This window comes from Mus caroli, unplaced genomic scaffold, assembly GCF_978045245.1.
Source record: "Mus caroli unplaced genomic scaffold, Mus_caroli_1 scaffold_6, whole genome shotgun sequence".
Lineage (NCBI taxonomy): Eukaryota > Metazoa > Chordata > Mammalia > Rodentia > Muridae > Mus > Mus caroli.
This window is the reverse complement of record NW_028227261.1, coordinates 121,440,078-121,510,800: the sequence shown is the minus strand read 5'-3', so window position 1 is coordinate 121,510,800 and position 70,723 is coordinate 121,440,078. Positions and strand designations below refer to the sequence as shown.

Here is a 70,723-nt window from a genome sequence, read left to right as displayed (position 1 = left end):
TTGTTACTTTCTTCTAGGAAGGAATTTGTTCTGAAGAAACAAAGTATTCTTTTGACAAACCTACATTTCTGGGAAAATTAATTTCTTTCCCACCCAGTTAACAGTCAAGAAATTAGTAACTTTTAGCATTTACTCCTTTTTAAAAAAAATCATATTTATCCTCTCTGTACATGTTTATATTTAAAAAACAGAGTTGGCTTTTCTCTTGCAGTGATTATAATTAAGCTTTGCCATGGGCCCATAACTCAATGCCAGATTTGTTGCTGTTTTTTACCTAAGGAAGAGCCCCCAAGGACGAGGTGATGTGGCTTCAAGAATAAAATAAAAGAGAAACATCCTTATCTCCACTGTTGGGAGGAAGAGGAGAGCCTCAGGGCAAAGCGCCCCGAGGCTGGCTGGCTGGCGGATGAGAACGACTACTCCCCCTCGGCAGGCCTGGTCATGGGGTCGGTCGGAGCAGCGCAGGTTGCTGGATGCTAAATTTGAGGACTGAACACAAAGAATGAAAGCTTAATGGAGAAGCACATTGAAGCTCGGTTTTCCTTGCTTCTCTATATCTTCTATTATCACCGTACTATTCAGAAAACGTCGCCTTTAATGGCTTAGAAGATGCCACTTAAATCTTTTTTTTTTTTCTCCCTCCTCCTTCAGTCGGCTGGGACAAATTACTGACATTCCCACAAAGACATTTGACAATGTTAAATCAACAACACTAATCTGTCTAATTGGTTAATCTTCATTCCACCTATAACCTTCTCTAATCTCCGCTGGCTCCCTCCCTTTTTTGAGACCCTTTTATCTCGGTAAGCCTTCCGAACCAGAACCTCACTTTCTCTGTCCTCCACGATCCGAAAAGACAAACGCACCGCATCTCTTTCAGACCGACCTGTCCCATTTATGCGTTTTTATTAAAATTCCAGGCGACCCCTTGGTTTTATTTCTGGAAGGTTCTGATGCACCCCGAAAAACGCTGCCTTAGCTAGCCGCACCGCGGAGCTAGGGGCCACTCCCGTCCATCGCACCGAGGCCAACTGCGGGCTCGGAGAAGCGCACATCACGGCGCCGCAGCCACAGGCTGCGCTCGCCCGCCCGCCGCTCCGGGCTGCGCCGTTCCTCCGAGCTCCCCGCGAGCTCTGCGGGAACCCCTGAAGGGCCCGCGGCGAGTCGGTCTCCCGGGCTGGGCCGAGGGGACGACGAGGGTGCCGCCCGTCTCCTCAGGGCTCCCGGGCGGGCGGGCGGGCGGGATTCGCGGGACCGCCGCTGCCGAGTGACCGACCGCCACGAAGCGCCCGCCACGTCAGGCCGACTTCACAGACCCGGCGCCGGCGGTGACGCAGCGGCGCGTCAGCCGGGACGTCAGCCCCGCAGGCCGTCCGCAGCCCGGCGCCCCGTTTGGCGACGCCCCGGCGCCCGGCCGGCCCTCAGGGAGGCGGACCCCGCGGCTCGCACCTCGCCCGCGGTCGAGCTGGACTGGGCGGTGTCAGCGGAGGCCCTCGCTAGGCGCGTCCGCCGCGCGAGACCCGGGCAGCTGCGGCGCCGACGAGAGCGGCAGCGGGGACGTCCGCCATGGAGACCCGCTACAACCTGAAGAGCCCCGGTGAGCCGGGCTGGGGCGGGCGGGGGACCCGGGACTCAGAGCGCGGCGCCTCGGCCGGCTCGTGTCCGCCGGCCCTCGCGGCTGCTCGGGGCTCGCGCTTTACGCGAGGCCGCGGCCGGTCCGGGGGTGCAGGCCGCAGAGCGGGCGGCCGCTGCGGATCCCCCGATGCGCTGGCGCCCCTCCGCTCCTGGCCTCTTCCTCCCGGTCTCTGCGGAGCGAAGCAGGAGACAGCCGAGCCAAGGGCAGGTGCGAAGGCGAAGTCGGCCCGCACTACTGACCATCCCTGCCCGCATCTGCGTCCTTCGTGTCCCCTCTGCCTCTGCCGACGAACTTTTGTTAGGTGTTTGACTCTCATTTGAAATATCCCATTTTTATTGTGGTTGAAATATCGTATTTCAGTATTTGGGGGAGAATTTATAGACGTAGAAAAAAAAATATGTCCTGTAGCTAAACTAGTTGAGCTGGGCACTTGGGAATTAACTATGATTTGGGGGGTTGATTGCTACTTTGAATTTCTTTCCTTCAGTTAATGCCCCCAGACAATCCTGGCCTCCAGTTATTTTCTGGTACATTAGAAACAATGCAAAAAAAAAAAAAAAAAAAACCAGAAAACACCCCATTATCAGTTGTCATATCTTTTAAGGCAGACGTAGCACAAATTACTGGAGCCTGAAATGTACTTTGATAATTTGTCAGGGTGAAAAAAACTGCCTCCCTGTTAGCTCTGAATAATAAGCCTCAGGGTATTGATGATCATTGAACTAGAACTCTCATCACCGTTTGTTTTCTTTCCCACACTGCCTCTTAGTTTGGACTTTAAGTCTCATATCTTTATGGGAAAGAGTTGGTATTGTGAATCTTTTTTTTTTAAATATATTTTTAAAATTTTAGAATATATAAAGGAAAAGCCGGAGAATATTGGCTGAACAGAATGTTGTTAACTTGAATGCTGATAAGTAAGTGTCCTTAGGGACCAGATGTAGAATTAGTCATTTTTATGGTGTTTGTTTAAAATTTGACCACGCCTGTGTAAGAATTACATGGCTGAGTTTTAATGGGACACGTTCACTGTCTTCAGCCCATCATTTAAAACCTGAAGAGTTAAAAAAGGTCAGAGAAAGTAGAAATGCCTGGATTTTACCATTTTGATGCCAGAATGATTAAATTAGTTGGAATTTTGTTGTTATTGTTGTTGTTTTGTTTTTGTTTTGAGACAGTTTCTCTGTGTAGCTCTGGCTGTCCTGAAATTCACTCTGTAGACCAAGCTGGCCGAGATCCTCCTGCCCCTGCCTTCCCAGAACTGACATTAAAGGTGTTTGCCACCTAGCTAAATTTGTTGGACTTTTAAAATCAAACTGTGTAGTAAATTGTACAGTACTTAGTCACACCTAGAGCAGCAGAGGTTCTTAGGCAGATGTCCAGAGAATAATGCAGTGTGAAATGTTGTCAGGAAATTGTTCAATCTTTTTTTTTTAAACAACTTCCTTTTATCTATCTTTTTATTTATGTGCATTGTTTTTTGCTTGCATGTATGTCTGTGTGAGGATGTAAGATCCCCTGGAACTGGAGTTATAGACAGCTGTAAGCTACCATCTGGGTCAGTTTATAAGGTCTTCTGGAAGAGCTGGCAGTGCTCTTAACTTTTGAGACCTCACTTCAGCCCCAAATTGCTCCTTCTTGATAGGCTATTGTACCCAAGATTATGATAAAATTTAAGCAACTTTAGAAATTTAATACATTTCTAGATGGGTATGGTGATTTGTGCCTTTAATTCCTGCATTTGGGAGGTAGAGGTAGGCAGATCTCTGTGAGATCCAGTCTGATCTACTTAGTTAATAAATTTTGAACGTATGTTGGACTTTGGTTGACTCTTGTATCTGTTTACAAATTCTATTCTCTAGGTGATGCTATTCTTTAAAAAGCTTTAAACTGTCTTCCCTGTTGCTGTAGGTGATTTTGAGTTCGTAGAGAAGGTAGTTTAGATGAACTCTAGAACTTGCTCAAGTGCTGAGAAGTCTGGAGATAATGCTTGCTTTGTTTTACTCTCAAATCTTTGTTACTTGTAGATTACTGACAGTGAGAGGAAGTAATCGAAACATCTCATTTCCTGTCTGCTAGTGTTGGGTTATCTCAGAGATAAGGATGGGAAAATCTAGGAGGGCAGGATACAGACAATGGTTAACCATTGTGTCCTGCACATGGTAACTTTGGTAACTTTGTTCCATCGCACCAGAAGCCTGGGAATTAACCTGTTCATACTGTTGGTATCACCTGCAATGTCATACTGATCAGACTTTGCAGTGAGCCAGACCACATCAACTGGTCTGCAGAGAATACGGGATTGAACATTTTTACAGACTTCCCACAGATTGAAAAGGTCTCTGTGAGCTGTAAAAACCAAATTCATTCGTGTCCCAACCTTCTTCAAACTCCTCTATTTCCCTCAGATCCATATCCCATGGATTTATAGCATCCAGGGAGCTGCTGCCCTTCACGTGTTAGGCATCTGGTCTCCCACAGAGACACCTTCCACAGTGGTGCGGTCTTCAGTCTTGGTCAGCTCCTTTACCTCTGCCCTGTGGTGAAGGTGTTACTGTGTCATCAAACAGATCCATTAAACAAACACTCACTAGATCTCTTCTCAAATTGACAGTGTTTGAGCAGCAATCATTTAGCAACAGTAAAGCTCAGAGTTAGCTTGGTTAGCTTGCTGGACAGGGCTGCTCAGGACTTAACCCTTGCTTTCCTTGCCAGCTCCTTCCCCTGCCTCTCTTCGGCTCTTTTGCATTTCTTCCTGACCCACTCTCCAGATTATGTCTCCATCTCTATTGGATCCTCTGTTTGGAATGCTTTCCACTGAGCCCATCTGAAATTCCTATTACTTCCTTAAGCTTCTCTAACGTTCAGCCTTCTCAGCTCCCTTAGGCTAGGCAGTCCTTAACTTATTCATACCTGGTCAGTACTGTCACAGTGTCTTCAATTTTTTTTTTTTTCAAGTCTTCTAATTGCTATAAGCTTGTTAAGGCAAGAAATTTTTTTTCCCTCTCCACTTAAACATTTTTCAAATGTTTGTTCATTTTGTTTTAATTATTTTACTTTATTTTTATGTGTAGGAATGTTTTGCCTGAATATGTCTGTGTACTATGTGTGAGCCTGGCACTCATTAATGTCAGAAAAGGGCATTGGATCTCTTTGAACTGGATTGAGATCCTCCACGTGTTAGGAATCAAACTTGTGACTTCTAGAAGAGCAGCCAGTGCTCCTAACTGTTGAGCCATCTCTCCAGCCCTCTGTTTTGTTTTGGTCTTATCATTTATTTATTTAGTGTGGGGGGGGCACTGTGACACTCAAATAGAGGTCAGATGACATCTTGCTGGAGTCAGTTCTCTTCTTTCATCATGTGGACTCAGATTGTGTCTCGTGTTGTCAGGCTTGGTAGCATGCGCCTACCTACTGAGCGTCTCTCTGGCCCATCCTTAATTTTTTTATTTTTTATTTTTAAAGTAAATACCTTTGCGGTGTCTTTGTAAACAGAAACAGTAGTTCTTAAACTTTTGCTGACATGTTCATTCTGAGGACAGGACAAGGCAGTTGAGAGTATATATCATTTGCGTTCCCAGATGAGAATCTCTAGGTCACTGGCTCCTAAAATTCACCTTGTCTTTGCAGCTGATGATATTGAGATACTGACTTTAAAAGATAAATTGATGTTTGGATGACAATGACCAGCCCCTTTATTTTTATTTGTGGCCCTAAATTTAGTGTAAGTACAGTAAGCTAAGAGTAAATACTGGGGCCCATGGAACCCAAAGTCTTAATCCAGAGACCATGGCCTTCACAAAAGTAAGAGTAGGAATACAGCTGCCTTGTCTTCTCTGACTGATGTTTCCCTCTCCAGTCAGAGAAGTCTAGGAAGTAACCATGCAAAGAGAAAGGACTTAGGGTTGAAGCAAGAGTTGGATGGACCCCAGGAGGAACAGACTTGTTCTAGCCCTGGTACTTTGACATTCCGTAAGGATATTTCTCTGTAGGAACCAGACTACTTTCTGTCTTGGTTGCGTTTCTGTTGCTGGGATAAAATCCTCTGGCAGAAGCAGCTGCAGGAAGAGTGGGTTTATTTTTGGCTCACAGTTCACGGTTATAGTCCATTGTAGTGGGGGAGGCGCGGAGGCAGGGGCTTGAGTCGTATTACATCTGAAGTCAAGTGCAGAAAGTAAGGGATGCTTATGCTTAGCTTACTTTCTCCTTTTCTACTTTTTAAATACAGTTTAGAATCTTAGCTTAGGGAATGGTGCCACTCACAGTGAGTGAGTCTTTCCATTTCAATAACCAGATCAAGATAATCTCTCATGGTCATAACCGCTCATCAATGTGACAGTTGAAATCAACCATCATAACACTGGGTTTTCAGCCCGACAGCACCTAGAATCACCTCGGAGATTAGCCTCTGAGTATTTCTTGTGAGGGGATATATAGATGAAGTTAGTCTTCACTGTGGGTGGCACTGTTCATGGTCTGAAGTTGCAGATTGAGATGAAAGCGCAGATGAGCTGAGTGCTGCCCTCATCTCAGTGTTTCCAACTGAGGATGCAGTGTAACCGGCTACCTGTTGCATGCTTTCCCCACCGTGAGGAACTGGGAGCGAGGAGAAACCCTTCTTTAAGTTGATTTTGTCAGGGTGTTTATTAGTGACAGAAAAAGTACTGCAAGAGGACTTCGGTCCTGTTCTTTATAAAAATTATTTGTACTGTCTGGTTTTATGTCAGCCTGACACGAACTAAAGTCATCAGAGCCTTAATTGAGAAAATGCCTCACGAGGATCGGTAGGGCTACCTGCTTTGCGTTTGGTTGATTTTAAACTACTTGATTTTCTTTCAAGAGCTGGTACCTGACCTTTCTTCACTTCTGTCGACTCTATTCCAGGCTGGCCTCGAACTCAGAGATCTACCTGCCTCTGCCACCTGAGAGCTGGGATTAAAGGCGTGTGCCACCACACCTGGCTAGAAGTTTTTATTAGTCTGTGCGATCACTTGGGAAAGTATATCTTAACTGTCTCCACCTTACGGATTTTCTTTTAGCCGTTAAGCGATTGATGAAAGAAGCGGCAGAATTGAAAGACCCAACAGATCATTACCACGCTCAGCCTCTGGAGGTTAGTCTGCCTCTGTCCTCCTCAGGATCGCAGGACTACAGTATTAGGACAGCTTTAGAAGTGTTTCCTTTGCTTGAGTACTTAATGATGTGTTTGTTTATTGATCTACTTTCTTCTGTTTCATAAGTGTTCCTTTCATCAGACTCCTTAGGCGAAGCTGACTTAGGGACTCTGTAAGAGGGTTTCATATGCTAACCTGGTGTTCAGTGCTGAGGGAGGGAGGGTAGTAGACAGAACGGCACACATGGTATCCTTCGGGTCTCTGCAGCTGCCCTGGGCTCTTGTGATAGTTCATGCATGTAACATGCATGTTACAATGTGTAAGAGCTTTGCAGTTAGAAAAGGAACTTGGTAACTGAATAATGACATATAGTTAGTCTGTTAATATTCCTAACCAGTTATACACAGCGAAGAATACTTTTTAAAAGTTTGTGATAGGGAACAAAATACCCATGAGAGGATTTACAGAGACAAAGTTTGGAGCTAAGATGAAAGGATGGACTATCCAGAGGCTACCCCACCCAGGGATCCATTCCATAATTAGCCACCAAACCCAGACACTATTGCATATGCCAGAAAGATTTTGCTGAAGAGACCCTGTTATAGCTCTCTCGTATGAGGCTATGCCAGTGCCTGGCAAATACAGAAGTGGATGCTCATAGTCAGCTATAAGATGGAACACAGGGCCCCCAATGGAGAAGCTAGAGAAAGCACCCAAGGAGCTGAAGGGGTCTGCAACCCTATAGGTGGAACAACAATATGAACTAATCAGTACCCCCAGAGCTCTAACTATCTATCTCTAACTGCATATGTAGCAGAAGATGGCCTAGTCGGCCATCACTGGGAAGAGAGGCCCCTTGGTATTGCAAACTTTATATGCCCCAGTACAGGGGAATGCCAGGGCCAAGAAGCGGGAGTGGGTGGGTAGGGGAGCAGGGCAGAGGGAGGGTATAGGGAACTTTCAGGATAGCATTTGAAATGTATATAAAGAAAATATCTAATAAAAAATAAATAAATAGAATAAAAAAAGTTTGTGAAAATAACTCAAATTTATACTGATTTGACTATATTTTCACTAATTAATAGTTTAATCTTTTTTATGAGTGTATAATAGGACTCAGACTCTTTAAATTATTTAGTTTAAAAAGTTTTTAGCTTTTATAAGACATAAAATTTACATTTAATACATTTTGCTTGTGACTTTTGAGGCATTTTGAGCACTAGAAACTATTACAGCACTATTAGAAAGCTTTTGATTTTCCTCACTTGACATTTTTAATGTTACTATTGATAAAAAATGATAATACTTTTAAATGTTCTTGATCCTGTGGACTCTTGTTTTTGTTTAGGATAACCTTTTCGAATGGCACTTCACAGTTAGAGGGCCCCCAGATTCCGATTTTGATGGAGGAGTTTATCATGGACGCATAGTGCTGCCACCAGAGTACCCCATGAAACCACCAAGCATTATCCTGCTAACAGTAAGAGCTCTTGGCTTTTTACAGTGCTTGCAGGTTAACTTTCCCAGCCGTCTGCAAATGTAGTCTGCTTCTTCATAAAAAATGAAGTAGACTATTATTCTGAGGTTTTCCCTGAGCCTGGGCCATAGGCGTGTAATACTTTTTCCTCAGAATAGTTCTGAGGAGGCTGACGCATCTGTGAAGTACTGGTGATGCTGGGGAGTGCATGTGTGTCATGGCAGTGGGGTTAGGACTCCGTGAGTTCATGTGTGAGGATGCTGGGCGGGCTGCCGGCACAGGTGGGCCTGTTAATGCACTCAGTCACACCATCTTCGTTTCTGTCCACCTTACTTTGTTTTCCCAAGTCCTCTCAAATTTGTGCTGAATGTCTGTCTGACTGGGCTGACAGGAAAATGAAAGAGTCAGGATCCTGTATATAGCTCTTAGGATAGGGCCTGCCACAGAAACCTTAATAGATGTTATTTCTGTTTCTATCTTAGAATTTGCTTGTTTGTTTTATTTTTTATGTGGAAGACTATTGATATACTAACTCTTTTAATTGCTAAACTTCTCTTCCCTCACTTATGTTTAATTTTTCTCCTAACTGTGAAAAATGCAACACACACACATATACACACACCACACACACCACACGCACACATCACACACCCATATACCACACCACACACACCACAGACACACACACACATACCACACATACACACCACACACACACATGCACATCCCACACAGACACACACCACACACACACACACACACACTGAATAACCTTTTCATTGCCTAGTTTTTCTCTTTGGTGACTTATCTCATTTAGGCTGTTGCAGTCATGTTTCACGGATGTTTTTTGTTGAAACATGCTTCTCTGAGAGCTGCCATGGCTTCTTGGTCTTCACCTTGTTCCATCTAACTTTTATCTGACCTGAGGGGCAGCACTCTGTGAAACAAGGTGTGCATCCAAAGCGCACACTAGTACAGCTTAGCTGTACTTGGGAGGATGCAGACGGCCTTTGTTTTAGAGTCAGCTGGCAGGGCTCTGACTAGTGTGTTCTGTCGAATGGCACGTTGTTGTGGCACATACAGACACTTTCTAAAGTTCCTGGCATCTAGAAGCTGCTTAATAAACACGAGACCTTACTGCTAATTGTTGATATTGGTATAAGGCTGGGGTGTCCCTGTAGGCTCCCACTGACACATTAACTGGGAGAAACAAGCAGTCTGGTATGTGTGGGAGACCTGTGTGCATACATGTGTGAGTGTGTGTGTACACCTGTGTATGCATGCATGCATCTATGTGTGCATACATATATCTGTGTGTATGTGTGTCTGCACCTGTGTGTGTATACATGTTTTGTGCATGCATGTGTGCATGTATCTGTATGTGTGTGCACTTCTGTGTGCATGCATGTATCTGTGTGTGCATACATGGCATTTGTGTGTGTGTGTGTGTGTGTGTGTGTGTGTATGCGCTAGTGCTGAGCAGTGGGCAGCAGCTCTTTTCCAGTAGTTAACCAATGGATCAAGTGGCTTTAGCACACTGGAAAGCAGCCCTGCCCTCCTTAGTGGTCAGTATTGCCTCCTCCTTCACTTCCTTCCCTAAAGTCACTTCCAGCTTTGATTCAGCAAATGTTTATGGACCATGAGCCCAGGATGTGGGTGAAGCAGGACGGAGTTAGCCTCCTCCTAGCAGAGTGCTGGTTCTGACTGCGTGTCCGCCTCTCCTCACCTTCTTCCTTAACGTTGTGGCTACTTCTTTTTTGTTTGTTTGTTTGTTTTTCGAGACAGGGTTTCTCTGTATAGTCCTAGTTGTCCTGGAACTCACTTTGTAGACCAGGCTGGCCTTGAACTCAGAAATCCACCTACCTCCGCCTCCCACGTGCTGGGATTAAAGGCGTGAGCCACCACACCCGGCTTGTGGCTACTTCTCCTGTTCAGGCTTGCAGCTGCTTTTCATCTGTGAGAATTAGCTTCATTGGTCACCTCTGAAAGGAAAGGTGCCAAGAGGCTCTGAGTCTTTTCCTGATATAAAAAAATCACGATCCGTGTTCTTCCTCGATTGTGTTCTCTCTAATTTAGTGGCATCATCCTTCTGAAAAGCCACTCCTGTCTCATGCCAACTCCCCACACCTTTTTCACCAACTAGTCAGGTGACTCTGGCCTTAGGTTTAACCTGACCTTAATGTGTCTTACCTTTCGGCAAGTCTAGATCTGTAGGAGGCACAGGGCACAACATCAGTAGATCTTTCTATGCTAACTCTTTAGCTCTGTCTCAGAAAGGTGCTGATAAACCTTCTACAAACAGCCTTTATTATTTATTCAGCATTTAACATGTATTTTTGAATGTCTATAAGAGGACAAAAACTGTCTAAATATTTAAGAAGATAATATTATCTTTGAAATTATTATGCATAAATAAATATAAACTATATTCATGAAAAGGGTAAGGCATTAAATGGACTTTTGCAGTTTTTAAATTGTGTTCTTTGTTTCTAAGGCTAATGGACGATTTGAAGTAGGCAAGAAGATCTGTTTAAGCATCTCAGGACATCATCCTGAAACCTGGCAGCCTTCATGGAGCAGTGAGTATCAGCGAATACAAGTGCCAATTACTATTCAGTTTATAATAGTGAATTACAATACATTTTTGAGATTGACAATGTTTTTGGCTAATATGTGACACCACTGAGAAATTAACAAAAATACTTTTCATGTGTGGGCTTGTATATGACTTTAATAACCTGCTCTGAAACCCTTCAGATCTTCTTTTCCAGAGCTAACCTAATTTCTCTTAAGGTTTTACTTTGTGTGTTTGTGTACCTTTGTGTGCAGATGTGTGTGAGACCAGCAGCTGTTATGGGGTGTCTTAATTCTCTTCTATTTTTTGAGGCAAAGTCTCTAACTCAACCTGGAGCTTGAACATTTTAAGACTTTGTGGCCAAGCAAGCCCTCCTGACTCTGTGTCCCTAGCATGGGTTAGAGTGTACACTGCTGTGTCTGCCTGCTTTTTCCTTTCTTATAACATACAGAAAGCATGAGCGTGTTCAAGACCAAGTGTGGGTCCCCGTGCTTGCGCTGCTGACATGCTGACCTAGGCCCTGCTCCTACCTAGCTCCGCTCACTGAATTTTGATGTTCACTTTCTGTTTCAGTAAGGACAGCCTTGCTGGCCATCATCGGGTTTATGCCGACTAAAGGAGAGGGAGCCATAGGTTCTCTAGATTACACACCCGAGGAGAGAAGAGCGCTTGCCAAAAAGTAAGTTCCTTGTTAGCGCCGAGTACTATCAGTGGTCAACAGTGTTAAGTCTCTTTCTCTGCTGTCACCTTGGCTAAGGATCCAGTCTTAGAATTGTAGAAATCCAGTTCTGCAGATTTCCTTGGAGTGACCAGAATATAAAAATGGATCATCAATCCCAGGGCTCCACCCCACGTGAGGCAGGTACTCTTCCACTGAGCTGTATCACCAGCCCATCTCTCTCATTGTTTTAAAAGCAGCTGATGGGCTGACCTGGGTCTGATTCCCAACACTCACATTGTAGCTTGTAACTGTAACTCTAGCCCCATAGGCTCCAACTAACTCCTCCTTCTGGTCTCTGCGGGTACAGGAACACATGAGATGCACAGACATACATACGGGAAAACATCCATACACATTGTATTGAGCTTTGTTTTCCTCCAGTTGGGAGCCATGTCTCCTGGAAAGCATTGCTGGCCCTTTGTCCCCCGTTCGCTGGCATCCCAGGTAGGACAACCCAGAGCCATTATTTATATATAGCTGCCTGAAAGACCAATTCCTGGGCTCGTAAGTGAATCCACTCTATTTTTGTAGCCACTTATATAGCTTATAGCAGACATTAATAAATGATCTGGGATAAATAAAGGTTTTTCTTAAGTAGTGATGTAGTAAGACTGCCTTTTCAGGTTTTTTTTTTTCTTTTTGGTGTATTTTCATCTATAGATCATAATAATTCATTAAATTCAAAGTATCATTTCCATTTGATAGTACTGAGATAACGGGATCTGTTTTTTGAGATAGGGTCTCATTGTGTAGCCCTGGCTGTCCACTGTTTAGGCCTAGCTGGCCTCAGACTTACAAGTTCTGGAATAAAGGTGTGTTAACACACCTGGCTATAAACTCTATTTTTAATTGGCTTCTTTCCTATTTTACATGTTTCTGATAAGAGATAAAGGAAACTTTAAATAGACTTTGAATAGGCTCATGGTCTGTGTTCTTGAGGACAGTGTCATACAGTGTAATAAACAGTTTACATAAATACGCTGTCACTGTAGGTCTGAAGCTTATCTTTCTTTAGGTAACTTGTTTTTTAAAAATGGAGTCTAAGCTGTTTTTCTTTTTTTTTAAATTTATTGTTTTTTCTATTTTTTTTTTTTTACACACCAGATTTTATTCCCCTCCCGGTCCATCCTCCGGCTATTCCACATCCCACACCTCCTCCTGCCCCCTGTCTCCATGAGGATCCCTACCCCTACCCCCCACCTACCCCACCAGACTTCTAAACTCCCTGGGGCCTCCAGTCTCTTGAGGGTTAGGTGCATCTTCTCTGACAGAACGCAGATCCGCCATTCCTCACTCTTATATGTGTTGGGGGCCTCATATCAGCTGGTGTATGCTGTCTGTTTGGTGGTCCAGTGTTTGAGAGATCTTGGTGATCCAGGTTAATTGAGACTGCTGGTCCTCCTACAGGGTCACCCTCCTCTTCAGCTTCTTCCTGCTTTCCCCTAATTCAACCACAGGGGTCAGCAGCTTCTGTCCATTGGTTGAGTGCAGATATCTGCATCTGACTCTTTCAGCTGCTTGTTGGGTCTTTCGGAGGGCAGTCATGCTAGGTCCCTTTTTGTTATCACTCCATTGCCTCAGTAATAGTGTCAGGCCTTGAGACCTTCCCTTGAGCTGGATCCCACTTTGGGCCTGTCACTGGACCTTCTTTTCTTCAGGCTCCTCTCCATTTCTATCCCTGTAATTCTTTTAGACAGGAACAGTTATGGGTCAGAGTTGTGACTGTGGTATGGCAACCCCATTCCTCACTTGATGCCCTGTCTTTCTGCTGGAGGTGGACTCTTAAGTTTCCACTCCCCACTGTAGGGCATTTCATCTAGGGTCCCTCTGAGTCCTGAGAGTCTCTCACCTCCCAGTTCTCTGGTGCATTCTGGAGGGTCCCTCATTTCCTACCTTCCAAAGTTGCCTGTTTCCATTCTTTCTCCTGGCCCTAAGGGCTCAGTTTTTTCCCTCACCCAGGACCTCAGAACTAATACTGCCTTAATTGTCTCACAGCCTATAGATGAGTGTACTATGACATCGTTAAGTAGTCTTTTCTTTTAGTCATTTGGTATTTTTTTTTTTGAGACTTTATTTTTGGTTTATATTTATGGGTGTCTTTCCTGCATATATGTTCATATTTCTGTGCATCATGTGTGTGCAGTGCCAGTAAAGGTCCCAAAGGGCTCCCTTAACACTTAAACTACGGATGGTTGTTACCTGCTATGTGGGTTCTGAGAATTGGACACCATCTCTCTAATCCTTATTTGAGTATCTTAATAGAAGGGAATTAGTATTCAGCTGTTTGGTTTATGCTCATTGTACATTGTATCCTACAGATCACAAGATTTCTGTTGTGAAGGCTGTGGCTGTGCCATGAAGGATGTCCTGTTGCCATTAAAATCTGGAAGTGGTTCAAGCCAGGCTGACCAAGAAGCCAAAGAACTGGCCAGGCAGATTAGTTTTAAGGTACTGTAAATTCCTAAACAGATCCACTTAAGGAGCCTTTTGTGTTTACTGCTGAATTCTAGCAAAAAGGAAAGTCATGTGGTTCTAGTAAAATGAGATTATCTGAGTAATGTTTTCTCACTACAAAACATAAGCGACACTGAGCATAGCAGTTAAAACTAGACTGGCATATACGACTGCACTCAGCTTTGCAGCTCACTGGCTGTGTGCTCACGTGCCAGGCAGTACTTCACCACCACAGCCCTTACCCAGGTTCATCAGAGCCTAGACTTCCTTGTGGGAGTTTGTCAGGCTATGTTAGTTAACATGGATACCACATGTATTATAGCTGCATTTAGAACTATCCCTAGTACTTTTAAAATTCTAGTTCTTTTTAAACAAAGTAACCTCACCTCCAAGATGTTACTGCTGTTAACATTTTGGCAGTTTCCCCTTTCTCCCCTTTTTCTGCATATTTTACCCAAACATAAAATTTATATAATAATCTAATACTTTGAGTATTCACACTCATGTTTCTGTATTCCATTTAACCTATCTGACGCAGTGTGCTGCTGTCTCCTCTTCCTTCCTTTTCTGCCCTCTGCCTGTTTCTAGGACCAGTACTTGGGAGTTTTCCCTTTAGTTTTAGCGTAGTTCCTGGAGGAGGAAGTGTAAATCCTGATGCTGCTCCTTCCTTCCAGGACTCCTATTGTACTTAGAATCTTTCCTCTGAAGACCTTAGGATCAGATGTGTTTTGACTGTCATGACTTTTCAGATTTGAGGAATACATGCAGCTTATGCTGACTAGTTACCGTAAATGTGGTCAACCTGGGGCTGTTGGCTATTGCTACAGTCCCAGCTAGCCTGACAAGCCTAAACGTTGTCCAGAGCTTTCGTTTGTGGAGGTTCTTAGAATTGCAGGTTGGGAACCATAGGCATCGTTCCATAGTAGGTAGCAGCTCCCTCAGGATGCAGTGTCCAGTGGAGCAGATGCAAACATGCACGGAGCTTAACTGAGAGTAGACAGGAAAGGAGCAATACAAATGAATTCAGGAGAGGGAGTTAGCTGATTGTTAACACAGTTCTTCTTATAACACTGCTCTTGGGTGTATCTTATTTATAGGCCGAAGTCAATTCATCTGGAAAGACTATCGCTGAGTCAGACTTAAACCAGTCTTTCTCACTAAATGATTCACAAGACGATTTACCTACAACATTCCAGGGTGCTACAGCAAGCACATCGGTATGGCTCTTATCTTTTAATACACACCACACACACACACACACACCCCACACCACACAACAACATACACATACACATACACATGTATGTGTGCACACACACCACATACTACATACACACCACACTTCACAACCACACACACACACCACAACTACAACCACATACACATGTATGCAAGCACACACACCACATACTACACACACACACACCACACTTCACAAACACACACACACACACACATACACACTTTTTGGATTAAGATAAGATCATAGATCAAATATTGAAAATTATGTTTTTCTTAGTAGTAGGATTTTAGCCCAGCTGCCCCATTAATTACATTATTTTGAACAAATCTTTTGGACTTCAGTATTTTTGATTTTTGTTGTTGTTGTTAAGTGGAGTTAGACAAAATAGTTTCTAGGTTCTGTTGTTATTTCAGAATGCTATGACTTCTTTTAAAGTCAGTGCTAACATTGTGCTAGCCTAGATAAAACATGCATATTAATAACTCTAATAGATACTAGGCACTGACGAGAATTCCCTGAGCCACAGTCTTGTGTTGCTTAGATCGGCCTAGTAGTCTAGTGACACATGCTCTCTAAGTTTACATTCAATCCAGGTTTAGTGAAGTCAGCAGTGTTGCCCCTCAGGCACACTGGCTGTCCTGAGCACCTTGCAGTATGTATGCAGCCAGCCGGCTGGCAGCTCTGTTGAGAAGCATAGACACAGAGATTAAACTCTATGCACACAGCCCTGTTGAACTGCTGCCGGTGTGGAGTCAGTGGCCGGGAATTGTTAGATGACAGAGTGAGTGTCTTAGGATAGCTCTGCTCTGACCAATCGCTTCAAAAAGTGGGTCAGCACAGGTAATGGGAGAGGCCGATCACAAATAGTACTGGATTGGTGCTAACTAGAGAGGATTGTGAGGGGGAATGACTTAACAAGAAGATCTTACTTTTTTGGAGTCAGTTTGTTATAGCTTATTTGACTAGGAAACCATATCTTCTATCTCCCGCTCTGATTCATAGAAGACATTTATTGATTTAGTGAAGGAGCTGTGTACTTGCTACTATGTATGTGTAGAGGGCAGAGGACAGCTTGCAGGGATCAACTCTCTCCTATCCTGTGGGACCTGGCATTGAACTTAGGACATCAGGCTTGGCAGCAAGCACCTTTATGTAACTAATCCAGTTCACTGGCCCTATAGGACTTCAAAAGTCAGGAAACTGAAAAAGAAAATTTATCTACTATCAAGTGGGACTAAATAGCTTTGAGTTGCTTTCTTTCAGGGAGTAAGATAGATACATCAATATTCTTTAAATCTACCTTGTTACATATTCCAGTTATTTTAGTGATCATTGATTTTGTCATTGTCTATGACTCCGTGCTTTTGTAGAGTAAGTGGTCTAGGAAAATACCTGATGATAACTTGTGTTTACCAGTCTTACCAGTTTCCTGGGCCCACCCAGGGACTGAGATTCTAAGTAAACCTCTCTATTTCATATAAAAAGCATTCCAGGATGGCCCAGGGGGAAAGGCATTTGCCACACCAGTCTGACACCCTGAGTTCAGTCCTTGGAACCCATGTAAAGGTGGAAAGGACCGACTTGACAAGTTGTCCTCTTGGCCTCCCCAAGTATGACACGGCACATGCACCCACATACATCATGTGTATGCTCACCCGCAGCAAATAAGTAAACATCTAAGAGCATTCTACTTAAAAGCAAACAAAATTCACTCACTTTTGGTTGTTCTAGTTAGTATGCAAATCTTGCCATATATTGCTAGGCACATACCTATAACTATAATTATTTTAGCCAGTTATACGAAAGGCATCCTAAATATAGAAACCTAAATAAAACATCACATAAACCCTCTGTGGGGGGGGGGAGGGGGTGTAGTCCTGGGTGTCCTGGAACTTGCTCTGTAAACAGGCTGGCTTCAAACTCATGGAAATCCGCCTGCCTCTGCCTACTGAGTACTGGGATTAAAAGCGTGTGCCACCACTGCCCAATTTAATTAAAGTACATATATTCAAATATTGGGTATCAGTTGATTAATTAATGAATTTTGTACCAGAATCAAACCTAGAGTTTTATTTGTGCTGGGTTATTCAGTTTCTCTTTTAAAGACATGGTTTTGCTATGTTGTCCAAGTTAACCTGGAATTTACCAGTTCTCCTGCTTCAGCCTCCCAAGTGCTGAGGTTACAAACAGTTGAAAGGGTTCTTTTCTAAATGTATTAATCGTACTAATAAGGAGGCTAAGAATCACTCTAAGGAAGTTCACAACATAGCTTTTGAGTCTAAATCTGATTGCCTTGAAAAAAGGATATCTTTGTCTTTTTAGATAGACTCTTTCTTACATTTGCAGTTCTTAAAGGAATTTTTTTCTAAGATTCATTTTTATTTATGTGAGTACACTGTAGCTGACTTCAGACACACCAGAAGAGGGCATTGGATCCCATTACAGATGGTTGTGAGTTATCATGTGGTTGCTGGGATTTGAACTCAGGACCTCTGGAAGAGCAGTCAGTGCCTTAACGGCTGAGCCATCTCTCCAGCCCCCGAAAAGGATATGTTAATAGTAACAATATTAGTAATGATTAACATTTACTGTCATTGTTTATCATAAGCACTTTATGTCATTAATCCATTTAATCCTCACAACTGCTGAATTAGATATTATCTGCGCTGTACAGATGAGGGAGCTGAGACTTAGGTTAAATAACTGGCTTAGGAACACACATCGAGTAGGCAAAGCCAGACTAGAAATAATAAAGGCTCATTGTATGGTTAATTTTAGGGGCAGGATAATCTCCCCTCAAACTAAGGAAAAAATAACACACTCAATACAAGCTTTGCTATCAGTCAATCTCTTAGACTATAGTGATCTCATCGGCACATTTTTTCCTTGAGAACCTGTCCCTCCATGGGTATGGTGGCGCATGCCTAGAGTCTTAGCACCGGGGCGGGGGATGAGGCAAGAGGCTCACAAGAGGATGCCGAAATTAGACTGTAATGTTTCTTTATTGGCTACTGTAACAAGTTCTCTGGTTGAATGTTGGCTCACTCACTCTGTGGCATGTGATGGCAGGGGGCCTCACATACCATACAACTTTGTGTATCTGTGCTCTTCAATGGACAGCCTGTCCCTTGGAGTCTACATTGTACACGTCTAAGTTTACGCAGCTGATAATTCAGCATTAGTACTATCTTTAACCCAAACTCAACAGTAGTTTCTTTGTACCTTTGTATTATGAGTTAACCAAATTTAAGAAACTTAAAAGAATCATTTTAAGAAATTTAGATCATCTAAGCTTTTTTCCTAAGCTAGGGATCAAACTCAGGGTTTTGTGGATGCTATGAACATGCTCTGCCATCAAGGGACATCCCCACACCTTTGTATTTGAGATGAAGTCGTCTTATGTAGCCCAGGCTGGCCTTGGCTTCACCATCTTGTCTTCACTCTTTGAGTGCAGCTATTACAGATGGGATCTCCCACACCCAGTTAAAATGTTGATGTTGAAATGAATGTCATGGTTCAAGTGGACATTTTGCAAGTAACTGAGATCAACAGTTCCCTCATGTTTAAAGCTGTTGCCAGCACAAAGCTTATAGTTTTAATGATTTGGGTTATTTTTTTTTAATGTTTGCATTTCTCTATTGGAAAGTATTTGAAATGTCTTGTATGTAACTCATACTAAGACATTTCATTCCTGTTTATTGTTTTAAAGAATAAACATGTTCTAATGGAAAAGCTGTTCTTAGTAAAAGGGTTAAAAGCCATTGATGCAGTCGAGGCAGGTTGAGGAGTCTGTGTGTATGTAGTTTTATGTTTTATGGCTTCTTTGAATGTTCTACTGCTAGTTTTAATATCTCCAGGGCAAACTTGAGATTTTGAAACCCTTGTGTCACATTATGACTGTCCCCTGACTGAGCCAGTCATTGTGGCAACGGAAGACGCTGTCACCGGGGCCATGGGGCAGCCATGTACACAGTGGAGCACACCGGGATACTCATGGTCCAGGGGGCTCTCACAGCATAAGGTACTGAGTACTGGGTAAAAGATGCTGTAGACTTGGGTTTAGTTCACTGGGCTCTGGAAAAGGGTAAGCTGAGTTTGAAAACAAGCACATTTTACAATACCGATATGAAAAACTTACGGCTTAAACTTATTTCCTTCTTGTTTCTGACGGAGGAGTGTCAGTGTGGTAAGGTAATACTGAAGGATCAGCATCCCTCAGGATCTTCTGAAAGAAGAACCGTGCCCAGATGCTGAGGGGAGAGAAACAGCCACACCAGGCCTCTGACTGCTGGGAAATGGGCTCCTCCACCTCACAGAACTCAGGATAAGCTGTGTTTCTGGCTTATTCATCAGGATTGCTTCCTAGTCTCCGCATTCAGATGGTTCTTGTTAAATTTGCCTTAGTCATATTTATTTTTTTATTTATTTATTTTTTTCCCGAGACAGGGTTTCTCTGTGTAGCCCTGGCTGTCCTGGAACTCACTTTGTAGACCAGGCTGGACTCGAACTCAGAAATCCGCCTGCCTCTGCCTCCCGAGTGCTGGGATTAAAGGCGTACGCCACCACGCCCGGCGCCTTAGTCATATTTAATACTCTAGGTATTCTCAAACTGTTAACAAGTGCATGTACAACTTTTTGGGGGGGCGATTTCAAACAGATTTTCTTATCATTTCTTAGTATGGCGCCCAGAATCCATCAGGAGCACCCTTGCCACAACCTACCCAGCCAGCTCCTAAGAATACCTCCATGAGCCCTCGGCAGCGCAGAGCCCAGCAACAGAGTCAGAGAAGGCCATCCACTTCCCCCGATGTGCTCCAAGGCCAGCCACCAAGAGCCCACCACACAGAGCACGGCGGGTCCGCCATGCTGATCATCATCCTGACTTTGGCATTGGCGGCTCTTATATTCCGAAGAATATATCTGGCCAATGAGTACATATTTGACTTTGAGTTATAATGCTGGTTTGTGACTTAAGAGCTGTGACTCAGTTGCTTCATTAAACATTCTGCATTGGGTATAACCTAAGGATTGTTTACAAAAAGATTATTTTGTATTTACCCTTCGTTACTTTTTTATTGTTATAAATTCATTGTGCTATAAGTAGCCATTCAGGCTGTGGTCCAACAGTTTGTCCTGCTTAGGTTATGGACTGGAAGCCATAGCTCCTTGTCTTACTATTTAATCTACTTCACAAACAAGTAACTTATTGTGGTCGCTCACAGCCAAGCTGCTTTTCTATGTAGTCCTTTGGATTTTCAGATAAAAGAAGGTGTTTCCACATTGGAGTATTACTGGGTACTCAGTCTCCCTTGCTGAGTACTGTCTTTAGTTATATAGACCAAGAGGGATGAAGGATGGGGGAGGGGCACTGCTCACTAGCTTCTTGAGAAGTGTCATTTATAGTAGAGACAGGGGAGTGCCCACTCTGTGAACTTTGTATTTGAAACTTTGTGTGGTGAGAATAATTTTATTTTAGACATTCATGAAGATCTTTGTTATATTTCTGTTTTTGGATATTACTTGAAGAGGAAAGACTTTGTAGCCACTTTGGTATGCACCATCTCCAATATGCACACAAATGAAAAGAAAGCGGGCTTTCATAACCTGTCTCGAGGAAGGAAGGGTCCAAGCCAGAAGTTGTTTGATTTTTCTGTCACAAGTAGGTGAGGAGATCTTAAAGTTTGAGTCTTTACTTTGTACATGGTTTGAATTATATGCCCAGCTCATAATCACTATAGCTTTTCATTATTCCAGAAATATGCTTAGTATTCAGATTTTAATAGAAAAACTCAGGGCCCAAATAACAGTGATCGATTAACCACAACAAACCTTTACTTAGAATTGTTCACTAGACAAAGCCTAAGAAAAATTTCATGAAAAGTCTATCTTTTCCTTAGCGCCAGCAAGTCCCCCCATGCTGACGCGTGTAGCTCTGTCATCTCAGTGACTAGTGAGACTGCTTAGGACAACGTTGTCGTCAGCATGCTCCTTCAGCAGCCTTGAGGGCACTGTCGAGGGCCTGGCCTTGCCCATTTGACTGGAAAATATAGGCAGTCCCCAGCTTTTAAATATATCATGCTCTCAAAGCCCATTTAGAAGTTTTTGTTTTGTTTTTGTTTTTAAGGACAACTGAATATAAATGGTGTTTGGGTTCTAGCTCAGTCCACAACTGTCAGTTCATATGTCTTTTAAGTATATGTAAGAGGGGAGTTGTAAAGTCCTCATGTGGTTTTAACTAAATATAATTATGGGCAAGAAAAAAACAGCTCACAAAATCATTCTAAAGGTGAGCTGAATTTTCACTCCTGTCACGTGATGTTACGATCTGTTACCACTGAAGATAATTTTCATTTGTATTTGGTAGTCAGGATTTGTTGTTACTGTTGTTATCCCAACACCTAAAGTTTTAAAAGGCACTGAGTGCTAGATGATAATCTCCCAGTTTAATAGAGTAGATTTTATAGTTATTTAAGGATTGTTTATAGATGAGGTTGGTAAAATATAGAAAGCCCAAGGACTTTGTGAAGACTTCATGTAAGGAAGACTATAGGTTACCAGTTTAAAAATAATGTTCTTGCCTTGAAAAAGTATATTCTGAGGTCTTAGTCTATAATATGAGAAACTTGGGGTCCATGATCTAGTAAGGAGTCAGTAAGCCAATGGGAAGCCTGGGTGGCCTTCCCACTTAGGAGAAGAACCCTGACTGTGTCCTAGGCTGAGATGGCTTGTGTGCTAGAGCAGTCCTCCCCAAATCAGGCCTGCCTAGCCTTGGAGCTCTGCCATCTTGCTGTGTCCACATGGACCCCTGTGCCAGGTGGCGAGGGTTGTTCCGAGATCTTAGCCACTCCCCTCGCTTTTGCTAACTGGCTACCTCCTTACGTGTGTTGGCATTTTTTAGCACCCGATACACACAGCAAAGTGGTACATTTTGCTTTTGCCCCTGATATGCTATTTAAAAATTGTCCTCCAACCTCCACCTTGGGGCTAGTGAGCCCCTAGAAAGGGCCTCTGTTGTCAGAGCCTCAGGTTAACTCCCTAGGTCCAGTATAAGGCACAAACCATGGAGAAGCTGGTAGGTAAAGTCTTCAATCCTTGTTTCCCCAGTTCTCAGAGTTCAGAACTCAAGGCTTCTTCACTGATCAGCATAGCACATGAGTACACATCAAATTAGTTCAAATAGCATGCTTGAAAAAATCTGCCTGTTTTGCTTGTAGCAGTCTGGCCCATGAGCCGACGGAACCTTCTGTACGTGGGTGGGGCTTTGATGTAGCACTTTACATTTCCCTGCTGCTGCTGTTGTTTATTCTACTGAAATAAATGCTTTTACCAAGCTGCTTGGTGAATTTAAAAACTAAGTTATTTACTGGTGTTACTATGAAAATGGCAACTTCCCCTATTTCAGAGAATAAGATCTCTGCTTATTCAGCTTCCGTTTATGAAGAAACACTGTGGTATCTTGAGATTGCTCACTTTTATAGCCCAGAATTTCAAACCTCACATACCTGTTCTGACAAGGCCTTAGGATGAAGTGCAAAGCAGCCTACATCGCTCTATGGCCTGCGAGTAAGTATGTATCAAGCGTGTCGTAGTGACCCTCAGAGTGACTCCCTGAGGCCGTGTGAACAAACGTCTATTCACCTCAAACAGGGCATTACCCCCAGTCCAAAAACCAGTTCACCCAAGGCTATGGTAGTGGACCAGTGAGTTTATTGGGGTTACTTACAACAGGAGCGTGAGTGAATTGAAGGTGGTGTCATCTGGGAAAAGCCTACCTCAGCCAGGGCGATGACTCAGGGAACAGCGGCTCTGCTGCATGACTGACAGGCAGCTCAGCCTATTAGAGTCTCTCCCTGAGTGGGTGGTGCTTCTTTGGGATGCGGCTTGTGAAACGTGTTTTGGGAGCTTCCTTACCCTTGCAGGTTTCCTTTCCTTCCTGAGTCTTACATGCCCCCTGCCCTCTCCCCATTCTTCCCTCTAAACGAGGATTTCAGTTAGAGCATTCCAGCTGTGCTACACTGGCTGGCCAAGAGTAATGATACTCACCCGAGCCATTGAAACTGGCAGGAAGCTGTTCAACCCAAAAGCTGAGTACCTTTCGAACAGGCGTTTTCAGAACTTGTCTGAGCTGCCCAATAAAACCAGTGACTGCACTCAGACCTCATTTTTAACCAGAGGTGGTTGTATTTGCTATCCAGTCTTACTCCGTGTCCATATTTGAGTACCATGTCTGGATCTTTCCATTTTTCTTTGTGGTTTTCACCACCACTTTCAGTAGTCACTGGCTAATTTGCAGTTACCTCTGGATCTCCTCCAGTCTTGTGCCATTTTTTTTTTTAATACAAACAATCAGTCTTAAGTATACCTGCTTCTGCCTTCTGCCTCTCCTCTATCAAGAAAGTGGCAGCAGGGCATGGTGGCACATACCTGTAATCAGGAGGCAGGTGGGTCATTGTGAATTTCTGACAGCCTAGTCTACATAGCAAGTTCAAGCTAGCCAGGGCTGCGTCGTGAGACCCTGTCTCAAACAACAACAAAAACCTAATAAATTATTATTATTTTTAACTAGGCAAAGAATTTTATTAACCTTTTCCAGCCTTTCCCAGGCTTCTTCAGCTTAATTTGCTGCAAAAAATGAATTAAGTATAAGCAAAAACTGAAAAGAGCAGCAGTGTTCAGTGGGCTTGGGCTTAAAAATATTAGAGATCTAGATTGTATCAGCTCCATAGTAAACAAAAAAAAATTTAAAAAGCAGTCATGATATAAAATAGCAGCTCCTGTAACTTCTGCAAGGGTCGCCTTCTTCAGAAGTTGCTTCAATTCAGTTTGCCTCGTTCTTAGAAGCCTCATCCAACTTCTCCACCAGATCTGGCACTGCATCCTCCTCCTCCTCTCCTGGAGCAAGTGGTGCTTTTCCATCCGCAGACTGTTTGGGCAGAGCTTAAACTAGTCAGACCGTCTGCACCCAGCTGGTTTCAGATGCTGGGAAGCATGGCTGTCAGCTGCTTCGTCTCAGCGTGGCCTGTAATGGTGAAGGTGTTTGCTGCCAGGGATGCCTGAACTTTAGGGTTGTTAAAATGGATCCCTGTTCCTTGGTTTGTAAACATGTTCACCTCTTCAATACCAGAGATGGTGTTTACCCCTAACTTCTCTAAGGAGAGCTGCAGTCTTTTATTGTCTGCTGTGGCTGTTCTGTGAACCACCTTCTTGTTTCCACGAGCAGTTCCTTTCCTACCAATGCGCACTTGTGCCTGAAGTTTGGCGAGCTTTCTTTCATCTTGTCGGAGTAGAAATGGGGCCGAGAGGGGAACTAAGGTTCACACTCGCTCAGGGGGTCTTGGGCACTCAGGCAGACCAGCTGAGATAAGGCACACACACAGAGATGCAAGATGGCAGCTAGAAACCTAATACAATTCAATACTAAAAAGAGATAGCTTTATTTAACATGGACAACAGATTTGAAGCTGGGCATGGGGGCACACACTTGTAAGTCCAGGATGTGGGAGATAGAGACAGAGGAGGACTGGAAGTTTTGAAGTCCTTGACTATGTAGTGAGATTGAAACTAGCACGAGCCAGATGAGACGCTGCAGAGAAGGAAGTGGAACAAAGCAAACCGAACAGATTTGAATAGACATCTCTCCAGAAATATCCGGATGGCCTATGTGCATGTAAAGGGAAGCTCGACGTCAGTAGCTGTTGGGAAAGCTGTACCCCAAAACCACACTAAGGTGCCACAAGCCAAGCTAGGGCACCCATAACTAGACAAACTCCAGATAAGTTGTACGACCTGTGATCCTAGCACTTGGGAAGTTGAGGCCTGTTTGTGCTATAAAGTAAAACCTTATCTTAAAAGTAGGGACTGGGTTTGGAGAGAGAGGGGGAGGGGGAGGGGGGGAGAGAGAGAACGAGAACTTGTTGCTCTGGCCGAGAACCTGTGTATGGTTCTCAGTACTCAGGTAATAACTGTCTCTAACTCCAGTTCCAGGGCATCTGATGCCCTTTTCTGACCTCCTTGGGCACAAAGCATAAACAGTGTGCATATTCATACATGCAGGCAAAAATACTTATAAATTAGAAAAAAGCCAGATGACTTTTGGCAAAACTGTGAAGAAATTGGAACCACATTTCAGAGGTTCTTAGAAAGGGTACCAGGGAAAGAAGAGGACATACCCAAACGTTCTATCTGTAAGGTGGCAAAGAAAGCCCTTCCCCTTTCGTTACCCAGCGAGTGAAGCATAAAAGGTTAAAAGGTAGAGGCCTTCATTCCGTAAGCGGGTGTAAGTGGATTCATGGGGTCATTGCTCAGGTGCGACGCTTGCCTGCTTCTAGAAACTCAAGGTTAGAGAGCACACTGGTCCCATATCTGCAGTGACTTCCCTGTCCTTGGGGAGACATCTTTGGGAAGCACCTCTTGTCCCTAAGTGAAAGCTTTGGGCTTTACCAGTGTCTCTGAAGTTTTCTCACTCCACCAACGGACAGGCAAGCCAGACTTTTCTCGAGCTTTCCCACCCACACCCCCATCATTTTTCCTGTCTTTCTATCATCTGCGGAAGCACCAAATGCTCACTGCATGGCAGTCCTGACTTACTTCCGGCTTCCTCCTTTTCGCCTTCTCTTGTGGAGATTCCTCATCAGAGAGGTCTAACATTTGGGTTCAAGTACACCAGGATAGATTTTTGGGGGTTTTATGGAGTTGATGACAAAAGTTATTAATGACAGGTAACAGCACAGTAGGGGCTCTGAAGAGAGTCTGGTCCCCAGCACCATAGACAGACGGTATGACAGGGGTCCTGAAGAGAGGAATCAGGGCCCATGTGGCAGAGTCTGGGGTCCTTTCTTAAACAGTTCTCTGAGAAAAGGTGTGTGATGGTGGTGATAAAGGTTTACAATCTGCAGTCAGGATCCCTGACCTCCAACAGAAGACAGGGAAGCAGGTGGGGACAGAATGGTCACCAATGCCGCCTCTGATGTAAATTCACTCCCCATGATGAGTAACCCTGGCACCTGAGACTGTGTTCACTAGAGTCACAGAAAATGTTCTTGTGTGGAGGTACACAGTAAATGTGATATATTGTCTTTTAATCTGAGGGTTAAATAAGAAAGGGAGAACTCCCCTTAGAGAAGACACCATTTGGTAACTGTCTCTCCTGCATGAGCAGCTCCTGAAACAAAGGCATTCACTTAAAAGTTTCATTTTTTCCCCTAGAAACAGTCCCTCTGTATTCTCTAATGGCATAAGGCCAGGCTCTCACTAATCAGGTGAGACCCAGGGCCCATGTATTAGGAATAAACCACACCAGACCTCCCACTTGCTTGCTGGATTTTCACAGCAGTGCAGCCTTCTCTATGCAAAAGTTAAACTTGCCTTGCTGAAATGCTTGGCGCTGGGTGTCTGTCTGCCTGGCACCCCAGATGCATGTCTAACATTCCAGAAGGTGCTTGTCGGTGTCTGTGAGGGGGAAAGGACACTGCAGGCCTAGGCAGCAGTGTAGTGTAGAGTCCGGTGCTATGTATCTCATGAGCAAGCTTGCCTCCATCTTGGGCTTGAAAGCCATCTTACAAGTAAAGACAAACTAGACTCGTTCCTGTTTATTATTAAGTCTGTCAAGGATTGGGCTGTGCCCCACCTGAAACCCTGCAAATGGTCCTGTACTGTCTGTTCCAGGAAACAGCAACCAGTGTTTTGTTTCTAAAAGGTGTTATGACAATCTTGCAACCCTACCTTTGTTTCAAAAGTTTATTGCAAGCACCTGCTGTCATGACCAACTCATCATGCTGCTCCTGTAACTCTGCCTATTTGTCATCCAAGTCCCCTCATTTGGAAGCCCCCTACCTACCCCTGAGCTGTAAAAACCCTTATCTTGCCCATGTCCAATGCTAACCTCTTGAATCCTGCTTTAGGGGGAGGGTGTGTATATGAACAAAAAATATTGTTTACCAGTTGGGGTGACCCTTTAATCCCAGCACTTGGGAGAAGAGGCAGGTGGATCTCTGTGGGTTCAAAGCCAAGCTTAGTCTACAATGTGAGTCCAGGACAGCCACAGCTTGTTACACAGAGAAACCCTGTCCATAAAAACAAAACAAAACCCAAAAATATTGCTTTAATTATTTTGGCCATGATCATTTGGGTCGATGGTCTTTCTCCTTGAATCTTTGGGAATAACATTTGGAGACTCTAGTGAGATGAAGATACAAACTTAGAAATTGAGAAGCCAGACCCTCCCCTCCAGCTCTCTGGGACCGAAGACGTGCTCCCTTCAATGTGCACACCTTGGAGACACACCTAGGATGTGCATGCCTTTGGTATGGTGAACTGCCCAAGTGGCTGTATCAAAGAGTGTCAACTCCTCTTCTCTTCTCTTCTCTTCTCTTCTCTTCTCTTCTCTTCTCTTCTCTTCTCTTCTCTTCTCTTCTCTTCTCTTCTCTTCTCTTCTCTTCTCTTCTCCTTCTCCTTCTCCTTCTCCTCCCCTCCCCTCCCCTCCCCTCCCCTCCCCTCCTCTCCTCTTTCTCTCTCCCTTCTCTTTCCACCACCACTTTGCCCCCCTCTCTCTCAATAAACCTCACATGGAACTGTTTAAAAAAAAAGTGTCAAGCATGGGTTTATGAAGGCCTCCTCTAGTAAATCGGTGATATTCTGACATCTGGTTCTGTGGGATCCCAATCTGGGGAATTCTGATAAAATCCAATATTCCTTAGTCCAGGGCAATGATCAAGAAGTCACAGTTACCCAGCTTGTTACTTGGGAGTTTGGACAGAGCCACAAGTTTTTTGTTGTCAGTTTGTTTGTTTGTTTGTTTGTTTGTTTGTTTTTCTGACCCTCCTTGGGACCCTGGGGATGCCCTGGTGAGACTGGGAGCCAAGAAATTGGAGAGGTCTGGCATCTGAGCACCTGCGGCAGGGGTTCAATGCTTAGGCTGCACACCAGAGCAGAGGAACACTAAGGACCTTCCGTGATACCAGGAGCCAAGCACGGGATAGGCCTAGCACGGACATCAGGCGTTCCTGGGGCTGAGATGGAAATCTGAGAGGCCTGGCCTAGTAACTGGGGGAAACCCGGCACTTCTAGTGGGTTCCAAGTGCCTGGCTTGTGCTAGAAGGCAATTGCGGAAAATCCGCCTAGTTCTTAAGATTTCTATGGTCGAACTGGTGAATCTTTGAATTGGGATCTGTCATTGTCCCTGGTGTTGTATTGGTCTCATGTTTGTTGTCTCTGTATCTTGTATGTATTTTTTGTTCTCGCAGAATCTTCTCCAGTTACAGGAGAATTTAGGAGCCAGTCCAAGCTCTAGCTGCAGCTGCGCCTACGCCTCTGGGCTGGGACAATTTGTGCAAGTCCTCCTCCCAACCCAAGGCACAAATCTGCTGCTGCTGGCCAAGGCTGCTTTGATAGCCTGGCTGAAAATTCCTTGCCTCTGAGCTTTCTGGCCACTGGATTCAGTTCAGCAGGATTCAAATGTCTTTTGGGTATAAATAGTGTGTGTGTGTGTGTGTGTGTGTGTGTGTGTGTGTGTGCGCGTGCGTGCGCTGTTCTGCTGAATTGAAAAGTTGATTCTGGAGTTCTAAAGTTTCTGTCTTCTGTCAGGTGAGCCACATGACTTTGTAAGAGAGAGAGAAAGAAAAAAAAATAGCAAGGCAAAGTGGCTGAAAAATTAGAATATTGATTCCATCTGTCTCAAACTTCTCTAAGATGAAACCTTATCTCACAGTTTGTTAAGACTTTTATGGTTAGTTTCTGTACTTCAGGATTTATGTTTATTGGGTAAGGTTAAAAATATGTAGAATCTGTAAGAAAAATTGACTTAAAACTTATAACACAGGGTTACTGGCTAAAAATTTATATGTAGGTAACCTTTCCTTTCAGGCTGTAAAACTCAGCACATAGCACCACATGACAAATCAAAAACAAAGATTTAGTCCATCAAAGTCAGTATTTCTGGGCAAGTCTCCAGATGTGCCAAACATGCTTTTTAACCCTGGAAGCTCCACTTGTAGGGAACACTGTTCTTGTGAACTAAGTTATGCCAACCCAAAACATGGTTTCTGTGTTTAAAGACTCACCTTGAGAAAAGCTCAGGGCTACTGGAATCCCAGATACCCAGTATAATTGCTGGCCAACTAGAGCAAGGGCCACAACTTTAAACACCAAATACCAAACACTAGAAACTGGGATATCCCTGTTTTTATGACGTGGCAGTCTGACATAGATCCTATAGGGTGTCTCTCCTTACCTAAGGTCCACTCGGGCTAACAGGGGCTGACTGAATGAAGTTTGTCTACCTAACTTTCTTAAGCTTTAGCGACCTTGATAAACTGAGTCATACAAGAAACTACAATATTCTATGAAAGGACCAGGAAAGTAAAGTTGCCAGTCTCTCCATGGACTGTATTGATGATTTAAAGCTTTATTTTGATAAGTTTTACTTAGCCTCCTGTATATGTTTTCAAGGTTAAACCTAAAACAAACAACTAAAAGCAAGTGGAGTTTATTTAAAATTAGGTATTCTTAGTAGATGACCCTCAAAACTCTTCAGAGCTCTGCTGACTATGGCATTTCAAATGTTTAACAGGAAAAAAAGCTTTTTACGATAGACAGAGATGCCTGATCCTAGCGGCAGCCTAAGGTCTCCTGAGAAGACAGTGGGGGCAGAGACGATTCCACCTGGGTTGTGGTGATGCTAAACCACTGGGGAAAATGGCCACTACCACCAGGCTTTGCTCAAGCTGGGGACACTACTGCATTGGCTGCCCTGCTCTGCCTTGTCACCGTGGGTCAGTTTTTTCCAAGTTTCTCTTCCACAGGAAAATCTCTTGGACCTTCAGGGTCTGGCAGCCAGAGGCCTATGCTGTCCTGTAGAGCAACTGAAAAATACAATATTGCCCTGTGTGACAGCTGAAGACCAATGACCGTTGCTACCAATGAAGCCGCAGAGACCACAGGAGCCCAGGGTAAACGCTCAGTTGGTGGGAAGTCTGTCATTTTAATTGATACAGAGGCTATTTGGACTATACTTCCTGCTATGATTTATCCTTCTCAGATCTCTGATGGTTTTAACAGCTAACTGTGGCTTTATCAATTTAGCCTGGCCAGTCAGTGCATTTCATATGTAAAAAATCGGGTCTTAAAAAAAATCAGCTTTTTTAGCGCTATTAGTTAACCTGATGAAAAAGGCAAATTTACAGACAGATTTGCCTTACTAACAGACTTCATATTGAAGGATAAACAACTTTTACGATTTAAAGGGGACTTGTTTTGCAAAGACAATTTTTAGTAACCAACAACTTATGTCTAATGGTAAATAACTGAATAAAAAAGTTTAAAGTTTATGTGAATTATAAAGGTCTAAAAATAATTTAAATTATAACCATCTAAGAATATAAAAGCTTAAAAATTATGAAGGTCTAAAAACTAATTTAAGCTCTATAAATACAGATTACTCTATGCCATTGTTATACTAAGATTTCAAAAATTCAAAACTTTAATATTAATCAATGGAGTTCTGATAAACTATTCATATAGCCTCGGTAAAGTCCTGTCGTCAGCTACAAGCTCAAGATTTTAAATTTCCTCTGGTTGTCTTTGAATATACACTTAAATATGCTTCTTCTTTTTTTTATACTTTTTATTAGGTATTTTCTCATTTACATTTCCAATGCTATCCCAAAAGTCCCCCATACCCTCCCACCCACTCCCACTTTTTGGCCCTGGCGTTCCCCTGTACTGAGGCATATAAAGCTTGCAAGTCCAATGGGCCTCTCTTTCCAGTGATGGCTGACTAGGCCATCTTTTGATACATATGCAGCTAGAGTCAAGAGCTCAGGGATACTGGTTAGTTCATAATGTTGTTCTACCTATAGGGTTGCAGATCCCTTTAGCTCCTTGGGTACTTTCTTAAATATGCTTCTTATCATGCTAAAAAAATCACTGTCCAATCTGTATATATCCAGTCCTCCAGACAGGGAAAAAATAAAATGTTTATGCTTTTTAACCTAAAATCATAGCTTTGCTACAAGTCAAAGGTGTGAGTCTTTTCCAGACTCACTGGAAAAGTGAATTTTATGGACATCTGTTAGCTGTGTTTTCTACAGATTGGATTTCAGTGCAGGCTACAAACAATGATAATGTTGTAGCTTCAGGGAGTCAAAAAAGTCAGAAGACCTAGATCCACCTCTCATGGGCCAGGCAGACTCCAGATATATGCTCCTGTCAGTCAACAGCCTAAGCTTACCTGCCTATTGCTCATTCCCAAGGGGGAAGCTCCAGTTGTAAACATTTTCTTTAAGTTCTTTAACTTCTGGCCCTGCTCTATATCTGTCTCAGCAGAGCTCCACTCGGCTGGTAGACACCATCCAGAAATCAGGTGCAGACTACAATTGCTCCTAAGATGAGCTACACTACTCCAGCTCCAGGTAGTCCTTCAAAACTGGGAAGCCCTGGCCTTGCTGAACACTGGTATAAACCAGTCCAGTCGTAGTGATTCTTCCTGTCTCTTTAGCTGGGTCAGCAAACCAAATGCTTCTGATAAATACCCCATTGCACTAATCCCTCCTGGCCTTTAGCTAACATTGCAACCTTCCTGAGCTTCCTGCTCTAATTTCAGCAGGAAGTAGTTACAGAAGAGGATACATAGCCCTTTATCCTCAACAGCAGGCTGGGATAGTAAAGAAAACTCCCTGGCAAAGGGGACAAAATGGATACCTCTAGTACCTACTGGCATACCAAGATTATACCACCTTAAAAATGGATCTTTCTATGCTAACCAAACAGGTATAATTTATGAATGAACCATACATTATAATTTTTGTTTTCTCCTAGATAAAGAATGCCAAAACTTTATCAGGGATTTGACAAGGATATTTAAGACAAAAGGATAATAATGAGCCCACCTGCCCCCATCTTAGGCTTCAAAGTCATCTTATCATAAAGCCAAATTAAGCTTTTAGAAATGAATCCTTGGCTTCTCTAGGATTTGCACCACCTGTGACTTTAACTACAAATGGATCTGTGTTACTTGTCACAAAAAAACTGCAAGCATGTCTCTGTTTCAAAACGTTCTTAAGACCATCTTACAACCCTACCTTTGTTTCAAAAAGGTATTGTAACCACCTGTCATCATGACAACCTAGTCAGAAGTGATGTGTCATGCTTCTCTTGTGATTCTGTCTATTTGCTTCCCAATTGGAAATCCTGCTTCAGTTAAATTTGGCCATGATGGTTTGGGTGGGTGGTGGTCTTGCTCCTTGCATCTTTGGGATTGACCCAATCTCACAGCATCCTTTTTTGTTATCCTGGCCTCCAACGGATTCAAATTAAGAATCCTTACAAAATGAGAGACAATATATCCTCTTCCCTGATTTTGATTCCGCCTTCTTCATAGAAGAAAACATCCAATTTTGTTTCTTTCCATGTAACCTCCACCCTCAGGCCTGTTTCTCCCACATCTAACTCTTCCTTTCCTGTACACAGTAACCAAGCTTTAAGCGATTTTAAAATACAACGTATTGTTCATCAGGCTAAGCATGGCCTCATATAGCTCTGTACTTCTAGTGTGCACAATTCCATTTCACAGGATAAAAATCCAGCCTAATTGATGATGGTTGACGTTACACACTTCAAGTTCAAAGAGCAAAGTTAATTCAGAGCTCATGATAGGAAAAAGAGGTTACACAATCACGACGTTTCCTTTTTCAGGCTACTTTTCAAAATCAAAACGAGTGTCTTTGATTTTTTTTTTCTGGAAAAAAAAGAGACATGTATTTGAGGTAAAAGCCATTATCCTCGGCCAGAGGTAAAACATATTCTCTTAGGTCAAAGAACTCTCTAGAAAACATGAGTGGTTTTTCATAGCTTTCCCTCAACACATGCAAATCCACTCAGAATCAAGCTGAGTTGCTGCTGGCTGTGACAGACCGGTTTTATGCAGCCAGAGAGGTGGATTAATGATCTCAGCAAAAAGCTGGCATGTACAAGAGATTTAAAATATTTTTTTACGTAACAGCTTTAGCCAAAGCTGTTCTAGGGTTCAGAGGAACCCCAGTATTTCATGAGGACTGACTTCTTGACTAATGGCCAATCTCTAAGCAGAGGGGAGGACAGAGCCCGCGTTTGTGTCATGGTCAGGTGTGTGGGGGCTAGGGGCTAGGCAGGCATCAGTATCAGTTAGGAGGTTGGGAATCTCAGCCTTGCCAACCATGCCCTTACAGCCTCTCAGAAAAGCGCTGACCAGAGGCTGGAGACAGGCTCCATGGTTAAGCCAGGGGGCATCTTCCCCATTAAAAGTCCCTGCACAGCTACATGTTGCATCATAGACGTGTGCAGAATGCCTTATTTGATGAGACTCGCTTTGGTCTTGTTTTGCCTGATGGCTCTCGTGGAGAGCAGAAAGCCCAGGAGGAAGAGATGGACAGGGCTCCTGGAAACATCCAAGCCAAGGTAGGCTTGCTGGGTGAGGAGGGAGGAAGGGTATTTCAGGTAGGTTTCCCCAGAGGAGCTAGTAGTTACCTCCTTAAATGTCCTATTATGATGCCCCAGCTAGAGGGACCTCCACCTTCCCAAAGTGCTGACATCCCGCCATGGCACTGAGCACAGGGCCATGCTGTAGTGAGACTTGATTCTGACACTCGTGTGCATTCAGAGCATTTTGGTAAACGGCTCAGATGCGGTGGGTGAAAATCTCTCTGTGTTTCTTGATTTTGCTGCTTTACTTCTGCCAGGTTATACCCTGCAGGGAACACAGAGGTTGGCTGAGGATTTCAGTCAAGAGCTGTAGGGGAAACTGTATATAAGGACTTACTGTGAACTATGAACAGAACATGCCACGTTGAAGTATTGCACAGCGGCAGGGTGCCAGCTGAGCGCGTGAGGCCCCGAGCTGGAAGCCTAGCAAGACAGAAATAGGTGAAATGTGATTGAGGCGGTCATCTTTAAAATTATTTATCAGGGATGAGCTTGATCGTATTCATGGGTTTTGTGTTACTGTTTTGAACTCTAGCGCATCTGCTTGTTATCAGCAACACACGTGGGGCAGCAGTGAATGCGGCTGCAGCCATTTCCAAGAAATCCTGATCAGGCCCAGCGTTTGCACTGAAAATTGTTGTATTAAGAAAATCCCCACTCCTAGTAAGTCTGATTTGGACAGATGTAAAGACCCTGATCCCCCAAGCTGAGGCATAAGGGCTGCTGGGCATGAAGAAGGAGAAAGAACAGACAGACAGAAACACCCAGTGTAAAATGGGTGCCCTTGCCTCTCCAGGGTTCTGCGAAGGAATGCTTTGGAATATAAATATATAACGTCTTTGTTGATTCGTTTGTTTATTTGCAGGGTCTTGAGTATGTGAGATCAATTGTTTAGGTCAGTGGTCTTTAAATATATTTTGGCCATGTAATGTTACTGGTAACAGTTTCTGGAAACGGTACCTCTGTACATCTAACCTCTCTCTCTCTCTCTCTCTCTCTCTCTCTCTCTCTCTCTCTCTCTCTCTCTCTCACACACACACACACACACACACACACAGAGGCAGTATTGTAAGTAGGCATACTAGTTTAAGTGTTGGCTTTTTATTTTCAGAAAGAAGCTAACAATAAGAACTATATAATCAATGTCTAGCCCTTCAGTGGAGACTGCTACTCTGGGAAACCGGGATCTCGGTGACGGTCTGTCCTACTCATCCAGGAAGCACAGTCCAAACTTATCTTGGTTATGTATCTAGGAGTACAGGCCTGACCTCAGAACCCACTTGATCCAGCTGCATTTCTGAACTCTGATTTTGGGAAATGTGATCAGGAGTGGCATGAGAAGGAGATATGGAGTCCAAGGGAGTTGTGAGACATTTAAATAGATGTCTTCACAACAGAATTCTAGAATCTTTTTGATTCAGATGGGCATCGTGAACCTTGAAGAGGGGCTTAGATCACAGTGATTCTTTAAAGAGATAAAGCAGCGCTGGCCTGTGGGACACTCTCCCACTGAGAACATGCTAGAAAACAGCCCCAACAGCTCATTTTACAAAGGCATTTTACAAAGGTGTCTCAGGGGTGTGAGTCACTCACACTAAAGGAAAAGTATTGCAGGAAGCTGTCTCCTCAGAATGGTGTCCACACTCTAGGACCCCACTCAGCAGGCTGGCTGCACCAGCTTCTGCTGATCCTAAGAAGACCCGGAGTCTCCCTTGACACTGTGCGATACTAGGAAAAGCTCAATTCTGACACTTGGAGTGAACATCATTTCTTTAAAATGTGCCCCATGAGGAGTTAACCTGAGAAGAGATGAACACAGCCAAAGCGTGTGTGCTCACTAAAGCAAAGCTGTTCGAGGCTAGGAAGCCCAGCACAGGGTCACCCCTTTGTTCTCAGCCTTGGGACCCTTCTTAGAAGTCTTGATCACACACAAACACATATACTCATTCGTACACACAGAGCACCCACGTGGTTCTAGTCACAAACACACAGTGTACATGGTCTCCCTCACATAGTCACACACAACACACATGTTTCTATACACCACACGCCTTCTGTTAACCTGACAGCCTTCCCGAATCCTGGGGCAATCCACTCATACCAAGCAGTTACTCTGTCCAGCAGCTGCTTTACAAAGCCTGCCGCTAATTTTCTGATCTTTGGTGGTCCCCCGCGCTGAGCTGCTGTCGGGGAGTCTGCCCCTTTCATGGAAAATTTCCTCATTCTTCCTTTCTGCCTCCTACCTCAGCCCACGCCCCCTGCCTCCATCCTTCCTACTGGCTTCCAAGCTATGGGTCTGTCCTTTTCCATCTCTGAGCCTGGGCTTCTTCCTTTGCGTTCTCCTTTCCCATCAGCCACCTCTCTGGGCCCCATTCTTGGCCATTCCTCTGGTGGTTTTCATCATGGGTCTGTTTTTCTGGATCAGGGTTAGCCTCTTCTGCGCCTCCCCCCGCCCCCGCCCGCCACCCCAGTAACTCTTTCCCATGATAAGGAGTTGAGAGGCTGCTCTCTGGCCATGCAGATCCCCCCCCCGCCCCCAATCTTGCTGACCCCAGTTTCTCCAACTGAGGAGTGTCTAAAATTCACAGCTGAGTACCTGCACGGAGCAGAGCTGTCTGTGCGACAAGGGTGTTAGGATGACTGTTGTTAGCAAATCAACCAAGATCCAGAGCTCGAACCTGTGCCCACAGACGCGGTGAGCACTCCCTCCCCTTTTAAGTTTCTTCTCATAAAAGGCCAGGTTTAAGGTCGCCCAACAGTTGCGACTTCATACCAAGAAGGTGGGGCTCAGAAGTTTCGGGCTAATGGCCATGCCTGACCAAAAAATAAGTGGAGAAGCCCCCTCATGACGAATAGCTCAAAGGCCCAAGAGAACCTTAGTGACACTCCAGTCATCAAACAACTCCTGAGCCCCAAAGGCAACGGATTTAAAGCTGCTGTATCCCGCCGGAGTGACGGCATCCTGTAACTTCCGGTTTGCTAATGCTTCCCTAGATAGCTGTGGAAAGTGTGTTGACAGGAAGGATTTGGGCCTGTGAGGCAGAGGGCACAGTTAATGTCTGTGATCGGCTAAGCCCTCTGAGCTCCTCATCCATCCCCCTGCAGTTTTGCAGGGGATCTGCTTATGGTGGCTGTGCTTCGCGGGCCCAGTGGCTCCGGGTCCTGCCTGGAGCAAAGGACGGAGCAGAGAGAAATGCAGCTGCAAACATAAAGACATTGACAAAGACTTCCAGTGGAGAAACTGGGAGCAAGGAAAAAGTTCAGTATCTGCGTTGGCTGGGTTTTGTCAACTTGACACAAGCTGGAGTTATATAGGAAGAGAGAATCCCGACTGAGTAAACGCTCTATCAGATTGGCCTGTGGACCACTTTCTTGATTGACAATTGATGTGAGAGGGTCCAGCCCACTGTGGGCAGTGCCACTCCTGGGCAGGTGGCCCTGGGTATAAGAAAGCGGGCTGAGCAAGCCAGCCAGCAAGCAGCACTGCTCCTGGCCTCTGCATCAGCTTCTGCCTCCAGGGTCCTGCTTGACTCTCTGCCCTGACTTGCCTTTGTGATGAGATGTAAGCTGTAAGATGAAATAACTCCTTCCTTCCCAACTTGCTGTTGGTCACAGTGTTTCTCACAGCAAGAAAGCAAACTCAGGTCAGAGAGTGGCGGTACAAAATGGGCCAGGCTTTCCTGCTATGTAGCACAAACCTTTGTAAATCTGTATACAATTTCATACATTGCTGTCTCATTAGCATTTTGTTTGTTTGTTTGTTGGTTGGTTGGTTGGGTTTTTGGGACAGGGTCTCATCATGTAGCTCTGGCTGTCCTGGAGCCCACTATGTAGACTAAGCTGGTCTTGAACTCACAGAGATCCACCTATCCCTGCCTCCCAAGTGCTGAGATTAAAAGTGTGCACCACCACTCTTGGTTTCATTAGCATCTCCAATCTTCACACAGAGCTGTATGTTTTAATCTTAATATACTCTAGGGTGCTGCTCTTCCTATACCACCTTTAGGGTGTGTGTGATGGGGGTGGGGAGGTCCAGCCTGTTCTTTTCACATGGTATAAACATCCAGGCTTTCTGTAAGATCTTCTGGCCCCTCCTGTTCTCTGATCTCCTGACTCTTCTGTTCTGCCTCAACTCCTCATACTGTCTCTGTCTGCAGGATCAGGCCTAGTCCTAGACTCCTGAGGTGTGCAAGTCCCTCAGGGACCCCCGGACATGACTGTTCATGCCCAATGGGACTGAACTGGGCCCACATCCTATAGCTAGCTCCACTACAGGAAAAGCTGGGTAGGCTTTTCTTCTTATCATGCTCTTCTATGATGGACTTGTCTAAAGGTGAATCTAGTCACTGTGTCCTCCTCTGTGTGCTCAGCACCATTTTTTGCTTTTCCATTGCCTTTCAATCGGCAGATTTCTTCCTGGGATTGGGTTCTGCCTGACCTGGGGTTTGCGCATTCCTGCAATAAGCAGTATGCATAGTCCCATCCACGTGCTGTAGCTAACGGTGTGGGTCCCATATTACGTGCTCTATGGAGTCCACCTGGGGATGTGGAGTTTAGCTGTTGGACACAAAGGCTTAGAGAGAGATGATGACGGTCCCATATGCCTCGGCAATGCAAACTACCGGCATGGGGGAGCCTGCCAGAAATAGCTAAGAGGGACGAGGCATGCTGGGACATGGGCTTGGTGACACTGGAAGGAGGGATGGGGAGGAGTGGGGGAGGCAGCCCCACCAGGAATAGACTGAGCAGGCAGAGGGGTAGCAGAACCCCTAAGTGTCTTATTTTGAAAGACAGCAGTGCCACTATTGGAGTCTTCCCTGCTCTGGCAGGCCTGTGGCTGGGCACTGTCCCTGATAGCACAGAAGGCCACTGCACACGGAGCCCAGCTCTTAGGAGAATTTTATCTGTTTGTTTGTTTGTGGTGAAGAAAAATTTGAGGCTTAAAGGACTTGGGGTGGGGGCAGCAAAACTACTTTACATGGCATTTACCCAAATGTTTAGAATGGCCAACACCAGAGTGAGCCCTGGGGTCAACATGGGCTCTGGTGGTAATGATGGGTCAGGGCAGGCTCATCAATTGTCAAAAAGGTCCTGCTGTGGGAAGGGATGTGGCTTGTGGCTAATGCAAGCTGTGTACAGAGAGGAACCCAAAGACTGGCTCAGAAAAGTAAACTCTATATCATTTTATAAAAGGAAACAAAGAATATGTATATGTATATGTATGTGTATGTGTATGTGTATGTGTGTGTGTGTGTGTGTGTGTGTGTGTACACATATGTATGTGTATATGTATGTTCTCAAATGCAGCTAGAGGAGAGTTGGCATAGACTGGCCCTCTGCTTACTTTTGGTTCAAAGCGGGAGAAATTGGAGTCCAGTTTGTTTGATCATGAGAATGAGCCATTAAAGGGGGGAGGAGGAAGCTGGGGACTGGCAGTAGTGGTTGAGGGCAGAGTCCAGGGGGCTCTGTGTCAAGGAAGGTCGGATACTTCACCTCAGAAACTTACAGTAGAAGGAAATGTAGGCAGAAGACTTGGTGGTGGGTCAGCTGGAACCAGCAGAAGACCTCCCCATGGCCCATCTCCATAGTTTCCATGCCAAAACATTTCTCTTATTCTTTACCCTGCTTGTAGTTTTCCGGCACTCATCACTCCTTAAAGTGACATCATTCACCCATCCACTTGCCTGTCACCTCCACAAGCTCGAGAGGATGCGAGCAACACTCCCCCATGCCGTGAACACATCAGGCAGGGGAGATGCTCCCAGAAACATGTCAAGCAAGTGAACCTGGTTCCTGACACTGGGTATTGGCAGATGGCTGTCCATATGGATGCTGCCCTCCTCAGATGAAGGGGGAGAACCAGGTGGAGTCACAACCCTCACTGGAAGCGAGGGAATGAACAAGAGGTTTAGGGCTATAAAATGGAGAGAGGCAGCCCAAAAGAATCCGTGTGGGTAAGGGGCCTTGCCAACCCTTAAACTGGCACCGAGCTAATAATAGAATGTTCTGTGATCATGAAAGCATTATCTATACCGTGCCAGACAGTGGCCACAAGCCGTGAGCTCTTATACATGGCTAGTATGAGAGAGAAACTGGATATTAATTGTATTGAATTCTGTGTAAGATGTAAATGGCTACCTGTTTCTAATGGCTGCTTCCTGGATGTGCATGGCTTTGATGTCCCACTGCGTTACACTGTCTGTTCAGAACTGACTGAAGATGAACGTTAAGACAGGCGTCTCCGAGATCCACTTGCCACCTCTCTTCACTGTGCTTTCTAAAGCCGAGTGGGTGGGGCAGGAGCTTGAGGGTGAACAATACGATGCAAAAGAACAAGAGTACCCATTAGCTATACAACACTTCGGAATGCGGCACACAGCAGCTCACAGGTCCTGAGAAGATCTGCTGCCTTTCATATGTCGGTCACCTCACCTCTTAAGCCACGTGGTTGGTACTGACTTGCCTGTGGGCACCTCTGGAAATTGCCAAAAAGCAGGGCCAGAGTAAAGTCCTGCCAGTTTTCAAGTCCACTTACCCAGCACTACCAGGGCTTTAGAAAGTCCCACACTTCTGCCTCCTCAGAGTCTCCCAGCCCCTCAGCAGCAGTGCAGACAGCCCCCAGGTCTTTACCTGGTGGTTAAGTCTGAGAGCCACTGACAGGAAGTGATAGTTTGCAAACACCCACGTGTCACAGGATGTTAAGATGTCACGTTGGAGCCATGGTTCTCAGTGTGGCTGTGTGGGAATTAGTGTGGGTCCCTCCCAGAGATGGATTTAAACATTTTTTTTTTAGATTTATTTATTTATTATATATAAGTACACTGTAGCTGTCTTCAGACGCACCAGAAGAGGGCATCAGATTTCATTACAGACGGTTGGGAGCCACCATGTGGCTGCTGGGATTTGAACTCATGACCTTTGGAAGGGCAGTCAGTGCTCTTAACCACTGAGCCATGTCTCCAGCCCTCAGAGATGGATTTACATGGTTTGGGTTGGGCCCAAGCATCAGGGTTTTTTGAAAGTTTCCAGGGAACCCTAACACACAGTTAAAGCCAAGAATCACCTGGTTTGAAGACAACGTTGGCCAAACATGCTAGAATCAACGCTGGCTGGTGCATGCTTCACACTGCTCCCACTTCACTGGATGTCTGGTGTGTGTTGGGCATTGGGCTTGACACAGACACACAGAGATGCGCTCAGATCCCACCTTTCAGGTCGCCGGAGAAATACAAATGGTACAGCCTAGATGCCCCACATAGTCTAACTAACCATCCTTCCTGCTGCAGAATAACCGTCCAGTAGGCAAATGCTTTACAGTCTTCTGCAGTTGACTGCTCATGTGACAAAATTAATCTGCAAAGAGTATAAGACAATGAGGAGACCTAGCTAGGTAAGGGATGGACAGATCTGTCCCCTGGACTGACAGAAGCCACTGCAGGTCTAGCTGGGGCAAGCAGTGTTTTGAGCTTTGGGGATGTTTATGTCACAGCATATTTATTACAAACCATATTGTAAGACATGAGTCTCACCATGCAGCCCTGACTGTCCTGGAACTCACTCAGTAGACCAGGCTGGTTGTACTCACAGAGGTTCCCCTGCCTCTGCCTCCTGAGTGCTGGGATCGAAGGTGTGCGTCACCAAACCATCATGCTCAGCTTTGGGAAATTTTTTTAAAAGAAAAAAAAAGTCATAATTTTCACCACCTCTCAGCTTAAACACTTTCATCTAGTCACAACTCACTAAAACCTTGGCAGGTACAAAATGTCCTCAGGGGATGCTATCTGCTCTCAGGAATGTTCTGGAAAGATCTGCCCTGGGGTGGACATCCTTGTGAGGGTGTGCATCAGAATAAAGAAGAAATGCTGAACAGGTGGACCCTGCAGGCGGTCTTCCACCCACTCAGTCTCTCCCAGAGCCTCGGTGGGCCATGGAAACCCATTTCTGTTTCTTTGCAGCCACTCGAATAAAAAGAACCTTGATGTGACCAAGATGCGGCCAGGAAAGCCTCGGCCTCTGCTCAGGGTAGAGGACCACGACTTCACTATGAGGCCAGCCTTTGGAGGTAAGAGGTATCTTCCCCTTACTGTTGGGTTCCAGGCACCTTGTCTCACCTGTCCCCAGTGCCTGCAGCCTGGGCGCAGGCTGGGCCATGCTTTGGGACACAGCTCCCCTCCCCTCAGTGAGGTAAGCTAAGGAAAGAAGTGGTCACAGGCAGGCAGTGGAGAGGTTGTTGACAGAAAGAGGCTGTAGGCAACTCAGCCATTTTTCTTTTCCTTTACCAAGGAGACCAGGCTAATTGTCTTTTGAAAAAAACAAAACAAAACAAAACAAAACAAAACAAATAGTGAAGGATCTAGGCCACCTCATGGCCAACTGGGGCTCCTGGTGGTGGAGCCACCATAGTCCGAGGCAGCAGTCACCTTGCTCATGATGAAGTCCCTCACACTTGGTACTGCGTTTCACCATTAGCTTTCCCCTTTGGGGATCAGGGAGGGGACCCCTCCCTGGGACCTACATTCAGTTGGGTTGGGCTGCTGTGACATTGTACCATAGGCATGGTGGCTTAGAAACCGTACACATTCATTTCTCACAGGTCTGAGATCTAATTGCGCATCCCCTAATAGCATCACCTGGTGTGGTGGGTGATTGGAATTCAACACTCTCATTTTGTAGGGTGTAAGCATCCAGGCCATGGCAGAGGTGGGAAAGGAGACAGCATGTCTGATACGGAATGAGAACAGCAGAATTCACAGACACCCTCAGATAGCCCTAACCACGGGCACGGGAAGGAACTAAGGGCCAGAGCATGTTAGAGAGCAGCCTCAGCCAGGACAACCCAGGCAGGCTACTTATTTTCTTATCTCTGCCCTCTAACATCCTTTAGGATTCCCACCCCACCCCACCCCATTTTCCTGGGGCAGGGATCACCTTCACGTCATACACATTTTCCCGAGGCATCAGTAAGCTGTAGAATATCGTCAGGCCAGCCACCGATCTTTTCTGAGCCTCCGTTTGCCACTTTATAAAATGGGAACAGCAATCAACTTCTGGAGCTGTCCAGACTGACAGATAATATATGCAAAGCCCTTGCTCGTTCACATCCTCACAGAAAGCCCAGCTGTCAGGCTTCCTCTTGTGTGGCTGTCGAAGGATTTAGAAATTAATTTATCTCACAGGCTTTGCGTTTTAAAAGGCAATGTATTTAACACGGATTCTGGGCGGAACTCAGGTCATCAGGCTTGTGTGGCAAGTACTTATCTGCTAAGCTACTTCAGCAGCCACACTGAGTTTATTTTAGATTCACATAGTATGTATGCCTGCTTGGAGCATGAGAGTGAAGAAACTGGACAGGTCTTTACCAACAATTCCGCTGTGTTAGTTGGGCCAGTGATCCACCTCAGGAGAGAGACTGAGTCGGCTACCTACCTCGGAGGACAGCCGCTGTGGGTGTCTGCTGAGGAAGAAAGGGCCTCAGCAGCTTGAAAGGAGAACCACAGGAAGTCGTGTCATGGGGACCGGAAGAGGCTGGCCAGAAAAGAAAGGAACCTAGGGAGTGTCTCAGCAGCAAGACAGGTGCAAAAGATGCAGGGGTGCACAGACTGAGTGCCATCAGCAACAAAGGAAGTAGCTACCACAGCACAGACACGCATGTCTGATTACGAAGTCCAGTGGCTGCTGGGGATTGGACTCAAGTCCTTCGGAAGGGAAATACATGTTCTTAATCGCTGAGCCACCTCTCCAGCCCCTGGAACTTCCTCTATTGCCTGTATTTGGGGTTAACTAAGCCTCCTTCTAGTCTCTAATTGCACCTGTGGGTGCACCTCCCAACACTGCGCTATATCTCCTTTCCCTAGTTCTCAGTTCCTGGAGAAACACATCAGCCCCCAACCCCACACCCCAACACACACACACACACACACACACACACACACACAACCTGGCTGCCTGGCTGCCTGGCTGCGCTGCTCCGGGCTTGTAGCAGACACTGTCTGTGAAATGTTGAGTTTACTGGTCAGTCAGTGAGGCTGTGTGGACCTGGGGGGTGCTGCACACCTGCTAGTACTTATTCAAGTTAAGCTGCAATGTTATCTATCCTTTTCTCTTGTTTTATCCCTCCTCCTCTTCCTCTTCCTCCTCTCTCTTTCTCTCTCTCATCTAGGACTGAAACCAGGGTTCCCCACATGCTAACCACATGTTCTAACCACAAAGTAATAATCTAACAATCTGACATCCAAACTGTCAAGTGAAGACAATCAATAAGGAATTGTTTTAAAAAAATATTTATTTATTTTTATTTATATGAGTACACTGTAGCTGTCTTCAGACACACCAGAAGAGTATATCAGATCCCATTACAGATGGTCGTGAGCCACCATGTGGTTGCTGGGAATTGAACTCAGGGCCTCTGGAAGACCAGTCAGTGCTCACAGTAAGGAACTGTTATTACAGTTTTGTTTTTCATTGTAACTAATTTTGTTAGTTTGAGAAAATATCATCATAAAAAGAGGCTTTGTGAAGGAGCCTGTAGAATTCTTTGCCTTTGGACCCTTGGTGAGTTTCTTATTCATTTTGATATGGCAGGTTCTCGACAGGTAACACAGGACCCCACAGATACTCTTTTTCTATAGTCACAGTAACTTGGAACAGACTCTACTCACAGTGCTTGGGAGTAGCCCCATAGCATTTTGCTGTTGGGCCTTCCTGCTATGTTCTGTGTATGATGGTCTCAATCCTGTTTCTGCCTACTCTACTGGGGAAAGAAAACATAACCTACCATGGCCACGTTTGAGCCCAGGCCCAGGTGATGAACCAGGAACCTTGTTGGGGGAATCCAGGCACCATAGGCAGTTCTAGTGCGGCAGAGATCCACTCTGGATACATGACAGATAATTGGGAACCAGATTGTCAGTGTGGCCCCTCAGTAATCTAAACAACAGTGTCAGAGGTTGGGAGACAGTTGTTTCTCTACATGGATTAACCCATTTGTAGGCCTGCCCCTCTGCTCCGTTAGTGCTGAAGGTGACGTCAGGAGGAGTAAGGTGCAGGCTGTCCTCTGGGTAAGTGAGCCCTGCCACAGTGACCGTGGCATGCTAACATAACTGCTTGTGAGGACAGCCTGCTAGTCTTTATCAATGAAAGGCCAATGACTTGAGGGTGAACTGTTGGCACGCACACAAACACAACTGAGAGGCTGCTGCCAGAGCTGACTGTCTTGGGTGTGTCAGCTATGTGCACAAGCTTTACATGGAGGGGGCCATGGGTAGGACTGGGAGACTCCTAGGTGATACTACAGTGGCTTAGAGGGGGGAAGTTGACTTAGTGATTTTTTATCTAGGCATGAAAGGGAGGAAAGAGGTTTAGGTCAAGCCAACCTTACCCACAGGTTAGAGCTGCAAAGGGGCAGACTCAGTATAGAGGCAGAGGTCTAGCCTTCCATTCTGTTCTCATCACCCAGCAGGCACTTTTGATAGGCCTAATGGGGGAATCACTGCTTTCTGCAAAATAGCCCCATCTCTGGAAAGTAATTCAGGAAATTCTTGCCACCATAACCCACAGACTCAAGGCCTTGTCAGCAAAGCTCGTGGGAACTGATAATAAACTGGCAACTGTGTAGCCTCCAGAATCTGTCCTTTTAAAACATGACCAAAAGCAAGATAACCTAGGTAGTGAATTCTGGCTTGCCCTTAATTCTAACTCTGTGTGTAGCATCCATCACAGGCTTTGTACGGAAGTCAAGATTAAAGTACCTCTCTAGTAGGCAGATGAGAAAGCTGAACCTCAGAGAAATATGTGTGCCCAAGGTCACACTAAAGCTAACGATGGAGACAAAACTCAGACCCAGATAGTGTGATAATGCAGTTGTTTAATTGTTTTAAAATTTGAGATCACACAGTTTTTCAAAAGTTGGTTTCCCAGAATAAGGATTATTCAGCTTCCCCATCCATAACATATAAACACTCGAGTTACATGCGTGTGCGCATGTGCAAATACACCAAACCCCGGGCTTTTCTCCAGAGGCTCCAGGATGTTTCCCACCTGTCTGTTTTACCCAGATGGTGTCAGTGGGCAGGGCCAGGGCACAGACATGAGCAGTCAGCATCAGGCAGGTGGTGTGAAGGATAACTAAGGAGATGAGGGGAGATGCAAGGCAAGAAGGGCAAGAGAGAGGGAGGGGGAGGGGGAGGGGGAGGGAGAGGGAGAGGGAGAGGGAGAGAGAGAGAGAGAGAGAGAGAGAGAGAGAGAGAGAGAGAGAGAGAGAGAGAGAGAGAGAGAGAGGAGGCTCTCCACTCTATCTGGAGCTTGTTAGGTCATGTACCCTCAAAAGGGGCGTGGTCACTTCCATGGTCTTGTACACTCTCTGGTTTTGGTTATTCTTACAGCAATCACCTCATCCAATTGAAGAACTAACTGGGTGAGGAGGCCAGGAATGACTTATTCAGAGACTGCTTCTCTAGTCTACATAAATCCAAGAATGACCTCATTCTTGCCCATCTGTAGGACCACAAAGCCTGCAGTGTGCCCCTTCCTCCTTGTCCATTGCTTCAGAGTAACCACATGATGTTGGCTTTATGCTGATCATCCATCTCTCTCAGGTGTATGGGCTGGGACTGGAGGAAGTCAGATGTTTTCTCCAGTGCAGTTGGGTATTTGGTGGCACTAACACATCTGGTAGCTTTAACTTATTTTCAGACACTGTGATGGCTAATCTTTGCTGTCAACTTGACTACATCTGGAATCAACGAATACCCAAGCAGCTGGGACCAGCAATCAGCACGCAGATCAATTTACTTAGGGTGATTGAAGAACTGAGGATAGGGACATCCAGGATGGGGTAAGGTCATTGGCTGGGGGCTTAGGGTACCTGGGATGCCGCATCAGCATGGAGAAACATTTCAGGAACCTCAGGTGCTGGCTGAATAGGTTTTGTTAGGAAGAAGGAATATAGTCTAATCAAGTCATGGTTATGAGATATCCCTCAGGTAGGGGATTTCCAATTCCCCAGACAAGGTCAGAGAGAAGACCTGCTAGTGAAGGGAGTCTCCCATATTGCGCCGAGCCCAGAGGCTACCCTGTAATGGTGGACTTCTACCGTATACATGTATAAAAAGCGCACTAGCCAAGCGCTCAGCTCATGAACCTCCCACTAAGCAAACTCATAATTTACCCGCCATCCAGCTCAAGAAATAGATAGGTCCCTAGATAAGCTCGAAGACGAATGCTTTTAGAAATCCGTAGAATCTCCCTCGATGTGCCTCCAACCTTCCGCAGTGCTGTCTTGCGCTGTGGTATAACTAGTTAGACATCTCATCTCATACTAGACTAAAAGCTACTACAGGGCAAATCTCCAGCTGTGTGTTAGTTCTCCATAGGAAGGTGATCCAGACTCAGGTCAGGTGATCGAGGTCTCTGCTCAGGAACTGGGGGACGCACACTCTGACTTCCATCTACCCTGCAGACACAGTCTACAATGGAGGTGGGCGTAATCCAGCTCATAACCTGCCCAGCAATCACAAAGAGCATTCACTTCCGCCTAGGAACAGTGCGTAGTGTACACCCAGTCTCTGACCTCAGTGACAACGACGCGGAGGCACCTTACACTTCAGGAACTCACAGAAAACACCTCACATAGACTTCCGAGCCCCTGCCACACCCCCTAGGCAACCTTCACTTCACAGGGGTGATGCTGAGCCCCTAGTGGAGAGGTCTGCATCTTAATCAGCTGTCTCTGCTCTTCCACAGGCCCCGCCATCCCTGTAGGTGTAGACGTGCAGGTGGAGAGTCTGGACAGCATCTCCGAGGTGGACATGGTAGGCACTGCCCCAGGCTGGCTTCAGGGAGAGGTCCCATTGCTGAGGCCATGGGAGTCTCTGGGGTACAGGTTGTGGCTGCGAAAGCAGAGAAGTGACCAGATTGGGTCTTGGAAGTTGGTCCAAGGAACAGCAGCCTCTAGATTAGGGTTATTGTTTCCACTGGTAAAATTAGCGGGGACTGAGGCCTTTTGAAGGCAGGCTGCAGGTAATATAAACAGGGGGCCCACGCTTGGGGGAGTGCTAGAGATAGGCATTTTGATTGAAGTCCTTCAGTGCTTTGATTCTCCATATTCGTGTGAGCACAGCTCCCCCACATCCCGCACCCTCTAGCGGCTCCACCCCAACCCCACCCTCTATGTCCATACTCTCTTTTGACTGTCTTGTGGAGGCTCCCTCATCTTGAAGGGGAGAGTGACCTTCCTCCATGCTTCAGTCCTCTCTGTGTTCTGTGCACTGCTCTTTAAGTTTACAAACTTCCTCTGCACATGGCCTTCCTCTGCTCCTCCCAGGAGGCCTCTGTCTTATCCTTTAGGTCTCTGTTGAGATAAAGTTCCTTTAGGGGCTCACCCAAGCACATGGTCTGGGCCTTCTGTCTTTCCTTCTTAACTCACATAATCAGCTCTCTTGCTATGGATTTATTTTGGAGCCTCCCTCCCTCCCTTCCCCTCCCCTCCCTCCATCATTCCCTCTCCTCATCCTTTCTCTCTTCCTTCCTTCCCCTTCTTCAGCTTTTCTTCCTTCCTTCCCTCCTTCTTTCACCCCCACCCTTCTCTCCTCTTCCTCAGCCCCCTCCTTGTTCCCTGGATTGATATGGGAGGACCTGGCTCATTGTGGGTGGGGCCAATCCTGGGCAAGTGGTCCTAGGGTGTGTAAGAAAGCAGGCTGAAGCTGGGGCATTGGTGGCATATGCCCTTTGATCCCAGCAAACCAAGCAAGCAAACCCAAGGCCATGCACCTCTAAGCAGACCTCTGCCACTGAGCGCCCAGCCCTCCCCTGGCTCTGAGCTGACTTAGAACAGCAGAGCTGAGAAAGCACAAGCTGTTTACTCCCCAGAGCTTCAGCTCCTGGCAGGAGTAGGATCTGGGTGTGGAAGGTGCAGGTGTGAAGGTTCCCAGGACACTGGAGCACAGCCTGCCAGACCCTTCGGGGATTCACTAGCTGGCTTCAGCTGAGTCTGGGTCCAGCCTGGCTTCCCTAGGCCACAGGGACACACCAACTTCAGGTATGAAGAGCTATCTGCCCTCCTTCAAACATGGCTTCAGATTGATATTCTAGGAGAGGTGACCAGAATGGTGCCTTACGGTTTCTATTGCTGTGATCAAACACCATGACCTGAAGCAACTTATGAAGGAAAGGGTTTATTTGGCTTACGCTTCCAGGCAACAGCCCATCACTGAGAGAAATCGGGGCAGGAACTCAAGGCAGGAATCCAGAGACAGAAACTGAAGCAGAAACCACGGAGGGGTGATGCTTACTGGTTTGCTTCTTTCTGTTTGGGAGACAGGGTCTCCTTGTGTGGTTCAGAATGGCTTCACAGAGAGCTGCCTCTGCCTTCTGATTGCTGGGATCAAGGGGCATATGCCACCATGTCCAGCTTCAGCTAGCTTTCTACACACCCTGGGACCATCTGCCCAGAATTGGCCCCGCCCACAGTGAGCCAGGCCCAATCCTTAATCAAGAAAATGCCCTGCAGACCTGTCAGTAGACTGTCTGACCGGGGCCTCTTTTCCATTGAGGTTCCTCTTCCAAGATGATTCTAGCTTGTGTCAAGTTGACAGAGAACCAACCAGGACACATGACTTGGCCGTAGAGAATCCACAACCAGTGGGAAAGCAGGATTCCAGCAAAAAGAAAGAAGCAGGCAGAGACCACACAAGCTGGCCGCACACAGTTGGTTATTTGAGAACTTGCAGTGCGACACTCTTAACCTACTCCCTGGTGTCCCTCAGAGCATGCGCTCCAGTTGTGTGACCAGAGGGGCATTTGGCTGGTCCCTTCCCAGTCATCATAAGCTACTGTTTTTGTACATGGAAGAGGAGTTATGGCAAGTGCTGAGAAGTAGCTAGGTAGTCTAGAAATGGACTGGTGTAGACCTACTCTTAGATTTTCCCCCTTCATGGCTGAAGTGTTCTCTTCACTCACCACACTCTCTTCTTCATCTCCTTCCAGAAGAAAGTCTTCTGGGAGGTCACTCCCCTCTCCCCCATAACTAAGTCTTAGCTCTAGCTTATGGCTAAAGGCCCAGCTCTTGGTTTAAAGCATCAGTAGGACATATCAGGAGACCTATTTTTAACAAGATAAGCCCCGAGGCTGAACGCATAGTAAGTATGCATCACCTCCCAGATTTCCATTGAGGAATTATCTTTAATGATGCTGGTGACTGAGCCTGAGAGTTTGCATGAGTCAGACAGTGCTCTATACCAAGCCACGTCTCCAAACCTCCTTTAGCAAGCATTTACTGAGCACTTACCTTGTGACTTGCTGGTGAACGGGAATTCAGTGTGTGGAGAGCACAGCTCTGTCTTCAAGGATCTCACAAGTCCATTGGTAGAAATCTTTGTGGAAGGGATACCTGCCTGTCCAGGTTTCTGGAACTGCCCCTCAACTGAAATCCATTGGTTGAGGTACTACTGGGATGCCTGAATCAGGCCACACCTCCCAGATTTGTCTCCCGGGGTAAAGTGGTCCGTGCTGTGACTTGGCAATTCTCAATTATGATACATGGCTCCTTCATGCTCTTTGTTACATATTCTGTGCTGAACTAAACCACGTGTTATGAAACTTCCCATGCCTTTAAAGGGTTATTAGAAGTCAAGTCTTTCCTTTGTTCATGGGATGGTTTTGAAGCTTAGAGGAAGACAGCTATGGAGGTTGCCTTGAAGGCTGCCATCTGAAAAGACTCCTTTCCCACCATCCCTCCCATAGCTCCTTCCCTCCCCCCTCTCCTCCTTTCCCCCTTTCTCAGTCTTTATCTTTTAAAAGTTATTTATTATGTACATTGATGTTTTGCTTGCATTTATGTCTGTGTGAGGGTGTCTGATCCCCTGGAACAGGAGTTATAGACAGTTGTGAGCTGCCATGTATATGGCGGGAATTGAACCTGGGTCCTCTGGAAGAGTAGCCAGTGTTCTTAACCACTGAGCCATCTCTCCAGCCCCCTCATTTTTACTCTTGAAGAGGCTTTCCAGGTTTTAAAGGGAAGCCTCCCCTTCCTTCCCTTTAAGGCCCCATCATGTTTGGATCTCCATATATTGTACTGTTTCTGTCTAACACTCGTCCTCCAACCCTGCGTCTCAGTCATAGCCTTGAGGCTCTTTTCTTCTAATACAGTTCAGTGAAGGGGATTATCACACCTTCCTTTCCAAACTGACTGCTGGTGCTTATCTTCTATTACAGTAAAAGATGCTATACACAGGGACCTAGTGCAGAAGGCTGGGGCTCTGGAAGCAGTACACCCTGGTGGCTCCATAGCTGGGTTTTCAGTTGCACAAATGAGCCATAGTGCCACCATGCTGGCCACTGTGCTCAGGACGGCAGGGCTGTCACTCTGAGCCTGGAAGCAGGATCTGGGGGGTTCTGCAGTGAAGGGTGGTGGATCCATTGCAGGGAGGGACGAGCTCTAGGCCTTCCCGACTAAAGCCCTTCTGGCTTTCGCCCTGGCTCCCAGGACTTCACCATGACCCTGTACCTGAGGCATTACTGGAGGGATGAGAGGCTGGCCTTCCCCAGCAGCAGCAACAAGAGCATGACCTTTGATGGCCGGCTGGTGAAGAAGATCTGGGTTCCTGATGTCTTCTTTGTGCACTCCAAAAGGTCATTTACTCACGACACCACCACCGACAACATCATGCTGCGAGTGTTCCCTGATGGCCATGTGCTATACAGCATGAGGTAACAGTCCATCGGCCATTTCGCCAGCTCCTTTGGCCCTGATGGGCTTGGCACTGTAGTAGGGTCTATGGGGTGACACAAGCCTTTTGCTGTCAGTCAGTCTGATGCCACCCCTGCAGATGGCAACTTCCTCTTGGCTGGGGTCTTACACTTGAGTTAAAAGATTAGTGTGGCCTATTGATGGGAACAGTGACTTTTTATCTTTTAAACTCTATGATCCTAGTTGGTTGCCAATAACAATTTAAACTTAATAACAGTAGTTATTGTTTATTAAGTGCTATTTCAGGTTGCTTTCTGAGAGGACTTGGCTGATTCAAGGGTCCTTCCTTGTTCCTGGCCTGTTCGTGTGGCTCACCGGAATTAATTTCAATAGCAGATATGTTCTTTTCTTGGGTGGAGGATGACTCCGGCCCCATCTCCCAGGCATCTCTGAGGGAGGCAGTCCTGACAGCTGAAGTGCTGCCAGAAATGGATGCAAGTGTCGACAGTTAGGAGCCAACATCTCCACTCCAGTAGCCAAGGGACAGCAAGCTCAATAAAGGAGACCCACCTGGGGGTCCAGAAGATAACGTTCCAACTAAGTTTCCATGGCTTAGATGCCTGACCTCTTAGGGTGACAGATCGAGGCTGCCACCACCGTGGGTGACATACTGGGTCTTCCTAAGTGTGAGCGCAGCCTGAGCTGATGGTTCACTCCCAAGCCAGCTCACGTCTTTGTGTTTTCCAGAATTACCGTCACTGCCATGTGCAACATGGACTTCAGCCACTTCCCCCTGGACTCCCAGACCTGCTCTTTGGAGCTGGAGAGCTGTAAGTATTCAAGGCTTTTATGCCTTTTTGCCCTATTGCTCTCCAACCTTGGGGCCACTTGAGAACCGTGAGGCTGAGGGCTATCCGCCAGTGCTAAGAACCGCTCCCTCTGGCACAGGGCTTCCTTGTTGCTTCTCACAACCAGAGAAGTCAGGGTCAAAGCTCCCTTGTTTTCCTCTCCTCAAGATGCGTACACAGACGAAGATCTGATGCTGTACTGGAAGAACGGGGACGAGTCCCTGAAGACGGACGAGAAGATCTCCTTGTCCCAGTTTCTGATCCAGAAGTTTCACACGACTTCCAGACTGGCCTTCTACAGCAGCACTGGTAGCTAATGACTGTCACGGCCGGACTCAAATGTGGGAGAGACACATTTGAATTCTCCAGCCTCCACCTTTGCCACTTCCAACACATAGGGTGTGGACCATCTGAATAGAGCATAGTCCCATGTAGCAGTTTTGAAAAGCAGGAGATAGAGTTGACTGCTATCTTCTGAGGTCCCATCCTCAGAGGTGACACAGATTAGTAGAGGCCCTCAAGTACTCATACTGCAGCTGTCTGAGTCATAAGAATGGGGTGCTGGTTTGCGTGCTGTTCTATGGCCTTATATGTTCTACTTCACAGCTAAGCAAGGAAAAGTATTTATTATCTACATGCAAGCTATATTTTGTTTTATTTATTTATTTATTTATTTATTTATTTTGTGCTGGAGGCTGGCCTAGGGCCTTGGACATGCTCACGGACTTACACCACTAACCCAGGGGCATCATTTTTCCGTCCTTGGTTTAAACCTCTTGGATCCTGGGCCACATCTGAACGTTTGAGGAGATCCATCGGTTAACCTTGTCTAGTCTCACCTTGAACTCCTTGGTTAGATGTTTAGAACTGCTATAAGGGAGTTCTTCAGACCAGGTGTTTGAAACAGCCGAGATCTAGCCTGTCACAGTTTGTGAGCTCAGAGGTCTGAGGGCCATGCCCCCTCTGCAGGCTGGAGGGCAGAACCTCTCTTTCCAGCCTCTGCTGTTCGCCAGCAATGCTTGGCACCCTGACCTGCCTCTGTGCCACCCCAACCTACTTTGTCCCCATGTGTTGTTCTCCTGTGTCCTTACTTGGTGTCTTCCTGTGTGTTCATGTCCGAGTTTCCCTCTTCTGTAGGGACACCAGTCACTGCATTGGGGTCTAGTATAGTCCAACGTGACTTTATTTTGTCCTAATTACATTTGAAGAGACCCTATTTCTAAATAAGGTCCCACTTGCTGGTAGTAGGAGTTGAGACTTCCACTTATCTTTAAATACAATTCAATAGTACTCCTGTAAGATACTGGCTCCAATAGGACTCTTACTTCATTGTCCCTTGTCCCAGAGCTGGGATGCCCAAGCCCCTCTATGGAAAGTTTTGTGTGCCTTCCCTATCCTGCATGCTGTCCCAGATGGTCATCTGCCTCCCCCACCCGATATGTTCATAGTACCAAACACTGGAAGAGCACAGGCCTGCCTAGTGCTGAGTTGGCATCAGGACAGCCACAGGCCTGCTTCAGTGCACATCCAATGTGCTCATCATTATCTTCCCTTTAGCTGATGCACGTGTGTGTGTGCGCGCGCCTGGTGCCATCAGATGTGAGAAGAGGCATCAGATCCCCTGAAACTCTGGAGTAAATAGAACAGTATACATCACTATATAGATTCTGGGAACCAAACCCAGGCACACTGGGCAAGCTGCCAATGCTCTTAACCACGGAGCCATCTCTCCAGCCCTCTTATTTATTCTTACCAAATTCAAACCAATGAAGCCACTGCTAAAAACTGCTTACATATTGTCTATTATGTGCCTCTTCGTATAAGCGAAGTAATTTCTACCCTACAGACCCAAGATTTATATATTACTATTCCCTGATTTCAGATTAGGAAACCAAGACTTAAGGATTAAGCTTATGGTTCAAGGTTCAGAGCTGTGAGAGGCCATTGTTTGTTCCTTTAGTGCCTCTGTGCTGTAACTGTGCAGTTGTCCGTGTGTTCTCTTTCCTTTAAACCTTTCTGGAGTTCAGATTCAAATGCATCTTTCATTCCTGCTGTTCACTGTGTGCTTGCCCATGGGGACACACACACACACACACACACACACACACACACACACACACACACACACACACAGGACTTAGCCCACAATGCACCTGTCATAGTTCTTTTCTCTAGCCCAGTGTTTCCAGCACAACTTCTCTGCTTTTCCTGAATAGAATCAGGGACGAAGGAATAGTCCTGACTGTTCAGGACTAGGGGCAGCTCCCAGCATTTTCAGGGAGACTCTGTGCAAACCTAATGAGCAATATGATTTGCTCCGTGGATGCCGTTTAGAGTGGGGAAAATAGGCCTGATGGGATGACCTGATTGTTTTCTTCCTGTTCTTGAAGAACACTTTCTGTTTGTCCATCTCCCCGAAAGCATCAGCCCTTTCAGACAGCCCAGGAGGACACTTAGTAGCCAGGTGTCAAGCCTGTCTGGACACACCCTACTGTTCCAACCCTTTCCTACTGGCTTAACCCTCCCTTCCCCTCAGTACCTACCTCCTGCTCTTGCCTGATAGCCTGTCTGTCCCCAGTGTTTCTTGGGAGTCTCTGGGATGCAGCCTGAGGCTCACCTGTACTCACACTACCGGAGCAAGGGCTCACAACCCGGGACAAGCTTGTGGAGTCAGAGCAGGGGTAGGAGTAGCCCTTGAGTTGTTCCAAGGCATTTCACAGACCTTGTGTGGATCAGAACTCAAAAGCCAGTGTGGTCCTCAGGTGGCATTCAGGCACTCTGGGGAGCTAGCAGCTGTGTTTAACAAGTGGTTGATGAGAAGTGTCGGGATGCTCTCTATGGAACCTCACCCCTCCTTCCTGTGGTCCCCAGGCTGGTACAACCGTCTGTACATCAACTTCACTCTGCGTCGTCACATCTTCTTCTTCTTGCTCCAAACCTACTTCCCTGCCACCCTCATGGTCATGCTGTCCTGGGTGTCCTTCTGGATCGACCACAGAGCTGTGCCCGCCAGAGTCTCACTGGGTAAAAGTATTTGATAAGGTGTGGTAGGATGCTTTTGGTTTGCTTTGTTTTTCAGCTGCTCGCTAAGTAATGGAGGATTAAAGTCATGATCGGGGCATGGCGGCTCAATAAAGTAATCCCAGCACTCAGGCTGCGGCTGGAGGACTGGAAGTTTGCGGCCAACTTAGGCTGCAGAGAAAAAGACCTTTTTTCTTTCTTTCTTTCTTTTCTTTTTTTTCTTTTTTAAAAGAAAAAAGCAAAGTAAGTCTTTAGAAGTCTTACCTGATGAGCTTGTAAGTTGAGGGAAGCCTTTGCTGCCTCTTGCCTACTCTATCCATCTGAAGTCTGAGGTACCACATTGTAAGAAGCCCTCAGACTGCATCAATTCACAAAGGTAGAGACAATCTGGACTATGAACAACATAGTATGGGAGTACAGTACTAAAGTGAGTGAATGACTTTGGCAAATCCTGAAAAGTTCTTCTGTAAATCTTAAAACGTAGCTGGAAGCAAGCGCTAACATGTAGTTTCTGGAGCAAAGACTGTATTCCTTCAGAACTGCTGCTCTGGCTTTTGACAGACCCTGAATTCCAGAGTGAAAATTTACAATCAAGCATTGCAATTTGGGTAAAGTTGGAGTAGACCCTGACAAATGAGAGGGTTTACCGGGCAAGCCCTAGTGGAGAAGAACTGGACAGAGCTTAGTGAATGTGGCTTAGTCCCCAGGTTTATTCCTTCAGAGGTATCCCTGGGTCACCGTTTTAAATTACACATCATAAGTGGTCCCTCACGAGGCACCACATTGTCAGCCACAGCACAGAAACTCAGACTCCCAAGGTGACTGAAAACAAGCCACTGGTTCTTGAGGGTGACATTCCAGGAGGTGTGAGTCAGAGAAGGCCTGATTTTAAGGAGCGGAGCCTCTTGCCTCCACTGTGTGGAAATATGGCTGAGAAATCTCTCACTTGGTTTAGGGGACAGAGAATAGAAAATTGTGACTGTGAGGTGTGGGCCCTGCTCTGGGGTAGATCAGCAGCTGAACTAACATGGTTTTTTACAGGCATCATGACAGTGCTGACCATGTCGACCATCATCACGGGTGTGAACGCCTCCATGCCCCGAGTGTCCTACATCCGGGCCGTGGACATCTACCTCTGGGTCAGCTTTGTGTTCGTCTTCCTCTCCGTGCTGGAGTACGCAGCTGTCAACTACCTGACCACGCTGCAGGAGCACAAGGAACGGAAGTTCCGGGAGAAGGTGCGGAGACCACGTTCCTCTTCTCTTGTAAGCTGGGGCTAGTGCCTGGACAAGAATGAGTTTGTCGGATGGGTAAGGACAGGTAGGAGGGGCCAATACCTAATGCCAAAGTGTGAACAATCCTCTTCTTGCCCTATTCAGACAGAAATGGTGCGTAGGGAAGAAGCTCTTTAAATGCTGTTCTGTGGGAACCTTTGCACCCCTCAGCATTTGACAACAGCAAATGTTGCAGGCGATAGCAGTGAGCAGGCAGAAGCGGCCGCAGGGACCACCATCTAGAGCCCCAGACTCTCAGATCCACAACTGTATCTTCTACATACACAATATAGTTTGATTGTGATTTCCCAGTCCCCAGTTTCACCTACCAATCCGACTTTATATTCTTTTTCCTCCATCTCTCCTAAAAAACAAACAAACAAAGAAAAACAAGAAACAAGAAACACAAAAAGACAAAAAAAATGCTCGAACAAAACAAAATGAGACAAGAAATATTACAAAACTACCATTGAGTTCATTCTGTGTTGTCCATCTACTGCTGGACATGGACGGCTAATAGATCTAGGGGACTCCATTTACAGATTAATGTAATTAATTAAACAATTACAGCTTCTTGGTTAGGGGTGGGAGCTCATGTCACTTCCCCATCTCAGGGCTAGGACCCCATCTGACTTGAACTTGTGTAAGCCTTGTGCATGCTGCCACAGTGTCTGCTGTTCAGGTGTACGTCCGTCATTTTCTACCTGGAGGACACTGTTTCCTTAGAGTCCTCCAGCACCCCTGGCTCCTACAGTCTTTCCTCCTTCTCTCTTCCACATAGATCCCTGATCCCTGAGAGGAGAGGTTTCACGAAGACATCCCTTTTAGGAGTGAGTGTTCCAAAGTCTCTCACTCTGTACATTGTACAGTCATGAGTCTGCATTAATGAGTATCTACTGCAAGAAGATGATTCTCTGATGAGAGCTGAGTGAGGCTCTGATCTGTGGGTACAGCAGAAGGTCCTTAGCAGTCATTTTACTGTGTTCCTTTAGCAGAGTAATAGTATTGGTCTTAACCTAAGCAATGGCTGACCTAGTCTCAGGTTCTTGTTACTTTAGCAGTGTCTGGTATGAGCATAGGGTGGACCTTAAATCCATCCAATCAGAGAGCGGATGGTTATTCCCATAATAATTGTGCCATGATTGCAGCAGACTATCTTGCAGGCAGGCAGGTCGCTTTTGCAGGTCACAGGGTTTGTAGCTGGGTTAATGATTGTCTCCCTTCTCTGGTAGCTTGCAGAGCACCTTCCAACACCATGAATGCCAGTCAGCAGGAGTGGAACTTCTGGTTAGGCATCAGCAAGACTCCTCCATGTTCAATGAGATACGCAACTGCTGTCTTCAGCCATAAGGCCTTACCATTTGGTTGTAGAGAGTAAGCAATAGCTTTAGCAATAGCCTGTGATGTTTGGGGTTCTATGGGGCCCCTTTGTGCAATGACTCAAAAAGATGTAACCCATTCTTGGTCCAATGTCTAGTTTGGTGACTCTGTTTAAATTCCATATGTATATTTTAGGAAACATCTACAGTAGTAGGTTTCCATATGATTTTTCAAATGACAATTAGTGTCAGTTGTCCCTCCCCCCTTTCCCTCCTTTTCTCTTTTCTCCTATCCCGTTCCCTATTTAATCCTAGCTATCTTAGTTAGGGTTTTACTACTGTGAACAGACACCATGACCAAGACAACTCTTATAAGGACAACATTTAATTGGGCCTGGCTATTATCATCAAGGCAGGAACATGGCAGCATCCAGGCAGGCATGGTGCAGGAGGAGCTGAGAGTTCTACATCTTCATCTGAAGGCTGCTAGCAGAATACTGGCTTTCAGACAGCTAGGATGAGGGTCTTAAAGCCCACACTCACAGTGACACACCTCCAACAAGGCCATACCTCCAAATAGTGCCACTCCCTGGGCCAAGCATGTTCAAACCATGACACTATCCTAACTTCCTCTTTGTCTCTCCATGAAAATGTATTCTATTTCCCTTCCTTAGGAGATCTCCTCCTCCCTATTAGTCCCTGCAAGTACCTAACTTCATGTTTATTCAGATTGTGGCATGTATATTGAAGGCTTAAAAAAACCTAACATCCACATATAAGAGATACACATAAAACACACAATATTTGTCTTTTTGGGTCTGGGTTACCTCACTCAGGATGACTTTTTCTAGGTCCATTCCTTTACCTGCAAATTTCTAAGCAAATTTCTTAACGACTGAATAATAGCCCATTATGTAAATGTATCACATTTTTGGTATCTGTCAGTTGATGGACTAGGCTAAGTTTCTGGCTGTTATGAATAGAGTAACAATGACCATGGATGGTTAAGTGTCTCTATAGTAGGATGTAAAGTCTTTCGGATATATATTCAAGATATATGTCCAAGATAGCTGGATCTTGTGGTAGATCTATTCCCAGCTTCCTGGGAAACCACAACGCTGATTTCCATAATGGAATACAACCTTGCACTCCCAGCAACGAATAACCTGTGCACCATCCCCCAACATCCTCACTAGCAGGATCTGTTATTTATTTATTTGTTTGTTTGTTTACAAACCTTTCTTTCTATTTTATGTGCATTGGTGTTTTGCCTGCATGTATTTCTGTGTAAAGGTGTCAGATCACCTGGGCTTGGAGACACAGACAGTTGTGAGTTGCCATGTTAGTACTGGGAATCAAACCCCGGTCCTCTGGAAAAGCAGCCAGGGCTCTCAACCACTGAGCCATCCCTCCAGCTCCTGTCATTTGTTCAACTGATCTTAGCCACTCTCACTGAGCCAAAATGAGATCTCAAAGTACTTTTAGTGTGCATTTCCCTGATGGCTAAGGATGTTGAACGAACTGTTTCTCAGTCATTTGTGTTTCATCTCTTGGAAACTCCCTGCTTAATGTCCTGCTACTTCATCTGACTGCTGGTATCCTTTGCCTTACAAAAGCTTTAGAGTTTCATGAGGTTCCATTTAGTAATTGTTGCTCTTAGTGCCTCTGCTGATGGTGTCCCGTACAGAATGTCCTTTTCCCTGACGCCTGTCTCCCACTTTCTCTTCTATCAGATTCAGGGTCTCAGATCTTCTGTTGAGGTCTTGATCCATTTGGAGTAGAGTTTTGTGCAGGATGGTGTGTACGAATCTATTTGCATTCTTCTACATGTGGCCATGCTGTTTGACCAGCTCCATTTGCTGAAAATATTGTCTGTTTCCCAATGTGTACTTTTTGGGCTTCATTGTTAAAATCCAGGTATATATTACAAATGTTCCTTTAGTTTCTATTTAGGAGAATAATTTGAGGCATATAAATGTTAGTTCTTCTTTGAAAGTCTGGTAGAAATCTGCATTAAATCCATCTGGTCCTGTTTTTATTTTATTTTATTTTATTTTATTTTATTTTATTTTATTTTATTCTATCTATCTATCTATCTATCTATCTATCTATCTATCTATCTATCTATCTACCTACCTACTTATCATCTATGTATCTATCTATTTTTGGTTTGGAGACTTTTAGTTCCTGCTTGTATTTCACTGGAGATTACAGATCTGTTTAAATTGCTTATTTCATCTTGATTTAATTTCTGTGGATCTTAGAGATCGAGAAATCGAACCGTTTATTTTAAGTTTCCTAGTTTGGTGAAATACAGATTTTTAGAGTATGTCACACTTCTCTGGATTTATATCTGCTATATAAATCATCTCTAATTTTATTAATTTGTATCTTCTCTTTTTATCTTTTTAATTAATTTAGCTAAGTGTTTTTCAGTCTTATTAATTTTCTCCCATCCAAGCACTAACCAGGCTCAATCCTGCTTAGAGTCCCAGGCCAGATATTATTGTTTTTTTTTTTTTCAAAGTACCAACTCTTTGTTTCATTGATACTTTGTATTGTTTGTTTGCATTTCATTGTTTTCGCCCTCAGTTTGATTATTTCTTGCCTTCTCCTCTTGACTGTGATTTCTTCTTGTTCTTAAGCTTTCGGTCTTATGTAGCTGCCTAGTGCTGTGAACTTGTCTCTTAGAGCTGCCTTCATTATGACAGTAAGTTTGGGGATACTGGTTCTAATACTTTTTAATTTCCTTCTTGATTTATGTTTTGCCCCAATTTTCATTTAGTAATAAGATGTTCATTTTTCATTGTTTCTGTTGTTGATATCCAGCCTGAATCATAATCACCAAATGCTGGGTGCTGTTTTAATTTTCTTCTATCCGTTGAGACTTACTTTGAACCTGAGTGGTCAATTTGGAGAAAGTTGTATGAGCTTCTGAGAAGAAAAATTTTTGAGTTTGGGTGGAATGTTCTGAACGTGTCTGCTCAGTCCACTTGATTTATGGCATTATTTAATGCCAGCATTCCATGTTTGTGTTTTGTTTTGTTTTCTGGATGACCTGTTCTTTGACGAGAGTGGGGTATGGAAGTCACCCATTATTGGTATGTGATGGTCAATTCTCTTATAACTTGTGTGCCCTTTGTGTTTAGTGTGTAAATGTTTAAAATAGCAACATTCCTTGGTGGAATTTCCTTTGGATAAGTATGTAGTATCCTTCACGATTCTGATTAGTTTTGGGCCTGAAGTCTATTTTTATCATATTAAAATGGCTATTCCTGCTTGCTTCTTAGATCCATCGCTCAGAAATGCCTTTCCTGTCCTTTTCACCTGAGGTGATGTCTATCCTTCATGGTGAGGTGTGTTTCTTGGATGTACGTAACAGAATATGACCCTGTTTCTTAATTTACTCTGTTAGTCTGTCTTTTTATTGAGAATAATCACTGAGCAATGTTTACTGATTCCTGATACTTTGTGGTTATAATGTGGATCCACCCCCTTTGAATAGTTTTGGAATAGTTAATTCCTTGTGTCTTCTTGGGTGCAGTTAACTTCTTTTTTTTTTTTCCTTTTTTATTAGGTATTTTCCTAGTTTACATTTCCAATGCTATCCCAAAAGTCCCCCATACCCACCCCCCAATCCCCTACCCACCCACTCCCACTCCCCCTTTTTGGCCCTGGCATTCCCCTGTATTGGGGCATATAAAGTTTGCAAGTCCAAAGGGCCTCTCTTTCCAGTGATGGCTGACTAGGCCATCTTCTGAAACATATGCAGCTAGAGACAAGAGCTCCAGGGTACTGGTTAGTTCATATTGTTGTTCCACCTATAGGGTTGCAGTTCCCTTTAGCCCCTTGGGTACTTTCTCTGGCTCCTCCATTGGGGGATGTGTGACCCATCCAATAGCTGACTGTGAGCATCCACTTCTGTGTTTGCTAGGCCCCTGGCATAGTCTCACAAGAGACAGCTATATCTGGGTCCTTACAGCAAAATCTTGCTAGTGTATGCAATGGTGTCAGCGTTTGGAAGCTGATTATGGGATGGATCCCTGGATATGGCAATCACTAGATGGTCCATCCTTTCGTCACAGCTCCAAATTTTGTCTCTGTAACTCCTTCCATGGGTGTTTTGTTCCCACTTCTAGGAAGGGGCAAAGTGTCCACACTTTGGTCTTCATTCTTCTTGAGTTTCATGCGTTTAGCAAATTGTATCTTATATCATGTGTATCCTAAGTTTCTGGGCTAATATCCACTTATCAATGAGTACATATTGTGCGAGTTCCTTTGTGATTGGGTTACCTCACTCAGGATGATGCCCTCCAGGTCCATCCATTTGCCTAGGAAGTTAACTTAAGACTCTATTTTCTTCTAGTACCTTCTGTAGGGCTGAATTGGTAGATAGAAATTACTTAAATTTGGTTTTTACCATGGAACATTTTCCGTTTTCTGTTTATTGTTAAAGTTTTGTTGGGCATATTAGTCTGGGCTGGCACCTGTGGTCTCTCAGAGTTTGCAGAACATCTGCCCAAGGTTTTCACTTTTTAGAGTCTCCTCTGAGAAGTCGGGAGTTATTCTGATGGGCCTGCCTTTGTATGCTACTTGGTCTTTTTGCCTTGCAGCTTGTAATATCCGTTCTTTGTTCTGTATGTTTAGTGCTTTGGTTATTATGTTTAAGGGGAGTTCCTTTTCTGGTCTCGATTATTTGCCATTCTGTATTCTTCTTGTACCTTGATAAGTGCTATCCCAATTGTTCATAGGTTTGGTCTTTTCACAGTGTCTCAGATTTCGTAGATGTTTTGTGCTCGATTTTTATTTATTTATTTTAGATTTAACATTTTTTTTTGACAGAGCTTTCAATTTTTTCTGCCTTGTGTTCCACAACCGAGATTCTCTCCTCTCTGTCTTGTAATCTGTTGGTGATGTTTACCACTGAGGTTTTTGCTTTAAATTCTAAATGTTTCATTTCTAGTTTCTTCAGTTTGGGTTTCTTTCCCGTTGTCATTCTTTTACTCAGCTGTTTGTGGTTTCACAGATGTCAACAAGGCATTTTTTATGTCTTCTTTAAGGTCCTTGGACATATCCCCAGTTGCTGATTTGACGTGCTTGTCTTGTGCTATATTGCATATCTCGGGGCCTACTGTAATGGAGTTACTGGGTTTTGGTGGAAGCACATTCTCTTGGCTATTCATGTTCATGATTTTGTGCTGGAGTCTAAGTGTTCACAGGGTGTTTGCAGTGATTCTAGGTGTTGAGAGCTGGTCTTGTCTTTGTTGTGTGGGTCTTCTGTCCTTCAATTGCTGTTGCCCTCTGTGGATTCTAGGCAAGTGGTGGCTGTGAATTCACTGGTACGGAGCACTTTTGCAGGTTGGTAGTCAGCAGAAAGGAATGGAGATGGGCTAGGAGAAGGGGCTGAGCGGGCCTGTGGGAAAAAAAGCTATGGGGATCTTGTCCCCACTAAGAGACAGTTCCCAGGGGGGTGGATGTGTGGTGGGAGGAGGGGCTCCTACAAGCAGACTGCAGTAGGGCAAAGGAGAGACAGGGATGGGAGGGTGGGGAGAATTCTGGGTCTGTACAAGAGGTGGAGTGGCAGTGAATGGAACTGGGGTGGGAAGATGGGCTCCTGTGAGCAGGCTACCACAGGATGAGGTACCTCTGGAGAGAGAGAGAGCATAGCAGAGTACAGGAAAGGTACTGGGAACTGCATCCTGGAGTTCCAACCCAGTATGGCCGCTGGAAATAATGTTTGGTACAAAGGACAGAGCTGACCTAGAACCCAAGCCTGAGAGGGTCCTTAAGTTGGCCACAGAGTATTGAAAATAACTGGTGCTGGCATAAGGGTACCCATCTGGCCATCAGACTGACAGTGCTTTTCTTTAAGGCAGCCAGGGGGTTAATAGAAAGTTGACCAATAGCTGACAACTAGGGATTAAATCCCCACCCCACACCCTTTCTTATTTACAGGAAAATGGGCTCAGAAGGAGTGCTCCCAGTAAGAACTGGACACTACCACCAGTCGTGATTTCTAGCAGTCTTCAACACTTGCCTGGCACCTTGAAAACTGTCCTTTCTCTTCCTCCAAATACACTAGGTTGCTCTTATCCACTAAGCCATCATCACTCCAGCCCATATTTAAATACCTTAAACATAGTCTTTCCTTTTTAGATTTATTTATTTTATTTTATGAGTGTTTTACTTCTATGTATATCTGTGTACCATGTACATGCCTGGTACCCGAGGAAATCAGAAGAGTGTGCCAGATGTCCCTGAACTGAAATTATGGACATACCAACTATTGTGAGCCACCATATGGGTTCCAGAAACTGAACCTGGGTCCTCTGCAAAATATAACAAGGCCTCTTACCCACAGAGCCATCTCTCCACCCCCTATTTAAATACTTTTGACAATCTTTCACTTTTCTATTAAAAAAATAGCAAAGCTTTCTTCTGATTCTGTTCAGCTACCACTTTGGGAACAGTTTAACCATACATAGTGTTTTCTGTGTGGGACAGCAGGAGAAAGTTGTTCTCAGCAACTGAGCTTTCAGCCTTCGGTCAGTGCATTTGGGCTGTTTTACATGCATCATGAGGATTCTGAAGATAGCACCGCAGATAAGAGCACTCCTGAGACAGTGGACCTGAGTTCACATGTGCCTGTAACACCAGTGCTGGGGAAAGGAGCCAGGTGGAGTGAGGTAGCTTGCTGGCCAGCCAGCCTAGCCAAAAGAGGGAGTTTCAAGTTCAATGAGAGACCCTGCTTCAAAAAACAAGGTGAGGCCTGGAGAGATGGCTCCAATATTAAGAGTCTATACTACTCTTATAGAAGACTAGAGCTCCCTGCACTCATGTTAGGCAATTCACAACTGCCTGGAACTCCAGCCCCAGAGCAGCCAGCCTCCTGGTCTCAGTGGGCATCTGCTCACTTGATCACATGAACATGCCCACACACAGACACACACCATACACTTCACGATGATGATGATGACAATGAGGATGGTGATGATGAACACATCTTTAAACCTGGCACTTGGGAGGCAGAAACAGACAGAACTCTGTATGTTGTAGATCAATCTGATCCACACAATGAGTTCCAGGCCAACTGAGTACTACATAGTGAGCCTCATCTCAAAATGAATGAATCAATGAATGAATGAACAAATGAGCGGCTGACTGAATGCATGAAGTGAAGAGTAACACAGAAAGACACTTTCCTCATCCGGCCTCTGCATGTGCACTCATGAGATTGCCTCCATCATAACTAATTAGTTATTTTAAGGCGCAGTAGAAGAACCAAAAAAAAAAATCCCAATTATTTTATTATTTATTTGTTAAGAGACAGAGTCTCTCACAAATAGCCTAGGTTGCCTCAAACTGGTGACCTTTCTGCCTGTTTCTGGAATGCTGGGATCACATGCATGTGCTATTACGCCTCCTTATGACCCTTAACTCTTACATAAATGCAACTTTGAATAAGGACACTCTTTGCTTTAAGTTTTTGTCAGTGTTGGAGACAGAACAACCAAGCAGCTCTCGCACCTGCCAGGTAAGCGTTCTACTACTAGGGACAACCGTTTTTCTTGGTTCACGAACACAGAGGTAGAATACAGCATTAGAAACCGAATGCATAGATTTCAATTCCTGGCTTAAGCACTCGTGAGTTAGGGAAAATGTGAGGGTTCTAGGCAAACCTGGGTTGCTCAGTAAGATCTTATGTTAAACAACATAAATAAAATAAGTCCTGGATCTTAGACCTGTTGTCTGGCTTCAGGAGAACTGTGCAGCACTACCTGCATCTCAGGATTGACTTCTGAAATGGGGCTAGATCAGTGCTTCTCAATTCTGGTTGCACAGCTATTGTATAAGAAGATAACACACACACACACACACACACACATCTACTCACCCCAGATAGATTGCCCATGACAGATTGTATGGATGCCATCAAAGTCCAACTGGACTTACTGGGATTACTTACAGGGATATGGATGAGGGGTTACTCACAGGAACAGAAATGACTCAAAGACAGCAGCATCACTAAAGCCCACCCCAGGTGCGACAGCTCACAGAAGTTGGGCAGCTACAGGCAGCTCAGCAGGTTGGTTCTTTCCACCGTTGGTCTCCTCCAGGCCGCCTGCTTGGTCTTTGTTTCTTTCCAGGCACTTCTCCCAGACTCTACTTCACTCCTGCGGCTGGGCTTGTCTCAAGTCATCTTCCTCCCTGCTTGGCTTGTCAGCAGTCAGTCAGCTCTTAAAAACTTGGGAAGGGAGGGGGCCTGATGAATCAAGTCAGTTTCAGGAACTTCCTGAAATTGTTTTGAATTGTTTCCTTCCTTTCTTAACGGGCTTCCAGACAGAATGAAATGTTTCAATTGTGAGAAAACTGCTACACAATAGCGGAACTATTTGGAAGTTTTGAGCAGTCCAGAGTGGGTGTGACTAGAGAATTACTGTACTCAGTGCTCTCTGATGTCCTTGTAACTACATCTCTCTGGAAGCCAGAGTAGCAGTGGGTAGTTACTCTGTAACAAGGCCAGCTCCCCTTTCCATCTTCAACATCTAACTGAGCCCTTTCTGTTTGCTGCCTGCAGCTTCCATGCATGTGTGGAATGCTTCATTCAAGGACCATGATGCTGGATGGAAGCTACAGTGAATCTGAGGCCAACAGCCTGGCTGGCTACCCAAGAAGCCACATTCTGCCAGAAGAAGAAAGGCCAGACAACATCGTGGTTCATTTGGCCCTCAACAATGAATTGACCTCCTCCAGAAAGAAAGGCCTTCTGAAAGGCCAAATGGGTCTCTACATTTTCCAGAACACCCATGCCATTGACAAATACTCCAGGTTGATATTTCCTGCCTTCTACATAGTTTTCAACCTAATTTATTGGTCAGTATTTTCCTAGGGATTCTAAGGCTGTGTCTGTGAAAGGGCATGGACATCCACTGGTGGATACATGGACCTAATGACCACACTCCACACCAGGCCAAGCAGCTGCTTCTGGCCTGGAGGAGCCCGGGGACCTCCAGCTGCCCTCACCCCATCTTCATGGCTCTTTTCCTAGTTCATGATATTCCAGTTCACACTTTTGACTTCTCTGAACAGACAGCTGTCTTCTGCTGTTTGTGAACTTGTTCACAAGAATCCCCCCTTTCCCCACCTACTTAATAAAAGACTCAACTGCCTCCAGTTGTTCTGAGATGCTCAGTGTTGGAAGAAAGAAAATAAAGGGCAAACTAAGGGGGCATTCTGGGTAAGAAACTAGACGCAAAAATCTGAGAATTTATCCAGCTGGATTAAGTGCCTAAGTGGGAGGGAAAAACTCTCAGAACTGAGACAGGAAGTGATTTGGCCTACACAAAACTGGCAACAGAGATGATTTTATAAATGCTAGAGGAAGCTATTCATTTCCCTGTTCATTCAGTCATTCATTAAACACTGAGTTCCCACCCTGTGTCTGGAACTGTGGTAATGAACGTAGTCTTTTCCTTCTTTGAGATTCTCTAAGCTTCTCTCTCTCTCTCTCTCTCTCTCTCTCTCTCTCTCTCTCTCTCTCTCTCTCTCTCTCTCTCTCTCTCTCTCTCCATATATGTGTGTGTGTGTGTATTTCTGCTCCCCCCACCCCCGCCCCTCCTCTGCCTCACTCACCCAAAGACCCTTTCTGTTTCCTGGTGTTTTTACTCTAGGTCTGCTAATAAAAAGCATTTCCAGGCTCCCGTGAGGCTCTCATGAAGCCAGCTCAGTGTTTCTCCCTTGAGACACTCTTACAGAATGAACTGAGAACTGCGGAGTGTAGGATTTGAGTCCTGGAAAAAGCGCAGTGTGTCCCTTGGTCTGCAGTAGATGCTCCCCCGCTTCCTGTTTCAGGCTCCTCCCCTTCCTCCTACCATCATTATCATTATTCCCGTGTGCAAGTCCAGTCCTCACACCAGAGGTCTTACCTACCCAACCAGAAGATTACTTCTACAAGTGTCTCTTTCTCCATTGAAGCTGAGCCAGAATTAAGATGGTAATCCGATTTACTTAGTTGAGACTAAATTGTAGTAGGAGATGGCTAGAAATTTTAAGAAAAGCTCTACTAGAATATAAAAGCTATGATTTTAACAAGAATTTCTTCCTTTAAGGCAAAGTTTCTGGAGTCAGAAGGTGAGGAGCAGGAGCAGGAGCAGGAGCAGGAGCAGGAGCAGGAGCAGGAGCAGGAGCAGGAGCAAGAGCAGGAGCGACTGTCCCCCTCCAGACCCTTGCTTACCGAAAGACACCACTTTTCCTCTCCCTCCCCCTCCCTCCCCCCTCTCTCCCCCTCCCTCTCCCCCTGCCTCGTTCTCCCCCCTCTCGCTCTTCCCCATCTCCCCTCTCTCTCTCCCCCCTCTCCTTCTTCCTCTCTCTCTCCCCCTCCCTCTCTCCCCTCTCCTTGCCATCTTAGAACAGCGATCCACAGAGAAGGGGACAACCTTGCTTTATACTAAGTAAGCTTTGACTTGTACTCTGCTCCACAGCACAAGACTCCGGGGCAGGATTTGGGTCTGAGGACCAGGCAGGTGCGCAGGAATACCAGAACCTCCATGAGTTCCAAACCAGGGAGGGACCTGCTGCAACTGCCGATTCTCTCACTAGCCTGGCAAGATTGGCTCTCGAATCGATGTCCCGTCCCCAGGATCACTCCCCACTCCATCTCCCGAATTTCCTTACTCCAGCCTTGACCTCAGCTTCAGCTTCTAACCCACTGGCTCTGTGATAGAGTGGGATTCATAAGGCAGCCTCAGCCAGGCTTGTCCAGTTTCCACTGCGACCTGCTTTACCTCGGCTGACTGCTGTAAGCTCAGTAAGCTTCCAAGGCTATCCTGAGATTTAAATAGTCTCTAAAGTAATGGCTCTCAGTCTTCCTAAATATGCGACCCCTTATAAAGTTCTTTATGTTGTGGTGACCCTGCAACTGGAAGTTCATTTTATTTCCATTTCATAACTAATTTTGTTACTCTTATGAATTGTAATTAAAAGATCTGGTATGCAGGGTTTCAGATATGTGACCAGATATGTGACCCCCTGTAAAAGGGTTATTTGACCCCCCCAAGGGGTCAGGACCCACAGGTTGAGAACCTCTGCTCTAAATGGACTCACAGAACTCAGAAGAGCCATTATTCTCATGGTTGCAATTTACTATTACAATGTAAAACTAGACTCGCCAAAGAAAAGAGGTGTGTCGGAGAGGGTCCAGGAGGGACAGATGCAGGACCCTGAATTGTTCTCTCCCGTTGGACCTATAAAGATTGTACTTGTTTTCCACCAACAAGCATGTGTTGTGCAGTGATCCCCACCCAACACCAATCAAGGGGTACAAAGGTTTTATGGGAGCTTGGCATAGCTGATTGTCCCTAGGACTGGTCTTAGTCTCCGGCCTTTCTGGAAGCTGAGCAGGTAGGTGCCTTGGGCACAGGTGCCTGACAGTGATTCTACAGGCTGGGAAGTCCAAGAACATGGACCTCATCCTATCTTGTCTTCTGTCTCCTGGGCTAGTTACTTTTGTGTTGATGTGACAATTCTTGATAGAAGGAATTTAAAGGGGGATGAATCTATTTTAGAGCTTGGTTTTAGTCTGTTGTAGTGGGGAAGAGGTCAAGGTGGCAGGAATGTGTGCCTGGGGTTCCTCATATGAGTGGACCAGATAGCAGAGAACTCAGGCAAGAACCATAGCAGGTACAACCTTTAAAACCAATGGACATGTAATGTAGCCAGGCTACATGTCCCAAAGATCCACAGCCTCCCAAAACAGTGCCATCGCCTGAGACAGAGTATTCAGACATGCGCGCCTTTGGGAGATATTTATATTCAAACACAACACCTTTTCAATGGCCTGCTTTTGGATATAATGATCATGTGCGTCTGGACTCCGAGTTTCTAACTCATGAATCTTTGAGGGCCACATTTAAATCGCGTGTTAGAGCCATAGGAGTGCTTCAACATGTGATGTGAATTTTGAAGAAGGAAAGAAAGGTAAGATTGGGTGTCAAGGAGAAAGGTGTCCCTCGGACACTCTTCCCAGATGGACATTTGGATAGGAAAACATGGGGCCAATTACGTGCTAGGTCTCTGCTAGGAGAAGTCAGAATTAAGTTTGTAGGAAGAGATAAAAGATGAGAATTTAGGCGACCTCAAAGAGCTCGAGCAGACTTGATTTAATGACAGAGAGGTGCTATCATGAGGCCTGGCCACACAATGATCAAGTCATAAGACCCGGTCACTCAAAGACCAGAATTCAAGAGAATGCAAATTACAAGCCCTAGGCTGGGGATTTTTTGTAGTCAAGTACAGGGAAGGGGAAGAGAGATTTGTTAGGGTAGAATGGGGAAGTTAGATGTTCTCCTTAGACAAGTTGTTTTTGAGACTGCCTAGTCTATTGTGTCCTTTTATATCAAGAGAGTGTCTGGGGTTGGGGTCAGCTGCCTTTCTCCTGCAATCGCAAAATAGCTGCTTCCTGGAACTTTTGAGTTCCGTGTAGGGCCTTGGCTTCTGTTTGTGGTAGTGGTTCGTTCATTTGCTCTCTGGTAGCCATGTGCTACTAACATATTCAAATTTTAATTAAAGTTAAATAAAATTGAAGTTCGGTTCTCAGTGGCACTGACCATAGCTCAGCACTCTCCTCAGTAGGCATAGCCACCCGAGGCTTCCTTACCAGAGCGGCGTTCTCAGCCTTCCTTAATCCAGCTGCTCATGTTGTGGTGACCCTCCCCTGCACCCTAAAACTGCTTTTGTTGCTACTTTATAATTTTTCTAATGTTATGGATCATAATGTCAGTGATTTTGGAGACAGAGGTTTTTCCAAAGAGGTTGTGACCCACAGTTTGAGAACTGCTGTCCGAGATGAAGGGATTAGCCTGGGTGAACAGATGGGAGCAGGAAGGAAGCTTGGAAATGCTGAGGAC

General features: G+C 45.3%; 2 protein-coding genes, 1 long non-coding RNA gene and 1 pseudogene across 4 annotated transcripts; 2 read left to right on the top strand and 2 right to left on the bottom strand.

The window, feature by feature from the left end:
• Positions 1 to 112: 112 nt before the first annotated feature.
• Positions 113 to 1,270, bottom strand: LOC147004392 (uncharacterized). Its single transcript, XR_015047442.1, has 2 exons — positions 887 to 1,270; positions 113 to 489 (listed from the first exon to the last, which is right to left on the bottom strand). It is a non-coding gene; the product is annotated as an uncharacterized LOC147004392 (long non-coding RNA).
• Positions 1,271 to 1,386: 116 nt separating this feature from the next.
• Ube2j1 (ubiquitin conjugating enzyme E2 J1) lies at positions 1,387 to 22,571 on the top strand. 2 transcript variants are annotated; one of them, XM_021160351.3, is made up of 8 exons: positions 1,388 to 1,597; positions 6,676 to 6,749; positions 8,099 to 8,230; positions 10,722 to 10,806; positions 11,376 to 11,481; positions 13,842 to 13,971; positions 15,075 to 15,194; positions 19,898 to 22,571. In XM_021160351.3, the coding sequence occupies exons 1-8, from the start codon at positions 1,567 to 1,569 to the stop codon at positions 20,174 to 20,176; spliced, it is 957 nt and encodes a 318-aa protein (XP_021016010.1). In that variant the 5' UTR covers positions 1,388 to 1,566; the 3' UTR covers positions 20,177 to 22,571. The 2 variants fall into 2 exon arrangements, with proteins under 2 accessions (XP_029332160.1, XP_021016010.1); XM_029476300.2 differs by lacking the exon at positions 15,075 to 15,194 and having other exon boundaries at positions 1,387 to 1,597.
• A 1,467-nt stretch (positions 22,572 to 24,038) lies between these two features.
• Positions 24,039 to 24,420, bottom strand: LOC110292454 (transcription factor BTF3 pseudogene; annotated as a pseudogene).
• Positions 24,421 to 41,644: 17,224 nt separating this feature from the next.
• On the top strand, positions 41,645 to 66,946 carry Gabrr2 (gamma-aminobutyric acid type A receptor subunit rho2). Its single transcript, XM_021160873.2, has 8 exons — positions 41,645 to 41,735; positions 47,414 to 47,481; positions 51,153 to 51,376; positions 52,104 to 52,186; positions 52,373 to 52,513; positions 55,076 to 55,228; positions 56,267 to 56,463; positions 66,397 to 66,946. Exons 1-8 carry the CDS (start codon positions 41,663 to 41,665, stop codon positions 66,706 to 66,708), a joined length of 1,251 nt encoding a protein of 416 aa, XP_021016532.2. The 5' UTR covers positions 41,645 to 41,662; the 3' UTR covers positions 66,709 to 66,946.
• Positions 66,947 to 70,723: the final 3,777 nt, after the last annotated feature.

Coding starts and splice junctions, on each gene's coding strand:
- Ube2j1 (XM_021160351.3), top strand. CDS start 1,567: ATGGAGACCCGCTACAACCTGAAGAGCCCCG. Junction 8,231..10,721: donor CAAGCATTATCCTGCTAACA/GTAAGAGCTCTT, acceptor TTTGTTTCTAAG/GCTAATGGACGATTTGAAGT. Junction 13,972..15,074: donor CCAGGCAGATTAGTTTTAAG/GTACTGTAAATT, acceptor TCTTATTTATAG/GCCGAAGTCAATTCATCTGG.
- Gabrr2 (XM_021160873.2), top strand. CDS start 41,663: ATGCGGCCAGGAAAGCCTCGGCCTCTGCTCAGGGTAGAGGACCACGAC. Junction 47,482..51,152: donor GCATCTCCGAGGTGGACATG/GTAGGCACTGCC, acceptor CCTGGCTCCCAG/GACTTCACCATGACCCTGTA. Junction 55,229..56,266: donor GCCCGCCAGAGTCTCACTGG/GTAAAAGTATTT, acceptor GGTTTTTTACAG/GCATCATGACAGTGCTGACC.